Source organism: Bufo gargarizans, chromosome 2 (genome assembly GCF_014858855.1).
Source record: "Bufo gargarizans isolate SCDJY-AF-19 chromosome 2, ASM1485885v1, whole genome shotgun sequence".
Lineage (NCBI taxonomy): Eukaryota > Metazoa > Chordata > Amphibia > Anura > Bufonidae > Bufo > Bufo gargarizans.
The window spans coordinates 604,884,024-604,956,112 of NC_058081.1; the positions used below are offsets into that span (position 1 = coordinate 604,884,024).

Here is a 72,089-nt window from a genome sequence, read left to right on the forward strand (position 1 = left end):
AATTATGGTTTAAAATAAAATCAATTCCCTCAATTAAAAAATCTATCTGTTTATCGGTTTATCTGTCTTCCGTTGCAAGTTGTTTTTTTATTGCTTTTTTACCTTGTTCATGATCTATGATCGTATATAAAGATTGAACGTCTAAGGATCCCATAATCCAATGTCTTTCAAATTGCATATTCTCTATCTTATTTATAATTTGTGTTGTATCTTTGACGTATGAAGGTGTACTTTTGACCTTAGTTTGCAATAGGGTATCAATGTACATTGAAAGATTAGCTGTTAATTATTCGATCCCATCACGGGATTGTTCTCTGACTGTAAGCGGGACGCCGCCGGGTCAGAGACAGAGAAACCTTGACTTTAAACCCTGCAACCTCTTTTAAACACTCTTCTGCTGCTGTTAGTGGGTGCCAATACCAGAAGGATCTCGACCTAGTACATCCGGACTTTTGATATTTACATTTATATTTATATAGGTTTTACCCACCCGGCATTCTTAATTTATAAAGTATATAATTTTATTGACTGTTATTGGAATATTCACACTTACTGTCCACTGTGGTCGCAACGAGGCTCATAGTCACTGGTACTGCCGGGCAGGCATTACTCTGAGCCTCCTTTCGGTCACATACGCATCTAATCTTATTTTATTACGTGACAGTTTCATACATTAATAGCACTGCCAAATTCGCACTGCTGTTTTTATTCCTACCATTTTATTCTACTACTGTCTTTTATCAATTAACTATTTGAACAACCTTAATAAATTGGTCTCCAAGTATCTTAGGGGTGCCCAATCATTCCTATATATACTTAAACTAATAACACACAAAGAATAAATGTTACCATGTTTTTATTGAACACACCATGTAAGCATTCACAGTGCAGGTGGAAAAAGTATGTGAACCCTTGTATTTAATAACTGGTTGAACCTCCTTTGGCAGCAATAACTTCAACCAAACGTTTCCTATAGTTGCTGATCAGACGTGCACAATGGTCAGGAGTAATTCTTGACCATTCCTCTTTACAGAACTGTTTCAGTTCAGCAATATTCTTGGGATGCCTGGTGTGAATCGCTTTCTTGAGGTCATGCCACAGCATCTCAATCGGGTTGAGGTCAGGACTCTGACTGGGCCACTCCAGAAGGCGTATTTTCTTCTGTTTAAGCCATTCTGTTGTTGATTTACTTCTATGCTTTGGGACGTTGTCCTGTTGCAACACCCATCTTCTGTTGAGCTTCAGCTGGTGGACAGATGGCCTTAAGTTCTCCTGCAACTGATGATTTGTGGGCGCCTGCGCAATCAGGGGTAGGGAGAGCTGATGAAACATTTTGCACTGCAAAATCTCTACACCCCTAAGTGCGCACGCGCGGTGTACAAAGTACTTTTATCGCAGCACTGCAATAATTCTTTGCTAAGCCGGTGGATGTGCGCTTGCGCATTGCACACCTTCCTCCAGCTGATTCATGTGCAGCCACGTCACTTCCGGTATAGACTTTTCACAGGGTATAGAGATTTGGCAGAACACCGGCTCCCGGCACAGGCTTACCTGTGCATCGCCAGACAGGTGAGTCTACCTTACTAAAGATGGCAGCCTGCATGTGTTTGCTGGCGAACACTGCGAACTGACCATCACACCATAGGACTCAATACAGAGGTAGCAAACAGTATCACACATGATAGGTTAGCTACTGCAGTGCAGCTCTGTAGACAGTATCACGTGACAGGATTAGATACACAGCTCAGCAGACGGTATCACTCATTACTGGATTAGATACACAGTTCAGCAGACAGTATCACTCATTACATGATTAGATACACAGTTCAGCAGACGGTATAACTCATTACAGGATTAGATACACAGTTCAGCAGATGGTATCACATTACAGGATTAGATACACAGCTCAGCAGACAGTATCACATGACAGGATTAGATACACAGCTCAGCGGACAGTATAACATGACAGGATTAGATACACAGCTCAGTAGACAGTATCACATGACATTATTAGATACACAGTTCAGCACAGTATCACGTGACAGACTTAGATACACAGCTCAGCAGACGGTATCACTCATTACAGGATTAGATACATCAGCTCAGCAGACAGTACAACACATGATAGTTTTCTGAGCTGCTGTATCTAAATCCTATCTCACAATAGGATTAGATACAGCAATTCAGCAGACAGTATCACACATGACGGGATTAGATACAGCAGCTCAGCACATGGCCTCACACAGGAAGTTAGCTATATATAAACTCCACGGAGATATTTACTATAGTAGGGCACGCGCTAGCGCCACACTGTCATTTGTCATTAGAGGCGCTAAGGGGCTTGACTAACCAATCAGCACGAATGATACAAATCCCGCCTCACGTAAGTAATGAGCTGTCTCATGTCATTGGTCGGGCTAAGATCCAATCACTATCACGTAGCAAACCGGATGCCGGATTTTGTTGTCATGGAGATTCTAGACGCGGCCGTTTGAAAATCGTTTCTGTGGGAGAAGAAAGATGGCGCCGCCTGTCCAGAGTAGTGTGAGGAGAACTGAAGACCCCGAGCCCGTCAGGCTGAAACCCAGCAGACTGGTGGTGAATCAGGCGGTGCTTGCGGAGAGGAACCCCGGGAGAGTCGCGGCTGTAGGGGCCTGGATAGAGTCGGGTGACCTGGGAGCTGAAGGCCGTGCATGGGTGAGTGGTGGGTACTGCAGGCTGGTGCTGGGGTCTCCTGCTGGGTATTAGCCCTCACTGTGGGACCTTTATTATTTAGTCACAGTCAGTGGCTGTGGGGAAACTCTACTCAGAGATTCTATATGTGATACTGGGTGGGCTGCTAGACATGCCCCAGAATGGTCCTTGAGGGGCTACAAGGTAACGATCAGACATGTCAGCAGCCTGCCTCATGGGGCAGCATCCCAGCAGTGGTGAGGAGGGTACCTGAGAATCTGTATGGCGCACTATTTGTGGCTGACCTATCAACATTGGGGAGGTTGAGTACTTACAAAAACTCCTGCCCAGTCTTATAGCAAACACCCTGGGCTCAGCCAATCACTGTCCGCAGTGGTGGTAACCTGTCTGCAAATCAGCCTCTAGGAGCAACGGGGGCGTTGCCATTACACCTGGAGGCTCTGCTCTCTCTGCAACTGCTCCGCCTTCTTCACTTTGACAGGGCCAGAGGTTATGATGTTTTCACTGCCTGGCCCTGTCACTCAAAGTGCGGAGAGAGCTCAGTCTCTAGGTGTAACGGCAACGCCCACGTTGCTCCTAGAGGCTCATTTATATATATTAAAACATAATTTTTCTCAGCAATGTGGACACATATGAACATGGGTAAATCACAGTTCTGATCAATAGGGAGATCAGTAATCCAAGTCAGTCACTAGTGTAAACAAATTATATCTATTCACAGAGCAGGGACTCGGAAATATTTATATCACAGTTGGGTAAGTGTATGAAAAAGTATCACTGAACAAACTACTTACCATGAAAACATAACTTTTACTGGTAATAACTAAAAATACATTCCCACATCAATATAAATATATATATATATATAAGATGTAAAGGAGGCAATTATCACAATATGGGGATATGTGACAATAGGCATAAATTATTTCCACAAATGTGGTTACTCTCAATACTTTGGATCTCAGTACTGGAGGGATTGTAGACCTGTGATGGAAGGATTATATTCACCAGGTCACTTTATGGAAGTACTTGAGCATCGGATGCTGCAGCGTTGTCTGATTGATCTTTGACTCAGGGGAAGAACAGACAATAAGTTCAAATCCGCTTATAGGCAAGTGGGATACTATCCCTATAAATGTGTACTGTCCCTCCAAAAGATCATATGTATACTGCTGCCTATAGATTAGAAAAGATCTCCCCATGTAATGTGATGTCTCCAAATTACAAAGCGTCCCGATGTGTTTCCCCTATATAATAAATCGGTTCATCAGGGAACCATTTCTGTAAAGGTGCACAGTGGCACTGAGATAAAGATAGCCAGTGGATGTACTGACCTGCGGCCTATTCACAGAGCACCTTCACCTGTGTAAAACATAACCTTTAAAGGGGTTATCCAATGTCTCTAACAACCCCCCTCCCCCCCATGTGCCGGGCCCCTCGCAGGTAATATACTTACCCCACTCCCTGTGCCGCTCCTGGTCCCTGCACCACCGCTGCTGCTGCTTCTCCCTGCACATGGATGAAAACATTCGATCTCAAGGGGGTGCAGCCAATGGCAGGCAGGGACGGGGACGAGCCTCCCTAGCGTCACCCACGATGCTAGGGAGGCTCGTCCCTGTCCCCGCCTGCCATTGGCTGCTCCCCCCCTACACCGGATGTATTCATCATTTTTTTTTTTTTACTAACTATTAGTCCCCTTAGGGGCTAGAACCCTTGTCCTATTCACCCTAATAGAGCACTATTAGGGTGAATAGGACTTTACACTCTCCCTGCTGCCCTGGGCTCTGTGCACACAGCAGCAGGGAGATTACCATGGCAGCCAGGGCTTCAATAGCGTCCTGGCTGCCATGGTAACCGATCGGAGCCCCAGGATTACACTGCTGGGGCTCTGATCAGAAGCTGCCACTGCACCACCAATAAGGAGGAGGGGACCCTGTGGCCACTGCCACCAATGACTATTACTGGGGGGGCTTGGGTGGGGGGGGGGCACTGCACCACCAATGTTTTTAATACTGGGGTTGGGGGGGCACACTGCGCCACTAATGAAGATAACTCTCCCATTAATTCAAATATAGGAGGCGGGTGCTGGCTGCAGAATCATATAGCTGCACCCGACCTCTGAGCGGTAGCTGCGATCCGTGGCAGTTAACCCCTCAGGTGCGGCAGGGGTTAACTGCCGCAGATCGCAGCTACTTGTCATAGCGGTTGGGTTCGGCTATATGATTCTGCAGCCAGCTCCCGCCTCCTGTTTAATTTGAATGAATGAGTCAGTTAACATCATTGGTGGTGCAGTGGCCACAGCCTCTCCCCTCCTCTTCGACTCTCTCCTCTCATTGGAGGCACTGCTTCCTTCTCCCCTGTGCTGCTGAGGGAACACGGATCACTCTGACAGCAGCGCGATCCATGTTCGCGATTCATAATCGGCATATTGGCAAGGTTAGATGCCGATACTGATAACTTTGAAAATCCTGAATATCGGCCGATAATATCGGTAAAACCGATAATCAGTTGATCTCTAGTTTGTACGTAATTGCTGGAAAGTCAGGAATGATTTCTGAAATATCTGGATCTGTTTTAAGAAGTGACCAGTATTTACCGAGTATATTTCTCACTTCCTGTGCCGAGGAATCATAAGTTCCAATAATACGAATAGTTTTTTCTCCTGTTTTCTGCTTTTGACGGTTAACAGTGTAGTTCTGTCACACCTCCGTGCGAACTCCCATGCCTTATTTATAGGGAACTGCACAGTACGGAAGCGAGCACTCAATTCTATGGCAACACTCAGATTTTATTGACTAAAAATTGTTTAAAATGGCAATAGTATTAAAATAGCATACATTCAAATCAATAAAATGATTAAAACAATATGGTCGACCGTGTGTAATAATGTAGTAATATCTAGAAGGCTCATACAGCTTCAATTCAATAGCCCAATCGTGTCCTAATAAACAAGGTGAAGACAATAAATACGTGCCTAAAAGTGTTAAATAAGCAGTGTTAAATTAACTTAGAAGCATACAATGAAGGTCATAAATATGATAGTGACAATGCATAAAAAAGGTGAATAAAGTGTTAAGTGTGGGACACTGGTTGGAGTCCAGCGCAACAATGCGCAATGTGCTGTACTTGATTCCTGTGGGAGGAGTAAAGTGGAAAGAAGGCAGAGCAGCCTGGGCACCTACACACTGAACGCCGCCCCTGGGCACTTGCGAGTGCTCATTTGCATATTAATTAAACTTCGTTTTTCCTGCTGGTGCAAGTCTAAAGAAAAAAACTAAGGTACCGTTACAATCCTGTATAGGTGTGCTGCAGAGCCATGTATATGGCCATATGGAGGTGACAGACTCCCTTTAATAATTTCTTGGGATATCCTCTTTCCTGAAATCTATGATATAGAGTAATGTCGTCTCTTTCCAAGTCCTCATCCCTGGTAAAGTTCCTCTGTATTCTAAGGAACTGTCCCTTAGGGATCCCCTTCTTTAAAGGAGTAGGATGAAAACTCCCCTGTTGCAGAAAACTATTAGTAGAGGTCTCGTTACGATGTAGGGATGCAGAGGTCACACTACATTTTTTCCAGAAGAGTAAAAATACTCCTGACCAGTTTTGAGGAGTATTTTTACCCGAGGAGGAGTACAAAAGTTATTGTAATTTAAATACATAATACATAGGCCTGCACTCGCTCACATCTTTCTGTTGAAAGACCAGACAAAAAAGCCTTATAGGTGAAACTCGAAAAATTTGGATATCGTGCAAAGTTCATTTATTTCAGTAATGCAATTTAAAAGGTGAAACTAACATATGAGACTCATTACATGCAAAGCGAGATATTTCAAGCCTTTATTTGTTATAATTTGGATGATTATGGCTTACAGCTTATGAGCCCCCAAAGTCACCATCTCAGGTCCCCTTTGCTCAGGGGGTATGGATTAATTAGCTGACTAGAGTGTGACACTTTGAGCTTAGAATATTGAACCCTTTCACAAAATTCTAATTTTAAGCTGCATTAATGCAATTACTTTTAATTTGCATTACTGAAATAAATAGACTTTTGCACGATATCCTAATTTTTCGAGTTTCACCTGTATGTGCAGCTCTTTTTTGTCTGGTAAAAAGACAGGATCCCAAACGGAAACTGAATGGATCCCATCATAGTCGGTGGAGTCTGTTCAGCATCTTCCCTGTAGGGTGACAGGAGGGGGGGGGGGGGGGGGGGCAGGGTCACCAGTGGGGTGACAGGAGGAGGGGGGAGCAGGTTCACTAGTGGGGGGACAGGATATGGGGGGGGAGCAGGGTCACTACTGGGGAGGAGCAGGGTTACTAGTGGGGTGACAGGAGGAGAGGGGGGAGCAGGATCACTAGTGGGGGGACATGAGGAGGGTGGGAGCAGGGTCACTAGTGGGGTGACAGGAGGAGGGTGGGAGCAGGTTCACTAGTGGGGTGACAGGAGGAGAGGGGGGAGCAGGATTACTAGTGGGGGGACAGGAGGAGGGTGGGAGCAGGGTCACTAGTGGAGTGACGGAAGGAAGGGGGAACAGGGTCACTAGTGAGGTGACTGGAAGAGGGTGGGAGCAGGGTCACTAGTGAGGTGACAGGAGGAGGGTGGGAGCAGGGTCACTAGTGGGGTGACGGGAGGAAGGGGGAACAGGGTCACTAGTGGGGTGACGGGAGGAGGGGGGAGCAGGGTCACTAGTGGGGTGACGGGAGGAGGGTGGGAGCAGGGTCACTAGTGGGGTGACGGGAGGAGGGGGGGAGCAGGGTCACTAGTGGGGTGACGGGAGGAAGGGGGGAGCAGGGTCACTAGTGGGGTGACGGGAGGAAGGGGGAGCAGGGTCACTAGTGGGGTGACGGGAGGAAGGGGGAGCAGGGTCACTAGTGGGGTGACGGGAGGAGGGGGGAGCAGGGTCACTAGTGGGGTGACGGGAGGAGGGGGGAGCAGGGTCACTAGTGGGGTGACGGGAGGAGGGGGGAGCAGGGTCACTAGTGGGGTGACGGGAGGAGGGGGGAGCAGGGTCACTAGTGGGGTGACGGGAGGAGGGGGGAGCAGGGTCACTAGTGGGGTGACGGGAGGAGGGGGGAGCAGGATCACTAGTGGGGGGACGGGAGGAGGGGGGAGCAGGGTCACTAGTGGGGTGACGGGAGGAGGGGGGAGCAGGATCACTAGTGGGGGGACAGGAGGAGGGGAAAGCAGGATCACTAGTGAGGTGACAGGAGGAGGGTGGGAGCAGGGTCACTAGTGGGGTGACGGGAGGAAGGGGGAACAGGGTCACTAGTGAGGTGACGGGAGGAAAGGGGAACAGGGTCACTAGTGAGGTGACAGGAGGAGGGTGGGAGCAGGGTCACTAGTGGGGTGACAGGAGGGGGAAGCAGGGTCACTAGGGGGGTGACAGGAGGAGGGGGAGCAGGGTCACTAAGGGGGGTGACAGGAAGAGGGGGAGCAGGGTCACTAGTGGGGTGACGGGAGGAAGGGGGAACTGGGTCACTTGTGAGGTGACAGGAGGAGGGTGGGAGCAGGGTCACTAGTGGGGGGACAGGAGGAGGGGGGAGCAGGATCACTAGTGGGGGGACGGGAGGAAGGGGGAGCAGGGTCACTAGTGGGGTGACGGGAGGAGGGGGGAGCAGGGTCACTAGTGGGGTGACAGGAGGAGGGTGGGAGCAGGGTCACTAGTGGGGGGACAGGAGGAGGGGGGAGCAGGATCACTAGTGGGGTGACAGGAGGAGGGGGGGAGCAGGATCACTAGTGGGGTGACGGGAGGAGGGGGAGCAGGGTCTCTAGTGGGGTGACGGGAGGAGGGGGGAGCAGGATCACTAGTGGGGTGACGGGAGGAGGGGGGAGCAGGGTCACTAGTGGGGTGACGGGAGGAGGGGGGAGCAGGGTCACTAGTGGGGTGACGGGAGGAGGGGGGAGCAGGGTCACTAGTGGGGTGACGGGAGGAGGGGGGAGCAGGGTCACTAGTGGGGTGACGGGAGGAGGGGGGAGCAGGGTCACTAGTGAGGTGACGGGAGGAAGGGGGAGCAGGGTCACTAGTGGGGAGGAGCAGGGTTACTAGCGGGGGGCAGGTTTACTAGTAGGGTGAGGAGGAGGTGCAGAGAACTGTGAAACTGGACGGAACCATGATTGGGGGAGGGGGGAATCACTTACTTGAAGACTGACAGGGCGGGCTTTTCACTGCCACAACACGGCCGGGGGAAAGGGGTGTCACAGGCCCGGGGGCAGATCTTCTCTCCGACCAGTCACATGAGTCCGCGGCTCCTTAGCTTTTCAGCGGCCCTGTCATGTTTCCCAAGGTCCTTGGGCAGCGCGCCCCGCTCCCCTTACTACAGCCATCCCCGGGAGCCGGGCCCGCCTCCTTCCGGCTTCCCCAGCCTGACCCGACCTATATCGCCTATATATTGTTTGCACTTTAATATCACACTGTTCCCCCCCCCCCCCCCCTTATCTGATGATTTAATAGCCAGATCCTTTCTCTCACTCAGATTTGTTAAGGCCTGCTATCTCATTAGTAGATGGGAGTTATTCGCACCTTGATCTCGATGTTCCAAGTCCCTGATAACAGTGTTAAAAAATAGATCAATGTGCTGATCCTATATGTCAGGGACATATAGGGCTATTAGGAGGCTCCTGATACGGGATCGCTCCTATTGGGGCGGCCATTCCGTTTTTGTAGGCAGGGACATTTTGGGTTATTTTTAATATTATCATTAAAGGTTACGTTTTACACTGGTGAACGTATGAACATGGGACCAACACAGATGCCTCCAGCTGCCAAGCGCACATGTAACAGCTCAGTCATAGGCACAAATCTGCTGACAGATGCCCTTTAAGAGAATGATGGTACAGTACCATATTTGGGACGCCTCAATCCCCCAATATACGCGGGGTATACCATCAGTCACAGCTAAATACACCACCATCCAGTGGTCCATTAAAACTGCTACAGTTCTGAGGAGAAGAAAAACAGAACTAAGAAGAAGGCACTATAAAAAAAAAAAAAAAAGGGAAGGGGGCTAAGGAAAAAAAAGGAAAAAATAAAAAGAAAAGGAACAAAAAAAAAAAAAGAGAAAGAAGGAGAGCAAAGAAGAAAAAATATATACTTAAAGGAGAGAAGGAGGCGGAATAAGGGGGAAAAAAAAAAAAACCAAATAAATATACAAAAAAAAAAATAATAATAATAATAAAAAAAAATAAAGAGGAATAAAGAGGAATAAGATATGGGCCCAAAAGCCTTTAGGCGTTCGACTGATCTATCAGGTCAGAAACACGGGTCCAAAACTGCTGAACCAACAAAACTGGACCAGTTTCTGAAGTCTCCAAGGGTCAATACGAGGGGCGGACAAAAGGAATTTTTTGAAAAAAAAAATTATGAATCAGAGGTAACTGAGCTAGAAACACAAAAAGGCGCTAGATACCCTGAAGAGGAAGACGGCATAATGGGGGAAGCTATCCCTAATGACAACTCTTCCCCGCTGGAAGAAATACTCCTAGCGGTTAAACAGAACGGGGATTTAATACAGGCGGTTACAACCCAACTTGGATTTATTCAAGTTGATGTGGGACTAATAAAAGATGATTTGTCCAAAATGCGAGACAGAGTCAACACCCTTGAAAGTTCCGTCACCCTTATACAGAATGAATCCAAAAAAATAAATACGGAAGTTTCTACACTTAAAGCGGAATATAATATCTTGAAGAAAAAGGCAGTGGACCTGGAGGATAGGTCACGAAGATATAACGTGAGAATAATAGGGATTCCAGAGGGTGAGGAAGAGAAAAATCTAACCCAATTTGTACAGAAATTAATTCTTGAGAACTTTGGTAAAGAGTCATTTTCTCCTCTTTTTATGATTGAAAGAGCTCATCGGGTCCCAGGAGGAAAACCAATTCCAGGGAGACAACCGCGGACAATCCTCGCTAAGTTACTGACTACAGGGGACAGAGATACCCTCCTGAGAAGGGCGAGGGAATCCTCACCGGTTGTGTATAATGGGATTAGACTGGCCTTTTTTCCTGATTTTTCGAAAGAAATACAAGAAAAGAGACGCACATTTATGATTGTTAAAAAGAAGCTAAGAGAAAGGGATATTAAATATTCTCTTATATTCCCGGCCAAATTGCGGATTGTTTTTGAAGATAAAACCCTTTTTTTTGACACCTCAGAAGAAGCCGCGGATTGGCTTGATCGAAACAATCAATGACTCAATTGGGTTATGATCCGGCGGGAATAATTAGTATTATAAGGGGCTTATACCCCTAAATGTAGTTTTCTTTGCTTCTTAATGGCGGTGTGGGGGTGGCTGAGTGGGGGGAGGGTCGAGGGTTGGTCATAGGAAAGAAATCTACTACAATATGTGGTGGATTGCCTGTGGGAGGGGGGTGAGGGGGGGGGGTTGGGTTGTGGTGCGTCAAAGTGGGTGTGGTTCCCCTTTTTTCAGTTTACTATTTTTTTTTTTTTTTTTTTTCTTCTTGTTTTTTCCTTTTTCCCTCTCTCCTGATCCTCCATTTAATCATTATTGATGACGATGATTAGAATTTTTTCTTGGAATGTACGTGGTTTGGGGGAAAGAGGTAAGAGACAAGCGGTTTTTGACCTGACTCAGGCCCATTTACCAGCAATAGTATGCCTGTTAGAGACCCATCTTACTGAGGAGACCACTAGAGTGGTCGACAGGGGATGGGCTGTGCATACGTATCATTCTACCCTCTCCAACTACTCGAGAGGTGTTACGGTGTTGATACATAGACTTATTGACTTCGTTTGTGAGGCATCCTCTGTCGACCAACAGGGGAGATTTATTTTTTTATATTGCAGGTTAGGGGGAGAGTTATGTATTTTGGCCTTTGTCTATATCCCTCCGCCATTTTCTCTTCTGGTTCTTAATTCTCTTTTATTATTTATGAATAAATGGCCAGAATGTCCAACATTGATTATTGGCGATTTTAACTGTGTCATCGATCCTCTACGTGACAGGGTCTCTATGAGTGCTAGGGGTGACAGTCCGGTCCAGGGGTCTCCCCTCGCACGGTTTTGCCTGGAGGCTGGATTTGAGGACGCTTGGGAATATCTGGGACAGGGGAAAAGGTTTTTTTCATGCTTTAGTAAAGCAGGTAAATCGTTGTCCAGAATAGACCTTGTATTGATAAATAGCAAATATGTGAAACTGATAAAACGAATGAAATATGAAACAAGGTCAATATCTGATCATTCCCCGTTAGTACTTGAATTATGCTTGTCTCAGGAAAGATATACACCAAAACCTCCCTTTAGACTAAACCCTTACTGGCTATCAGTTATAAAGACACATGAAATAATTCGAAATGAAATAGGCCGATTCTGGGATATTAACTACGGCTCAGCAAAAATTCAAGTGGTATGGGATACCTTTTAAGGCGTACATGAGGGGATTGATGGTTAGTAATATCACGAATCTTAGAAGGGAATATGGAAAAAAACAGAAAAATCTAGAAAAACATGTAATGTTAGCGACAGAATCCTTCCATATAAATAAGACGGAGAATAATAGGGAAAATATGCAAAAAGCCACACAAATATATGCTAATTTTTTACTGGACAAAGCTCAACAGAATCTCTTCTTTAAAGGGCAAAAATATTTTACAGAGTCTGGGCGACCCGGTAAACTCCTCTCCAGAGTAATCTCCAATCAACAACCCCAAAAAATATATAGACAAGGTTCGAGTGAGGGATGGTAGGATAGTTACTGGACAGGGTCCGGTGGAGAAGGCCTTTTTTGATTATTTTCTTGATCTGTATAAGGCTGATTCTAATATTACAGATGATAAGATAGATTTCTATCTAGATAGGATCAACTTTCCAACTATCACTGAGATGCAAAAGAAAGCATTAGAATTGGAGGTCTCAATTCAGGAACTTGAGGGAGCTATTAAATTATGTTCAGCTAATTCTACTCCTGGTTCAGATGGGCTTTCATATGAATTTTATAGTAAATACGGGGACTGTATTCTTCCTAGATTATTGGAGGTCTTTGCTGAATCAATGGAGGATGGGATGTTGCCAGATTCAATGATGGAGGCTACAGTGATACTAATTCCAAAAAAAGGCAAGGACCCTCTAGATTTAGAATCTTATAGACCAATTTCACTACTTAATGCAGATGTAAAGCTTTTGGCGAGGGTCCTTGCTACAAGGCTTTCTGGGGTCATCTCCTCCATAGTCCATCCAGATGAGAGCGGTTTTATTAAAAATAAGGGTACACATCATAATTTACATCGGCTCTTTTCTAATATCCAGGCCCCTGGGGGGACCGCCCGCTCCATCCTGTCATTGGATGCCTCTAAGGCCTTTGACAGGGTGGAGTGGCGTTTCCTCTGGAAGGTTCTTGTTAGGATGGGCTTTGGAGAGAGGTTTATACGCACTCTTAGGTTATTGTATGGATCTCCAAGGGCTAAATTGAGTCTTAATGGAATTTTGAGTAGTAGTATCGAGTTAAACAGAGGCACCCGTCAGGGTTGCCCATTATCTCCCTTATTATTTGATATATATATCGAACCCCTTGCGATGGCCATCAGGCAGGACGATCAGGTCAAAGGATTTGGTACGCTAGGAACACAAGACCGCATCTCATTATATGCAGATGATGTTCTGTTTTTTATAGATCATACGGAAACTACTCTCCCTAGGATTATTCAAATGGTTAAAGTATTTGGTGAGGTGTCTGGTCTTCTTATAAACTGGGCCAAGACCAGTCTGCTCCCAATAGACCCCCTGCCACAGAAAGAAGTTCCTGTTACACAGTTGGATATTGTTGATACTTTTCAATATTTGGGTTTGACTATATCGCCTCGGGTCGAAAATTTTGTAGAACTTAACTTGATTCCCATAATGGTAAAGATTAGAGCTAAAATAGGAATCTGGCTGAAACTTCCCCTATCTAGAGCTGATCGAGTTTCACTAGTTAAAATGGTGATATTACCACAATTTCTTTATGTGCTCAGGAATACACCTATTTGGATACAAGACAAACATTTTAAACTTATGGAAAGACTAATTAATGATTTAATATGGGGAAGAAAGCGAGTTCGAATTAAGTTGGAGTATTTGTATAAATCAGTGGAGTGCGGGGGTTTAAATCTCCCCTACTTTAAGGGATACTTTATTGCAGCCCAGCTAATGAGATGCTATGAATCAGAGAATAGTGCACTACTGGGGAAGTTGGTAACTAGTCACGCTCACAATAATATTTTTACCTTGTTGGAATCTGGCCTATTGAAGAGTTATGAGCGAGGCTATAGAGAGACTATAAAACTACTCCTTAAGGTATGGGCTACAACTAGGACATGGTTGAAGGTTAAGGGTTCACTCACATTTACGCCTCTTTGGCATAATTTGTATTTACAAAGGCTGGATGAAATTGCAGCTGACACATTTTGGCAGAAGAATAAAATTTTATATATTTCACAGGTAGTTAAAGATAGAGAAATTAAACCCTATATAGAAATGACACATAATATAAAAAATCTTTCATGGTTTAGGTATTTCCAATTGCGTTCTGTATTATCTAGTTTGGATGATAAGCGGCTGTTGGATATAGATAATTTATCCTTTCTGAATGATTGGGTAGGGGGTACACTTTCTAGAATAAAAATTTCAAATATATATAAGTTATTACTTAAGGTACGGTTTAGTGATATACACTCACCAGGACAAAAATCGTGGGAGGTGGATTGTCCGAATTTACAAATAGAAGGGTGGGAGAATATTTTTGGGAATTTATCTTTATTATCCCAGAACTTTAACCATGTTCTAATACAATTTTATATCTGCCACAGATTATATATTACTCCATTGTGGATGAATAAATGCGGGTTAAGAGACACGTCCAACTGTCCTAAATGTGACACTGTAGGAGCAGACTTTCTCCATATGATATGGACCTGTCCAGAACTTATAAATTTCTGGAATGGTATCAATAACTGTATTATGTGTAAACTAAAAATTCGAATTCCTTTTGAACCACAAGTATTTGTTCTTTGGAATGATCTTTCCAAACTAAAAAATCATAAGCATCAAAAGATTTTTCTGAGCAGAATATTGATGTTGGCTAGAGTTTTGATCAGCCGGACCTGGTTTGCCCGATCCACTCCAGACATAAACACATGGATAAATTTAATTGATAAGGTAAAGAACTACGAGAAAATTTTATATAGACGGAGGGAAAATGAATACCAATGGAGTAGGATATGGGGTGGTTGGAGGTCTGGTTAGCTGAGATTAAGCTGTTTCATATATAGAGGTCCTACTTTGACGCACCACAAATTGGGGGGGAGGGAGGGGAGGGTTTTCTAAATGTTATGAAAAGACGAGTGGAATATATTTATATATAATTACTTGGGTCACTAAGAATTGAGAGATTGTAAAAACTTTTATATTGTAAACGTTTTGTAGTTTTCCCAATAAATTTTTTTTTTGGAAAAAAAAAAAAAAAAAAAAACTGCTACTGCGTAAAGCCCATCTCTCCGTAACTGATTGTTCGTTGGTCATCTACTATGTGAAAGGTTTCGCTATCTGTCGCTCCCATAAACCTGGTGCCTCCGGATTGTACCACATCCTTCAGCGCTTTATCCATTAAAGCATGGGTGGGTGATATGGGTCAGGATAGTTGTGTTGGTCTCATGTAGCCACTGTTTGGGAAGAATGTATATTATACTAATTACATTAATTGCACATTAGTTACATTGCTCCATAAATGTCTGATGCCTAGAACAAAGGTGACAGTTCTAAAATTTGCACAGTACCTTTTGGTGGGGGTCTCGTCACCCTCACAGACCAGCTGTTTGGGGTAGCCTATGGTGCCGGAAACTATGCATTGTACTGAGTGGAAGCAGAAGCCGTTTCCTGCATCTGCATACTGCAGCTCAGCAGTATGGAAGATCAGAGGTGATCCGGATGCCTGATCTGGCACGAATGCCGGCTGTCAGCCAGACATAAACCACTGCATGCAACAGCATGTTTCTGGCTGAAACCTGGCTTTTATGCTGGAAAGCAGCCGGATGACCGTCTGACCTCATTACAGTCAATGGGGATCTGGTGAAACGTCCACCAGGGATGTGAACTAACCCGACATGGCCCCTACACAGTGCTGGGGGCTTTCTGATACCAATTCCGTACACTATACAGTCTTTGGTGCCGCGGATGCCTAAAATGGGGGGTGCCGGATGTTGGACCCCCAGTGATCTTATATTAATGATCATCAATATCTCTAGCCCAGAGATCCACTTTAAAGGGGAGATCCAACCAAATATGGGGGGGTGGGGTGGGGGGGTTATATTATTATACAGCTTTATTAGAATAATAGGAATAATTATACAGCCGTAGATTTAACATAAATTGGATTACATGATTATCACATTTATTAATAAAACGAACAGTGATGTTGATCCCTTACACGATTGAATGGGATGAGAAATTAATAAGGGATAACTCCAAAAATATATGGGGTAATAAATAGTAGGGTACAATTTAATAGTGACGAAGAATAAGGTAATTTTCTTCCCACCCTCCTTTTTTTTATATGAAATAATAAGAGTAGTATATTAAGATTATTTGTGGTAATAAGTGCAGATAGAGAAAAAAAAACTAAGGGCCAGATTTATCATTTGCTCAGTCAAAATAATGGAGTGAAAAAGTCTCAAATTTTTGTGCAATCGCTTAAACTGCGCAAAAATGTGCGACTTTTATTGGCTCTGCACTATGCTCGCCAGTTTTCTGAAAGTGGGCGTGTTTTCTTATGTAAATGAATCTCTAGACAGATTTACTATTGCGACCATTTAAAAAGTCCCCAAAAAAAGTGCAATTTCACTCCAGTGAGGACCATGCTTATCTTATGTGACTTTTTAATAGAACATGCGACTTTTTCGTAAAGACGTGCGACTTTTGTAAAGCCACTTACTGAAGGATAAACTGCTACCGTTAAACCACGATTATCACAGTATTAAAGGAACATTAATAAATCTGACTTGACCAAAAGTGACTTTGGACATATGTAAAAGTGGAGTAAGATGTAAGTTTAAAATACTCCCTTCTGTACAACTAATGAGACGGAGACCGGGGAAAAACAAAGACCGAAGACATGCGCACTAGACTTGCAGATCTGAAAGCACGGAGTCTATTTCCCACTCGCAAGCGCTGAAGTAAGTATATAATTGGAAGAAGGACATAGAGGCGATTTGGCAATGGGATAGGTGAAGGAGAAGATAGACTTACTTCTTTCCCAATGGGGCAATCTGTTTTCTGTTATCTATAAAGAGGTATAGATTTAAGGCTACTTTCACACTCGCGTTTTGTGCGGATCCGTCATGGACAGATCTATTCAAATAATACAACCGTCTGCATCCGTTCAGAACGGATCCATTTGTATTATCTGTAACATAGCCAAGACGGATCCGTCTTGAACTAGGGTTGTTGCGGGTATCGACATTTCGATACCCAATCTATACTTTTGTCCCAGTATCGATACGATACCGGGATTTCCACTTTTTCGATACTGGGCTGCGCTGCTGCGCAGTCTAGTATCACAGAACATGTCCTCAGCAGCACGGGGAGGAGGAAACCGTCTCTCCCTTCCCCCTGTGCCGCGCTGCCAATAAAGAGAGAGGGGCGGTGGAGGGGCGTGTGCATGCGCCACCAATGATAGGAGGACTTTTCATGGGTCCGGACTTTAACTTAGCAGGCTACATAGAGCAGCGCCCAGGGATCTCGCTGCACTTACTATTATTCCTGAGTGCCACTCCGTTCGCCCGCTGTGCCCCTGTTACCGTCTCCTGCTCCGTATGCTAATTGCTACTATCAGAGCAATGGGGAGGAAACATCAGCTTCTCTCCTGGGCGTTCTTTCTCTCTGGCTGTGACGCTCTGCGCTACAGCCAGGGAGAAGGAACTCCCCATTCCTCCGATAGTAGTAATTGGCATACGGCGCAGGAGATGGTAACGGGGGCACAGCCGGCGAACGGAGCGGCACCTAGGAATAATAGTAAGTGCAGGGAGATCCCTGGGCGCTGCTGTATGTAGCCTGCTAACTTAACAAAGTCCGAACCCATGAAAGGTCGCCTGAGGGGTTAACTGCCGCTGATCTGCTGCCGGTACCTGCCTCCTGTATTAAAAGTTAATTATCATTGGTGGAGCAGTGCGCCGGCCCCCCTCAACCCCCCAATATTAAAATAATTGGCAGTGGCTACAGGGTCCCCTCCTCCTCATTGGTGGTGCAGTGGTAGCTTCTGATCGGAGCCCCAGCAGTGTAATCCTGGGGCTCCGATCGGTTACCATGGCAGCCAGAATGCTACTGAAGCCCTGGCTGCCATGGTAACCTGAATAGAGATGAGGGGCAGTAACGTATTATAAAAAACTAAGGTTTATTAGGATTAATTAAGATCCCAGACTTGGGAAAACAAGCCCCTACTAGACGAAACAACACAGACAACAGTGTGGGGCTCACGTGGGTGAGTCCCCACAAGGTAGGTCCCTCAGTCAGAGCTGACCACCAGTTAAACACAAAATTGGGGTCTTTGGCGGGTGCCGTAGACCTAAAATGATGCCATAAGGCAAAGTGAAGGGTAGATCTTACCGGGAGTGCCAGTCAGGACAGATGTACTCCAGTGCACAGGAGGTGGAGGAACTGCTTGTGTTGTGAGACACGTCCTCTTGTCCGTGATACCAGGGTTCCAAGGGGCTACAGGGAAGAGTCTATCCCTGTTAGTGCCCTACTTGGCCTATGAGTCCCTATGGTATCCTCCTAACACGGGGTCCTGTCCCCGCAAGGGGTGGCCACGTCCGGAACCTAGCCCTATTAAGTCGCCCTAGGTAGCCCTAAGGGGACAATAATTTGGTCCTGATGATAATAAGGGCTGCCAGAGTGAGATGGGGGAAATGGGTATGATATATGTATATAGGGTCCCGTCCTTACGCGTTTCGTTATTACGGGAATATATCAAAGTATAGAAGGTGCCTCCACTTTACTACAAATAGACCCCTTAACTCTTCAGGGGACAGGGGTCAAAGAGTGGAGGATGGTATCTCAACTCCTACCACCCTACGATGTTATACCTAGATCTATAGGGCCTATTGGTTAAAAAACCTGACTCGACCGGTGTGGTCCAAATCAGCCCAGACACCTGTGAACAGCAAAAAATGACAAAGAAAAATCCATTCAAATACCAAACCTGACATTAATCTATATAGCTATGTCACGTGGATCATAGATTTACTCACAATTCTGTTCATGAGGCATAAGGCATAAGAGACAGCGCTCTCAGCCCAGGGTAGTGAATATCTAGGTTGGAAGGAGGTGTAAACAGGGGTAGCCCTGTGGGTTGCGCAGACCTGATTGGACTGGTATAGTCCAAAACAGTCCAGATACCTAGGAAAAATATAAGTATATACAATCCATTAAGAACCTGTGTCTAACAACAACCATTGCAGATATGGCAAAAGAGTTTAAGAGTTAACTTACAGTTTTCAACATGGAGCGCGTATGGCGAATGCCATGTGAAGCGGTAGTGCAGGTGGACTGACCGCTTCTGTATCAGCGTCTGTCAGCGCTACATTGAGCGCTGGTCAGTTTAAATCCAGAGGCAGGCTGGCTGTGCGCCTGCGTGAGGAGTGCGGTCGGCGTCATGTGACAATCGCATGTCAGGTGACGCAACGATCCGCCTCCGTCCCGGCGCATGCGCAATAGTTCAATGGGCAGTCCGACTGCTGCGCAGATCCAGTGACGCTGTAATGGACGTCATTGTCCGAATGCGTCATCGCATATGGGGCGCGGCATCGGCTGCAAGGATGAAGATAGCGGCGGTGGGAGGAGTCACTCAATAGGTATAGATAACTCCTACTACTACTAACTGCCATGGTAACCTCCCTGCCGCGGTGTGCACAGAGCTCAGGGCAGCAGGGAGAGTGTGAAGTCCTATTCACCCTAATAGTGCTCTAGGGTGAATAGGAGAAGGGATGAAAAGATCCCAGGTTCTAGCCCCTAAGAGGGGAAATAGTTATTAAATAAAAAAAAATTAAGTAAAAATAACCCCCTTTCTCAATTTTATATATAAACAATAAATACATAAACATATTACATATCGCCACATCCGAAAAAAGTCCAAACTATTAAAATATAAAAAAAATCTATGCGGTGAACGCCGGAACAGAAAAAAAAAACAAAAAACTGTGCGTTTCGCCATTTTTTAAAATGCACGTGGCTTTTTTGGTGTTTTATTTTTTTTGCGTGGTATTGAGTGGTATCGAGTATCACAATACTTTTTTTTATGGTATCGAATTCGAATAGAAAATGTGGTTTTGCAACAACTCTATCTTGAACACCATTGTAAGTCAATGGAGGACGGATAAGTTTTTTATTGTGCCAGATTGTGTCAGTGAAAACGGATCCGTCCCCATTGACTTACATTGTGTGTTAGAACGGATCCGTTTTGCTCAATTTCCTCAGACTGAGACCAAAACTCTGCAAGCGGCATTTTGGTGTCCGCCTCCAAAGCGGAATGGAGACAGAACTGATGCAAACAGCATTCGGAGCGGATCCTTTTCCATTCAGAATGGATTAGAATGCAAACTTGACCGCTTGAACGGATCTCGCAAACGGAAAGCCAAAACGCCAGTGTGAAAGTAGACTAAGCGCTCTGTTTAGTTGCTCCAACCCCCCTGATGAGGCCACAGCTAGCGGTGAAACTTGTTGGGGGAGCACTAGTTTAGTTTTTAACACAAGGGCAACTGTTAACAGACAGTTTCCGATTTGTAACGAGAGCAAAGAGAAATTGATATAGTGTTATTAGTGAATAATAGCAAATGTTGCCATATGTCTTCAAGTGTGGGGGAAGAGATGCAACGTTTATAGAAGTAACCACACAGCACTCTATATCTATGGTTCACTCACCCCTCTATAGGTGTATCCACGACTAGCTCCCAGGAACATTTTGTATTTTTGATTATTGTTGTTTGTCTTATCACTTTTCACTGGTGAACCACTACGGTGGTATTATTTTATAAATTGAAGAGTAAAAGTTATGTTTTAAAGGGATTAATACTGCTGGACATTATATATCTATGGTTGGTAATTAAATCGCCGCTTGAAAAAGGTTCCATGGAGTGAACCGAAACATCACGCCTTATTGGTGAATAAAGCACATGTCCCTTTATGGAAGTGCCGCGATACTCGTATTTTTATGGTTGGTACTTAGACATATACCAACTAGGACTAAAAAAGGAGAGTGTCTGTCTACAGTGCTTCAATCTGTGGGAAGTAGATACAGCCACTGATATAACCGTTTATATCCCCAGATGATATAGACTGCATCTTGACTAATATATAGAAAGAACAAGAGTGTGAAAATAACACATCCCCTCTACCCACAATAGAAAATATACTAAAAGTAGAGACTAAATAACCCTTCTCCCCTGCTCTCACCAGATGAGAATAAAAGGAAACACTGCCGCTCTTTGATGTTTTGGACTCTTTTAAAGCTTAAATAAAGGCTATGTTTTAGAAAAGAGGAAGAGGCCATAAACAGAACTTTATAGTCAAGGCTATTGTTGTGAAACGTATGTTAGTCCTACATCAGATGGCTGTACAGACCCTACGATAAAGCTGATGCATCCCAGAATGGAAATCTCTAGCGCAAGCTCTGGGTAGATGCTGAACAAGCAAGAACTGCTGGGAGGTTTTAGCTTTGAAACCTGCAGAATAGTGAACGTGATGAAGATTGAACGGAAGACGGTCTCCATAGAAAGTCTACGAGGCGGTCTTAAGCAGCAAGGAAAGACAGCGCTCAGCCTCTAACTCCTCATTTTAGCGATTGCCAGGGGTCTCAGCGCTCGGACCCCCAGTGATATGTCCCTATGACATGTCGAAAGTTTTTATAAAGTGTAGTTGCTCTTTTAACATATTGGCGAATGGTCCCTGCCTGTGTAGTATTAGATGCAGCCACTAGATGGCAGCAGTTAGATATACTGTGTTATATATAAATCGCTGTGTGTCGAATACACAATATGTCCATACTGGCGACCTTCTTTATTAGTGATTTGCAGAACTATTATGATATCCTGTTATGGGAACAGATGGGGTATAATACATTTTAGAAGTTTACTTGACCCTGGGGGTTGTCTGAAAAGAACCAGTAAGGCTAAGCCTATTTCCACATCTGCTGTGCAGGTGTCTGGCAGAGGAACAGTCTGCCGGAGTTCACCGGATACAGCCGTTTACCCGTTGGTTTCCAGCATGAATGACGGGTTTCGGACGGACAAAAACCAGTGCGTACCGAATACAGTGAACTTCGACAAGCTGTTCCTCTGCTAGATACCTTTACTGTATATATGAAAGTAGTCCAATATGACTAACCCTTTTCAAAGCTGGATAAGAAGATTTTAACTTGGGTCTGGTTGATGAGAACTGAACCATTGTGCTTGTGGTCTAATCTCATGTTTCTCTGGTTTTAGGTCCCCGCTCAGCAAATTGAAGAACAGCTAATTCAGTATCAGAAGGAAAAGGAACAGAAGCTGGTTCGCTTTCAAGAGGAGGTGAAGCGTAGGGTTAATCAGCATGCCAAGCAGTGCAAGAGGCATCAGATCCAGAAATCCTATGATGCGGTAATAGTCTTGTCCTACTTATATGAATATCGATAGGAGAAGAGAGAGGAGTCGGATGAGGGCACATGACTAAGTACCGTGCAATAATCAAGAATACGTATGTTCCGTCCTACAGTTATCTTTTGTCTGTGACCAGTACAACAGGCTTTGATCTTGTAGGTTTACTGGGCCACAGGGGTACTGCATCCATTGTTATGTCACATGATCCTTGTCGTCCAATGGCTGCTGCAGAATTTTACACTATTATAGATGAAATACCAGAGCGGCCTAAAGGGATTGGATGACATGGTCTTGTGAGGTTATATCATTAGGAACTCTATGGGGTATATTTGCAGCCAAGTGGTGAAGCCGTATTCCTTTACCCTGCTGGATGATTATTGGAAGTCCATTTGTCATATTATATTAATTGATTATGTTCTGATCTTGTGTTGTTTAGGTCACAAGAGATGGGATCATCATCAAACAGTCTTCTGATGCCGCCATGCGCTTTACACCAAAGAGGTACACCTGCACTTACCGCAATAAACAAGTCGCCATCTGCAGCCCTCGCAAGCACTGGGTGTCAGCGCAAAAGATTAGTGATGACTCTGAGGAGGATCTAGAGGAAGGAGATGAAAACGGAAATAAGTTATTCTCACAGCATGCTAATGCGGTAAGTGCCTTCCGTGACAGTGCGCTGTATGTCACTGGTGAGCGAGCAGCCATAGGTATATGCTTAGTAGAGTAACATATATCTCTGCCACATCCTGCCTGATGCATACAGGGTCCAGTTCACTCTTTTTTTTCTTCAAAACAGCTGATTGGTGGGGGTTCTGGGTGTCAAACCTCCACCGATCTGATATTGGTGATCAATTCTGAAGATAGGCTATCCATATCGTAGCAGTTCACAAACCCTTTAATTCCTCCAAATCCTGAGCATGATAATTACACAACATAATACAGTAAGAGCTGACTGTAGATGCAGTGACCCCCACATCAGTAAAATCAGAGGGGGAACCTCCTGCGGTCAGAGCAGAATTTTTATTTTGTATTTTTTTTTTCGAAGCATGGGAAATCAAATAATTTTCTAATATATTGACATTAACCCTGTCTTGATGCATCCATGGGCTAACTCAATAGGACCAAACATGTGTCTAAACATATGTCAGTCATGTGGCGTCTGCTCCTCTGTGAACAGGGTTACACTGCATACTGGGTCATGTGCTGGGTCAACACGTATACCATAACTAAATAGGACTAATATTAATATATATATATATATATATATATATATATATATACACACACACACACAGTAAATTTTCTGGTGCCAGAGTCCCTTTAATTACATGTATCTGCATTACAATACATACTATTAATTACACCTTCATTCGGTACAAGTCTCCATCCTCACTATGTTTTTATATGAACTTTTGGACTAGGGATAATTATCTATTTAATAAAGTCTTTGCTATGTATCATGACCTGTTAGATTTCTTATCCAAAGGAATATATAGAATAATAAAGTTACTTGCATTTTTAAAATCTCTGCATGCTGTCAGTAAATGGAAATATTGTTATTACGAGTGTAAGTAATCATTGGCGAGACGTACAGGATATACAGTAGCACAAATCCCATTATCATGAAAATAATCACTTTTATCTGATGTGTTTAGCTGAGACGCTCGGCCGGGGAAGTAGTACTGGGGCAGAATGTGATAATCGCTTCTGGCTGAAAACTGTTATGAAATTTTGGTGCTGGGTAGATGGGCACAGATGTGTTTTGATCAAAATATATTGGCTAAGGGTCTCAGATTTGATCATACCGGAGTGGGAGCTTAGTTCATGCAACTATTGTGTTAGTGCATTATTTTCCATGATTTTTTTTTTTTTTGTACGTTGCCATGTACATCTGCATATTTGGTTGTCATATCGTGCAGGATGTTTAGTATCTTTTTCTGTGATGTCTGATAAATTTATATGCTTGAAGAAGTGGCACCTACAAGTGTGAATGCGCTCCTATTATCTTGGCAGTAGCATTCTTGTGCACTTTTGCCCTTCCTATCTAATAGAGCGCCTTGATTAGGTGGTACATATAGCTGTGTGTGCTCCTCCTCTCATTGGTTGCTGGATGCACATAGAGGTGACTATCTGTGCAGGGTCTGCTCTCCTGAATGTAGATGCCCAACGGCATAGGTAGGTTTAGAGTAGGACCTGCCTGACTGAGACCATTGTGGCGCTGGGTAGGTGGGCATATATGGGTTTTGATCAAAATATATTGGCTAAGAGTCTCAGATTTTATCATACCAGAATGAGGGATTAGTCCATATACAGTGGATATAAAAAGTCTACACACCCTGTTAAAATGTCAGGTTTCTGTGATGTAAAAAAATGAGACAAAGATAAATAATTTCACAACTTTTTCCACCTTTAATGTGACCTATAAACTGTACAACTCAATTAAAAACAAACTGAAATCTTTTAGGGAAGAAAAAATATAAAAATAAATAAACTAATACTTTGTTGAAGCACCTTCTGATTTTATTACAGCACTGAGTCTTTTTGGGCATGAGTCTATCAGCATGGCACATTTTGACTTGGCAAGATTTGCCCACTCTTCTTTGCAAAAACACTCCAAATCTGTCAGATTGCGAGGGCATCTCCTGTGCACAGCCCTCTTCAGATCACCCCACAGATTTTCAATCGGATTCAGGTCTGGGCTCTGGCTGGGCCATTCCAAAACTTTAATCTTCTTCTGGTGAAGTCATTACTTTGTTGATTTGGATGTTTGCTTTGGGTCGTTGTCATGCTGGAAGATGAAGTTCCTCTTCATGTTCAGCTTTCTAGCAGGCGCCTGAAGGTTTTGTGCCAATATTGACTGGTATTTGGAACTGTTCTTAATTCCCTCTAGCTTAAAGGTACTACGCGCCGTCTTACTTTCGCCGCACTGCGCATGCGCCCGACATCCTGTATCAAACGCGCCCGCGCCCGGCATCTGGGCGCGGGCGCGTTTGATACAGGATGTCGGGCGCATGCGCAGTGCGGCGAAAGTAAGACGGCGCGTAGTACGCGCGGCAGCCGGGACCGCGCTCCTGCCGCCCTTTACTGCGCATGCGGCCGTTGAGCGCGGTCCCGGAATCGGATTTCGGCTGTCAGTCACAGAGGCAGGGGGCGGGGAGAGGGCCATGTAAGACGCCGAGGCCGCTGCCCCCGTGACTTCAAGCCTGACTTGAAGCACGGGGCAGCAGCTGAATATAACATCGATTTCTGACTGAGCATACATGCTGCAAAACTAACAAAAAGTGCATCAGGAAACGACTATACAGCACTATAAGGTACTGTAAACAGCTTAATAGGCGATTTTTGGGTGACAGGTTCCCTTTAACTAAGGCCCCAGTTCCAGCTGAAGAAAAACAGCCCCTTGGCATGATTCTGCCACCACCATGCTTCACTGTGGGTATGGTTTTCATTTAGTTATGTGCAGTGTTGTTTTTGCGCCAAACATATCTTTTGGAATTATGGCCAAAAAGTTTAACCAGTTTATTTTCTTCAGTGAATACAGTGGAGATTTTTTTTTTAAATAGCTTTGCTTTCTCCTGGTCGCTCTCTGCAACTTCCTCTCATTACTCTGTAAAGGGCGACACCTTCAGATTTATACTTTTTACCATTTATATAATTGAAGAACATTTTAGGGTTAGTTTTGCTCTCTTTGGCTATTAATCTCTTGGTCTCTAGTTTGGCTGCTTTTATTATTATTTTTTTACATATTCTATTTTTTTCCTTTATAGTTTTTTAGTGTTTCCTCGCTACCCTCCTGTTTTAGTGATTTAAATGCTTTCTTTTTGTCACTTATTGCTTTCTTTACAGTTCTATTTATCCACATTGGTTTCTTCCTGTTCCTTAATCTTTTATTCCCATATGGTATGTACTTCTCACAATTAGAGTTTAGAATGCTATAAAAAATATCCCATTTGGTGGCTGTATTTTTATTTTTGAGAACTTTATCCCAGTTAGTTAGGCCTATGGCCTCTCTTAGTTGGCTAAAGTTAGCATTTTTGAAGTTTGGTATTTTTGTTCCTCCCTGAAGAAATGCTTGTTTGAAGGATAATTGGAAGGTTATTACTTTATGGTCCCTATTTCCCAGGTGTCCCCCAACCTGCATGTCTGTTGTTCTGTCAGGTCTATTGGTTAATACTAAGTCCATATGGCCGTCCCTCTAGTCGGGTCCTGAACCAGTTGGGAAAGGTAATTGTCTTTGGTGATTGCCAAAAACCTGTTTCCTTTATGAGATGTACAGGTTTCAGTTTCCCAGTCTATATCTGGGTAATTAAAGTCCCCCATAATAACCACCTCATTATGATTTGCCGCCTCGTCTATCTTGTTTAGTAGTAGATTTTCTGTGGACTCTGGTATATTAGCTGGTTTATAATAAACTCCTATTAGTAATTTTTTATTATTATTAATTTTTTTTCCTGCAATGTATATATTATATTTGTCCTTAGGCCTGACCCAGCTTTTCTTCCCAGTTTTCATAAGACTCAGGAGGTAGTTCTTCCATCTTTTTGCTCAATCCCAGGTGCCAGAAGGAGTTGGAGTTCAGTTATTTGGATGTCAGGAGGTGTGTTTTAGCTTACCTAGATGCTACTAGAGAATGGATGATGTCAGGGGCCCTATTCGTTCAATAATCCCTAATAGGGCTGCACGATAAATCGAAAAAAAAATCTAATCGCGATAATCGGCAAATGCGATATGGTGATTTGGCTGACCCGAAAATGCCGCGATTATATATAAAGGGGCCCCGCGCACATAACTGCCTTTGCGTGTAAAGTATTTTACAAGTGTGTGAAACAAGATCTCTCCTATTGATAACAGGTCCGGCCTCTGTACTCACTGTCACGATGAATGCACTGCAGCGAGCGGCAGCGAGCTGGCCGGCCGGCCGGCGCGTGACTGACGTCACTTAGTAACGCTCCTGCTTCCTGAAGTGGGAGGAGCGTTACTAAGTGACGTCAGTCACGCGCCGGCCGGCCGGCCAGCTCGCTGCCGCTCGCTGCAGTGCATTCATAGTGACAGTGAGTACAGAGGCCGGACCTGTTATCAATAGGAGAGAGATTGTTTCACACACTAGTAAAATACTTTACACGCAAAGCCAGTTATGTGCGCAGTTTAGGACACATGAGGGGACACATAGGGCCATGAGGGGGACCAGCATAAGATGCTATATGTCTCATGCTGGCCCCCCTCATGGCCCTATGTGTCATAGCACACATCCCCTATAACAGCGTCCTCCACAGATCCCCCATAACAGCGTCCTCCACAGATCCCCCATAACAGCGTCCTCCACAGATCCCCCATAACAGCGTCCTCCACAGATCCCCCATAACAGCGTCCTCCACAACACAGCGCCCTCCACAGATCCCCCCACAACACAGCGCCCTCCACAGATCCCCCCACAACACAGCGCCCTCCACAGAATCCCCCCCCCCCCACAACACAGCGCCCTCCACAGATCCCCCCCACAACACAGCGCCCTCCACAGATCCCCCCACAACACATCGCCCTCCACAGATCCCCCCACAACACAGCGCCCTCCACAGATCCCCCCACAACACAGCGCCCTGCACAGATCCCCCCACAACACAGCGCCCTGCACAGATCCCCCCACAACACAGCGCCCTCCACAGATCCCCCCCACAACACAGCGCCCTCCACAGATCCCCCCACAACACAGCGCCCTCCACAGATCCCCCCACAACACAGCGCCCTCCACAGATCCCCCCACAACACAGCGCCCTCCACAGATCCCCCCACAACACAGCGCCCTCCACAGATCCCCCCACAACACAGCGCCCTCCACAGATCCCCCCACAACACAGCGCCCTCCACAGATCCCCCCCACAACACAGCGCCCTCCACAGATCCCCCCCACAACACAGCGCCCTCCACAGATCCCCCCACAACACAGCGCCCTCCACAGATCCCCCCACAACACAGCGCCCTCCACAGATCCCCCCACAACACAGCGCCCTCCACAGATCCCCCCACAACACAGCGCCCTCCACAGATCCCCCCACAACACAGCGCCCTCCACAGATCCCCCCACAACACAGCGCCCTCCACAGATCCCCCCACAACACAGCGCCCTCCACAGATCCCCCCACAACACAGCGCCCTCCACAGATCCCCCCACAACACAGCGCCCTCCACAGATCCCCCCACAACACAGCGCCCTCCACAGATCCCCCCACAACACAGCGCCCTCCACAGATCCCCCCACAACACAGCGCCCTCCACAGATCCCCCCACAACACAGCGCCCTCCACAGATCCCCCCACAACACAGCGCCCTCCACAGATCCCCCCACAACACAGCGCCCTCCACAGATCCCCCCACAACACAGCGCCCTCCACAGATCCCCCCACAACACAGCGCCCTCCACAGATCCCCCCACAACACAGCGCCCTCCACAGATCCCCCCACAACACAGCGCCCTCCACAGATCCCCCCACAACACAGCGCCCTCCACAGATCCCCCCACAACACAGCGCCCTCCACAGATCCCCCCACAACACAGCGCCCTCCACAGATCCCCCCACAACACAGCGCCCTCCACAGATCCCCCCACAACACAGCGCCCTCCACAGATCCCCCCACAACACAGCGCCCTCCACAGATCCCCCCACAACACAGCGCCCTCCACAGATCCCCCCACAACACAGCGCCCTCCACAGATCCCCCCACAACACAGCGCCCTCCACAGATCCCCCCACAACACAGCGCCCTCCACAGATCCCCCCACAACACAGCGCCCTCCACAGATCCCCCCACAACACAGCGCCCTCCACAGATCCCCCCCACAACACAGCGCCCTCCACAGATCCCCCCACAACACAGCGCCCTCCACAGATCCCCCCACAACACAGCGCCCTCCACAGATCCCCCCACAACACAGCGCCCTCCACAGATCCCCCCACAACACAGCGCCCTCCACAGATCCCCCCACAACACAGCGCCCTCCACAGATCCCCCCACAACACAGCGCCCTCCACAGATCCCCCCACAACACAGCGCCCTCCACAGATCCCCCCACAACACAGCGCCCTCCACAGATCCCCCCACAACACAGCGCCCTCCACAGATCCCCCCACAACACAGCGCCCTCCACAGATCCCCCCCACAACACAGCGCCCTCCACAGATCCCCCCACAACACAGCGCCCTCCACAGATCCCCCCACAACACAGCGCCCTCCACAGATCCCCCCACAACACAGCGCCCTCCACAGATCCCCCCCACAACACAGCGCCCTCCACAGATCCCCCCCACAACACAGCGCCCTCCACAGATCCCCTATAACTATGTCATACCCAGCCGCATCAGCGGCTCATATGGGAAAATCCAAGCAAATAGACCTCTAGCACAATTCCCTTAAAATATCGCATCGCATATCGTTATCGCAATTTTTAGGGCCCTAATCGCAATCTCACAAAATTCCCATATCGTGCAGCCCTAATCCCTAATAAAGGGATGTCCGCTAGTAAAAGTTCCCTAGCTAGCTGGATTAAGCAGGCTATTAAGCTGGCTATCTGTGTCCTACGGGTTGGACAGCGCATTCTACAAGAGCAGTATCCACCTCCTGGGTGGAAAGAGCGAACGCATTGATCCACGATATTTGCAAGGCAGCTACCTGGTATTCTGCCCTTACCTTTTATACCTCTGTTTCTGACCTTTCTTTCGGTCGTAAGGTTCTACAAGCTATTATCCCACCCTAAATTCTGTCTCTGGAATTTCATTGGCTATTTTCACACTAGCGTTTTGTCTTCCCGTTTGAGATCCATCATGGGCTCTCACAAGCGGTCCAAAATGGACCAGTTTTGCCCTAATTCATTCTGAATGGAAAAGGATCCGCTCAGAATGCATCAGTTTGCCTCCGATCAGTCTCCAATCCGCTCTGGAGGCGGACACCGAAACGCTGCCTGCCGGTAATTTGATTAGGACAGCACCCTTATTTTTCCCTCTCTTTATTATGGTGTTGGTGGATGGGTCTTGGTTATGGTGCACCGGGTGAGCAGAAAAAAAAAAGGAAAAGGGTTTGATGAATTAAACGCGTGTGGATTCAGATGGCTCAGAAGCATGGATTTCGGGGTGCTCTCATTTGTCTCTGAAAACCACTGAGGGATGTAGAGGCCCCTCCTTCTTAAATATCTGTGGGTTTCCTGTCCTAGGCAGAGGACTTCTCTTCTGGTGCTCTCATGTACTCAGGAAAATCAAATTCCCGGTAAGAGTAATAATCATTTTCTTTGTACTAGAAAACAGAGTGTAAGGAGTCTTCTGAGCCAATCTCTGGAGAAGGAGAGTCTGTCTTCAGAAGACGCCTGTGTGTAACATGCACCTCTTGTAACAACCGCCCCTTGTCACTAACCCAGTCCCTGACTATGTGCCTATGCCCTTATCACCGACTATATACATTTGCCCTAACCATCACTGCCTATCTGACTTATTACACACCCAGGCATCTTCAGAGTTCAGTAGAACTCCGAAGACTGACTCACTGAAGACAGGTTTTCCTTAGTAAAGCTCAGTTTAGCTTTGCTAAGAAGACTCTTTACTCCATGTTTTCTAGTACAAAGAAGCATCTTTCCCTAATAAAGTACATTACAAAAACACTCAACATCCCTGTCCCTAGAGAATAAAACTGTACTGAAACCTCATGCCTTGCCTCCTTGATTGGCTTAAGTGACCGTTTCACCTTCAGCTTGACAACCTGAATAATCTGAGAATGGTTGCTGGGGATTTGCTGTCTGACAACCTCATTGAAAGCTAGTGCCAAGCTGCGATATCTCAGGGTGCAGTATAAGGCTACATGCACACGACCGTATGTGTTTTGCGGTCCGCAAATTGCGGATGATGTTACGTATGGCGTCCGTTTTTTTTTTTTTTTTTTTTGCGGATCCGTTTTTTTTGCGGATCCATTGTAATAATGCCTATCCTTGTCCGCAAACTAGAAAAAAATAGGACATGCACTATTTTTTTTGCGGAGCAACGGAACGGACATACTGATGCGGACAGCACACTGTGTGCTGTCCTTGTTTTTTGCGGACCCATTGAAATGAATGGGTCCGCATCCTATCCGCAAAAAAAACGGATCGGACACTGAAACGAAATACGGTCGTGTGCATGTAGCCTAAATCCGATTTTCGTAAAAATACGTTTGAAAGCCAGTGTCCTCAGTACCCCTAATTACTTCTGTGGTTTATCTCTACTTATGACAGCTGAAGAATACAATGCGGCAGGTGCGTGGCAGACTGGCAGCTCTGAAGACGGTGGAGGCTGAGGAGTTAACCCTGCCGGGTGGCATTTGGAAGGTTTCCCCCACTAGAGATGTGAGTTTGCAGTTTTCTTAATTTATGGCCGTTCATACCATTCCAAAGGGCAGCGTAATCAACTGCTACTTGTCAATATCCGTTCTACAGTGAGGGTGGAATACTCAGCCCAAATTTATGATTGATGCCATCCGGACAATAACCCTTTATTCTTGTAATTGTAAACTAATGTTCGCCATTCAGCCTGCAATAAAATTAAAATGTAGGGATTTGGATCATAGGAGAATATTGAAGATAAATGAATAGATGAGCTTCATTGCACAAGGCGTGCCAGGTGTCATTATTCTAGTTTTCTGTGGATCCTTGCAGTGCCTCATATCCACAAGTTGTATTCACTCAGCAAAAATACTTTTTCTAGACACAATCGATATGGATCTGTATTATCTGGTATGTCAGACACATCACTGTTTTTTTTAGATGCTCCATTGACTTCAATGTTTCCTTTTTTCCTGTATGCGCAATGCAGACCCACTGAACTCCATAGCTATTCAAAGAAAGCACAGATCAGATATAGAGAAAGCACTTAGCAGTGCTTTAAGGGTTATTCTACTTTCACACTCGCGTTTTGGCTTTCCGTTTGTGAGATCCGTTCAGGGCTCCCACAAGCGCTCCAAAACGGATCAGTTTGCATTCTAATGCATTCTCAATGGAAAAGGATCCGCTCAGTATGCACCAGTTCAGTCTCCATTCCGCTGCTTGCAGCGGTTTGGTGTCCGTCTGATGAAACTGAGCCAAATGGATCCGTTCTGACACACTATAAGTCAATGGGGATGGATCTGTTTTCACTGACACAATCTGGCACAATAGTAAACTGATCCGTCCTCCATTAACTTTCAATGGTGTTCAAGACGGATCCGTCTTGGCTATGTTAAAAATAATACAAACGGATCTGTTCTGAACTGCAGACGGTTGTATTATCTGAACGGATCCGTCCATGACAGATCCGCACAAAACGCGAGTGTGAAAGTAGCCTTATACGTATGAAGATCTCAGCCCCCACTAATGTTACTTTATGATATGTCTGTCATTCCAGGCAGTGAAAATGGAATCTCCTTTTACACCACTGGTTCCTGGAGCACATAGTGTTATTTGCCTCTTTCCACGTGCCTAGTTATTGCAGAGTAGTGCCATTGTCCAGGAGTAATGTTAGTGGCTGTATACTCAGAGCTGCGCGGAGATCTTGGGGTTAAACTGTTGCTTGTGTTTCCTCAGAATCCAGTGTCCCGGAGATCACCAGTGTTGCAAAGCATGGATGCTGAGGAGGACAAGATACCTTTGCAGGGACATCATGACCTCCCTATGGAGCTGGTTGCTCATGAATGGCAGGGGCAGCTTACAGATAAAGAAAACGCTTTGCCATCTGGAAAACATGTGAGTCCAGGGTCTGGGTGCATCCTCCTGAAAAATAACTTTTACTGCATTGGAGATATGTATGTGTACAGTTGTGTTCAAAATAATAGCAGTCAGACATTGCTAACCTGATCAATCACTGTTTTTGGTAGAAATTTCTACATGGCAAATAATTTACTAGCAGGTGTAGTAATAGAAACCCAACAGACATGACATGCATGCTGCTGATTCTGTGTAATTGAATCACTAATTGAAAGGGGCATGTTCAAAATAATAGCAGTGTGGAGTTCAATGAGTGAGGTCATTTATTCTTTGAAAAACAGGTGGCAATTATTGCCGTTATTTAAGGAAAGGAAGGCAGCAAATGTTGTACATGTTGGTTACAGTGCATTTCTCTCTGAAATTCTGAGGCAAATTGGTAATTCCAGACATTGTTCAGAAGAACAGCGTACCTTCATTAAAATTGATTGGAGAGGGAAAACATATAAAGAAGTGCAGAAAATGATAGGCTGCTCAGCTAAAATGATCGCAAATGCTTTAAAATGGCAACCAAAACCTGAAAGATGTGGAAGAAAGCGAAAAACTACCATTCGAATGGATAGAAGAATAGCCAAAATGGCAAGGACTCCGCCAACAATCAGCTCCAGGAAGATCAAAGAAGGTCTAAAGTTACCTGTGAGTACTGTTACAATTAGAAGACGCCGATGTGAAGCCAAGCTATCTGCAAGAAGCCCCCGCAAAGTCCCACTGTTGGAAAAAAGACTTGTGCTAAAGAGGTTACAATTTGCATTGACTGGCCTAAAGAGAAATGGCGCAACATTTTGTGGACTAATGAAAGTAAGATTGTTCTTTTTGGGTCCAGTGGCTGGAGACAGTTTGTCAGACGACCCCCAAACACTGAATTCAAGCTGCAGTACCCTGTGAAGACAGTGAAGCATGGTGGCACAAGCATCATGATATGGGGATGTTTCTCATACTACGGTGTTGGGCCTCTTTATCGCATACCAGGGATCATGGATCAGTTTGAATACATCAGAATACTTGAAGAGGTCATGCTGCCTTATGCTGAAGAGGAAATGCCTTGAAATGGGTGTTCCTTCAAGACAACGACCCCAAACACACCAGTAAACGTGCAACATCTTGGTTCCAGACCAACAAGATTGACGTTATGGAGTGGCCAGCCCAATCCCCGGATCTTAATCCAATAGAAAACTTTGAGTTTCTGAGACAAAACCAAGAAATGGAGAAGAACTGGTGAATGTAGTCCAATCATCCTGGGCTGGAATACATTTTTCAAACATTTTTCAGTTTATATAGTGAATGTTTCAGTTTGTAAAGAAGAATACAAACTGCTATTTTTTTTAACAGTCTAATATTCACTTTTTTTTTTTTTTTTAGATGAACAACACAAATTTGATATATTTTTCTTCATGTTTTGATTTGGAATAGAATGTGTAGTGTTCCCAATGCATTTGTGTTTATAGAAATAAATGCTAATGGAAGGATTTAGAGCTTTATTCCTTTTTTTTAAACACACTGCTATTATTTTGAACACAACTGTATGTATGTGTATAAAAAGAAGAAAATAGCAGCTCTCTCACAAAAATTAGTGAAAAGAAAAACACTTTATTCACTCATGTGGTCGCATCCTTTCAGGTCATTCATAGAGCCTTTTTCAAGCTTGAGCTGAAACGTTGCGACCAGATGGGTGAATAAAGTATATTTGGCCTTTTATATAATGACTGTATGTATGTGTACTTATAGTCACAATCATATATATCACTTGAAAACATACAGCTCAATCTACAGACCTAAAAAACTCCACCTAGGGCAAAATTAGTTTTCTGCGAGCCAAAAACGATTGAAGGGAGCAATTGAAGTGCAGCAATCCCTGAAAACTGGGGACATGGCTGTACCCGAATACACGCGCAGTTTTATATAATCTAGGTTTACACATAGTCTGGAAAATCTCACATGTTCAGTGCTGTGACTTGCATTTACAGATTTTTTGGTTTCAGGTGTGTAATCGATTAATGAAGGAGTCTTATCCCGCTGGGCTGGCACCAGCCTATAATACAGATTACCGCGCCGCTCTTGTACTTCGCCCAGGTGTAGATGAGGAAGAGGAACGAAAACAAGTGGGTGAAACTATTATTAATTATGTCATTATTTTATACCAGGAATTCAATCCTGGCAGAATGTCAGATCCAACGGTCATCAAGTTCTGCATCTTTGCTCCTTGTGATTAATGCTATGTTTAACCCCAGGTAGAGTCAATAAGGAATGCACATGCGCATTTTTTGCAGATCGGACAGGAACATATTCATTTCTATGGGGCCACAAAAAATTTGGACAGCACACAGATGTTATCCTTGTGCTGTCCACATCCATGCGGCCACTCCGCAAATCGTAGAACATGTCTTATTCTTGTCTGTTTTGCAGACAAAAATAGCCATTTTTACAAAAAAGTTGCAGCATGCACATGGCCGGTATCCGTATTTTGCGCATCCGCGGTTTGTGGACCGCAAAATGCATACAGTTGTGTGCATGTAGCCTAAGGCAGTGTGCATTTTGGGGTCATTTATCAAACTGATGTAAAGTAGAACTGGCTTAGTTGCCCATAGCAACCAATCAGATTCCATCTTTCATTTTCCAAAGGAGCTGTCAAAAATGAAAGGTGGAATCTGATTGGTTTCCTATGGCCAATTGAGCCAGTTCTACTTTTACACCAATTTGATAAATGACCATATTAGGCTACTTTCACACTAGTGTTCGGGGCTCCGCTTGTGAGTTGCGTTTGAAGGCTCTCACAAGCTGCCCCGAACGCATCCGTCCAGCCCTAATGCATTCTGAGTGGATGCGTATCCGCTCAGAATGCACCAGTCTGGCACCGTTTGTCCTCCGCTCCGCTCAGCAGGCGGACACCTGAACGCTGCTTGCAGCGTTTGGATGTCCGCCTGGCCGTGCGGAGGCAAACGGATCTGTCCAGACTTACAATGTAAGTCAATAGGGACGGATCCGTTTGAAGTTGACACATTATGGCTCAATTTTCAAACTGATCCATCCCCTATTGACTTTCAATGTAAAGTCTGGACGGATCCGTCTGAGCACATTTCACACTTAGAATTTTTTCTAAACTATAATGCAGACGGATCCGTTCTGAACGAAGATTTCACCATCTATTTGTTGGCTTAGTTTACCTAAAAAAAAAATGTCCTAAAATTATAGCATTTTTTTTGGCGCATGATGAGGCATCTAAGCCATGTCCTATTCCCACAAAGCCACGTCCCTTTTTGCTGAGCAGCACCTTCATGTTGGGCAAGTCTCAAAGTGTAGAAAAGAATGCACCAGGCACATTTTGAATAGAATTTTACTTTATCTGAAATTTCTGTAGTAATTCTAAAAAGCGTACAAAAAGAAGCAAGATGTTTTCAACGTGAGCATGCCTTGTGTGATGGACTGTAAGTGTAGTAGACCGCAAAGGCTTATGCAAGGGTAAGGATGAATTCACATGCAGGAGATTTGTTTCAGAAATTTTTGCGACTGTCCATTCATCTAAGTGGGGCTTGCGAAAACAGTTGCATTCACATACACAGAACAGATTTTTTATTTAAATTTTGTATACGGATTAATTGCTGTAACAAATCTACTGCATGTGGATATGCCCTAAAACATCTCATTCACATTCCATAAGGCCTAGTTCACACGAACGTATGGCTTTTATAGTTTTTTGCGGTCCGTTTTTCATAGATCCGTTGTTCCGTTTTTCCATTCCGTTGTTCCGTATGCCATGTACAGTATACAGTAATTACATAGAAAAAATTGGGCTGGGCAAAACATTTTCAATAGATGGTTCAGAAAAAACAGAACGGATACGGAAGACATACGGATGCATTTCCGTATGTGTTCAGTTTTTTTTGCAGACCCATTGACTTGAATGGAGCCACAACCCGTGATTTACGGCCAAATATAGGACAAGCTCTATCTTTCAACGGAACGGAAATAAGGAAACGGAATGCATACGGAACACATTCCGTTTTTTTTTGCGGAACCATTGAAATGAATCGTTCCGTATACGGAACACAAAAAAACGGAACGCACCTTCAGTGTTTTCACATCTCTTTGTTCTGCTCAGGAAGTATATAGAAGCCAATTATTGTTGTGAGGGTACTGTCTGGGATAGTATGTTATTGGGGACTTGGGGGCCTAAATCCTCCTGACAGGTTCCCGTTAATCTGAAATTATTTAGGGGAAAAGATTAGAAACAAAGTCAAAAAATATTATTTTACTGAGATAGTAGTTGATGCTTGGACCGAACTGCTGGGAAATCAACAGTAAATGAATGTAAACTCTCCTGAGATACAGATGCAGTAGAGTTAACACACCTGCTTCCCGTGGCGTGTTATCTAAACTAAATGTGTTACGCAATTGCGTTAAGAGCTTGAGTGTTAACTCTGCTACATCTGTAAGTATTTGTTAATCCTAAGATAAAAATAAAAGGGGAAGAATGTGAAGACAGACTACACAGACTATGTGGTCGTTTTCTGCCGCCATTCTATGTTTCTTTGTTAATGAAAACGGTTTTCTGGTTTCAAGAGGAAACCAGACAACTCGGGGTCTCGACCTGTAATAAAGAATGGATGATTACATACCTAACCAATCCTGTGACACAGCACCAGTTCTCCCAGTCGGGTTCTGTTTTCTCGGCTGCAGTGGTGATCACCATGTGACTGCCGCAGCCAATAAGTGGTCTCAGCAGTGCACTAAAGTGTGGCTGCAGCGGTGATGTCACAGCCAGGAGAATCGGAGCATCAAGTTTTTTTCATATTGTAGTGAATTGGATCTTAAAATGTCACTCCACACATTTTGTGATTTCTAGCGCATGCCGTGCCGGACAATTACTTGACCTATCTATTTGCTGTGCTCCCTCCTCCCCTAATTGAGTTTAAACAGTTTCTCCAAGATCATTAAAAATCCCAGACAAACCCTACAATGTCTTCAAATAAATAAATAAAAACACACTTGTTTCTGTGTCGCTGGTCTAGCTCCTGAACCCAATGATGACGTGCTGGATATGGCACATCACCGCTGCAGCCAATCACTGTCTTCAGTGGCCATATCCAGGCACCTCAGTACTGCTGTTTGAATATAAACTGCAGCAGAAGTACCAGAGAACCTCACTGGGGTAAGGAGAGAGTATATGATGTTTTTTAAGACATTGTGTTGGTTGTCTGAGATTTTTTATTATCTCGGAGAACCCCTTTAATGTGTAAAACTGCTGCAGTAAAATCTGTGAATTGGCCAACTGTGGTAACACTGGTTTCCTAGGATTACATTCTTCTTGCAGTTGGAGGCTGTGTTTCACATACAGTGCTCCCACATACAGTTCCTATATGTTTCTGTTTGTCCCCCTTGGTGGAAACGTGACTGCGTTAAGTCAGGATACCTAATTCTGGAAGATGCTATAAGATATAACAATGATATTTGGCGTGGAGAAACCTGAAAAAGCAAGCAGAGCTATACCATTCTTGAACTATAGGGTCAAGTGGGCCCCCAGTAATGTATTTGGAAGATCACATCATTAGGTGATGAAAATATTCCCCTATGTCAAGTCATTGTCACCATAGCGGCCCTAATATTGGGTCCTGCTGCCTGATAGTGGTCAGAGTTTTGCAGAGATATGGGCAGGTTATCTCTTGTTATGCTGGAAGGCAGATTTGCAAACACAATAAAATGTTCTACAGAGCCAAATACATGGCAGTCTCCGGACAGGCGGGAGATTATTCTGTTTTCGGTACCGTCACCTCTTTTTTATTTGCTTTAAGGATTTCACAAGCCTTGGCCAATGGGAGCCACACATCTCATTGCCAGATGACGTTTTTGCTCATGTCTTCAGAAGAGCGAGAATATTTCGGCCCGTTTGACTCTTTTCTTTTTCATTAATCTCCATAGCTGGCAGTTTAATGTGTGCCCTGCATGTTAGTCACCTAGAGTTCTCGCAGCGATAAGGGCCATAAAAGTGAGGAAGGTGTGTAATTATCCTGGCAATGTAATATCTGCATCACAAATCGTATCCTGATGTTATCCGGTGATTGCAGCCAGCACATTATCCTTTAGTAGAGAAGCGACAAGGTGGCTGGAGGAGAAGCTGACCTGACCAATGGTTCTTGTATCTTTGGCTCCATCCAAGATTTATTGAATATCCATTAAAAACCTTATGTGAGCATAACGCATGCACGGTAGATGCATGTTAGGATAAAAAATCCTCAATAATTTAGTTGTTGCAAATTTAATGTAGTAAAATTGTAACTTTGGTCTTTTTCTCACCATCATGTAAGTGATCAGGCTACTTAGATGGAACTGTATTTATTGGAATACAATTTCTGAAATTCCTGACATTTTTGAAAGTCTTGTAAGAAAATATGCAATATGCTGTGCATTTAATCATGTGCACGTCTAAATGGGAATACAAGAAACATGTAAAAAGTTCAGTGCTTGCCATGAAAGGGTTGTCTGGGAATAAATGATTATCACACCCTGCTTATGTTTATCTACGGTAATATATAAAGCTGAATGTATGTATGTCCGCTAAAGGAATCCGCACTGTCGCATTTACCATCACGAAATATGGTACCATCACTTGACCTACATAGCCAATAGAAGACTGCAGGTCTTTCTCCTCATATCCCAACTGCCATACGCACAGTTACATGACCCTTATCAGCCAATAGAAGCTCACAGGCCCTTAGTCTCCACATACACACAGTTTTAAACCAGGTTTCCATAACAACCCAGCCCTTTTTCTTCAATGCTGTAGGTCACCTTTAAAGGGGCAGGGTGCTGTGGATGACACTGTTAAGGAAGCGGAGTGCTGTGGACGTCACAGTTAAGGGGGCAAGCTGGTGTCGAGGTCACAGTTAAGGGGACAGTCTGCTATGGAGGTCAGTGTTAAGGGGCAGATTGCTGTAAAGGTCACTATTAAGGGGGCGTGGTGTTGTGGAAATCACGGTTAAGGAGATGGGGGTACTGTGGAGGTCACTAATAAAGGGGCGACAGCTGTGGAGGGCACTGTTAAAGGGGCCAGATGCTCTGGAGGTCTCTGTTAAGGGGGCAGGGAATGGTGGAGGTCACAGTTAAGGGGACGGTCCGCTATGGAGGTCGGTGTTAGATGGTGTGGTGCTGTAGAGGTCATTATTAAGGGGCGGGTGTTGTGCAGGTCACATTTTAAGGGAACAGAGTTCTGAGGTCACCGTTAAGGGGGGGTTGTGGAAATCACTGTTAAGGAGACTTGGTACTGTGGCGGTCACTAATAAAGGGGCAGCCGCTGTGGAGGTCACTGTTAAAGGGGAGGGGGAGCTGTGGATGGTACTGTTAAGGCGGCAGGCCTCTGTGGAGGTCACTGTGAAAAGGGCAGGCACTGTGGAGGTCACTTAAGGGAGGGGGAGGGACTGTGAAGGCCACTATTAAAGGGGCAGCAGGGTACTGTAAGGTCACTGTTAAGGCAGCAGGGAACTGTGAGGTTACTGTTAAGGGAGCGGGGTACAGTGGTGGTCACTGTTAAGGGAGCGGGGTACTGGAGCAGTCGCTGTGGAGGTCTCTGTTAAGGGGATCGGGAATGGTGGAAGTCACAGTTAAGGGGACTGTAACCTATGGTCAGTGTTAAGGAGCGGGTGCTGTAGAGGTCACCGTTAAGGGGGCGGGTCCCTGTGGAGGTCACTGTCAAGGGAGTGGGGTGCTGTGGAACTCACTGTTAAAGGGGCAAGCTGCTGTGAAGGTCAAAGTTAAGGGGGTGGGCTGCTGTGGAGGTCCCATTTTAAGGAGGCGGGGCACTGTGGGGGGTCAGTGTTAAAGGGTCGGGAGCTGTGGAGGTCACTGTTAAGGGGGCTAGGCACTGTAGATGTCACTGTTATAGTGAATACTGTTGATATCTTTTAACGACACACACACACATTAAATGAAATGGATGAAATATACCCATGCGAAGCCGGGTCCTTCTTCTAGTTTATAGTATAAAGACAGGGGAGAACACAGAAGAAATTGTAACTGATTATCTATCACCATTAGAACACCTTGCATCATTCATAATATAAGGACAAGGGAGAACACAGCAGAGGTGAGAACTGATTTTCTATCACCACTAAAACACCCTGCATATCATTGTTTATAGTATAAGGACAGGAGAGGTGAGAACTGTGCATTACAACTAGAGCACCCTGCTTATCGCTATTTATAGTATAAGGTCAGGAGAGGGGAGAACTGATTTTCTATCACCACTAGAACACCCTGCATATCATTGTTTATAGTATAAGGACAGGAGATGGGAGAACTGATTTTCTATCACCACTAGAACACCCTGCTTATCATTATTTATAGTATAAGGACAGGGGAGAACACAGGGGATGAGATAACTGATTTTCTATCATCACTAGAACACCCTGCATCACTTTATAGAATATAAATATATTTATAATTAAGATTTCTGACTCCAACCAAAACTAGCTTCAACTCAGACTCCATAGCCCTGCTTTGCAGTGCAATTGGTGAAATCTAGGGTATGTAACATGCAGATTTTACAATGGAGTCATTCTACAAATGCTGCAGAATCCATGTGCAAATCTACATAAAATATACTTCCATTTCATGTGGCCTAGAAGTACATTCACACACTGCAGATTTGTTGCAGAAATTTCTGCAACTGGAAATGTGTTTCTTTCAATGCAATGCACTTGTGCAGGAGTAAAGGACTGGACAACCCCTTTTAACCGCCTCCGGACCGCCTAACGCAGATGTGCGGTCCGGAGGCGGCAGCCCTGCGCACGACGACGCATATACGCGTCATCTCGCGAGGGCCGGGATTTCCTGTGAACGCGCGCACACAGGCGCGCGCGCTCACAGGAAAAGAAGGTAAGCGAGTGGATCTCCAGCCTGCCAGCGGCGATCGCTCGCTGGCAGGCTGGAGATCAGAATTTTTTAACCCCTAACATGTATATTAGACGCTGTTTTGATAACAGCGTCTAATATACCTGCTACCTGGTCCTCTGGTGGTCCCTTTTGTTAGGATCGACCACCAGAGGACACAGGCAGCTCAGTACAGTCGCACCAAACACCACACTACACTACACACACACACACACACACACACACACACACACACACACACACACACACACACACACCCACCCCCCGGTCACTTATTAACCCCTTATAAACCCATGATCACCCCATATAAACTCCCTGATCACCCCCCTGTCATTGATCACCCCCCTGTCAGGCTCCGTTCAGATGTCCGTATGATTTTTACAGATCCATGGATACATGGATCGGATCCGCAAAACACATGCGGACGTCTGAATGGAGCCTTACAGGGGGGTGATCAATGACAGGCGGGTGATCACCCATATACACTCCCTGATCACCCCCTGTCATTGATCACCCCCCTGTAAGGCTCCATTCAGACGTCCGCATGTGTTTTGCGGATCCGATCCATGTATCAGTGGATCCGTAAAAATCATACGGACGTCTGAATGGAGCCTTACCAGGGGGGTGATCAATGACAGGGGGGTGATCACCTTGATCACCCCCCTGTAAGGCTCCATTCAGACGTCCGCATGTGTTTTGCGGATCCGATCCATGTATCAGTGGATCAGTAAAAATCATACGGACGTCTGAATGGAGCCTTACCAGGGGGGTGATCAATGACAGGGGGGTGATCACCTTGATCACCCCCCTGTAAGGCTCCATTCAGACGTCCGCATGTGTTTTGCGGATCCGATCCATGTATCAGTGGATCCGTAAAAATCATACGGACGTCTGAATGGAGCCTTACCAGGGGGGTGATCAATGACAGGGGGGTGATCACCCTGATCACCCCCTGTCATTGATCACCCCCCTGTCAGGCTCCATTCAGACGTCCGCATGTGTTTTGCGGATCCGATCCATGTATCCATGGATCCGTAAAAATCATACGGACGTCTGAATGGAGCCTTACGGGGGGGTGATCAATGACAGGGGGGTGATCACCCTGATCACCCCCTGTCATTGATCACCCCCCTGTAAGGCTCCATTCAGACGTCCGCATGTGTTTTTTCTTACCAGGGGGGTGATCAATGACAGGGGGGTGATCAGGGAGTCTATATGGGTGATCATCCCCCCTGTCATTGATCACTCCCCCTGTCATTGATCACCCCCCCCTGTCATTGATCACCCCCCCCTGTCATTGATCACCCCCCCCTGTCATTGATCACCCCCCCCTGTCATTGATCACCCCCCCCTGTCATTGATCACCCCCCTGTCATTGATCACCCCCCCCCCCCCCCCTCCCTGTAAGGCTCCATTCAGACATTTTTTTGGCCCAAGTTAGCGGAAATATATATATTTTTTTCGTTTGTTTTTTCTTACAAAGTCTCATATTCCACTAACTTGTGTCAAAAAATAAAATCTCACATGAACTCACCATACCCCTCACGGAATCCAAATGCGTAAACATTTTTAGACATTTATATTCCAGACTTCTTCTCACGCTTTAGGGCCCCTAAAAAGCCAGGGCAGTATAAATACCCCACATGTGACCCCATTTCGGAAAGAAGACACCCCAAGGTATTCCGTGAGGGGCATATTGAGTCCATGAAAGATTGAAATTTTTGTCCTAAGTTAGCGGAAAGTGAGACTTTGTGAGAAAAAAACAAAAAAAAATCAATTTCCGCTAACTTATGCAAAAAAAAAAAAAAATTTCTATGAACTCCCCATGCCCCTCATTAAATACCTTGGGGTGTCTTCTTTCAAAAAGTGGGGTCACATGTGGGGTATTTATACTGCCCTGGCTTTTTAGGGGCCCGAAAGTGTGAGAAGAAGTCTGGGATCCAAATGTCTAAAAAATCCCTCCTAAAAGGAATTTGGGCACCTTTGCGCATCTAGGCTGCAAAAAAGTGTCACACATCTGGTATCGCCATACTCAGGAGAAGTTGGGCAATGTGTTTTGGGGTGTCATTTTACATATACCCATGCTGGGTGAGAAAAATATCTTGGTCAAATGCCAACTTTGTATAAAAAAAATGGGAAAAGTTATCTTTTGCCAAGATATTTCTCTCACCCAGCATGGTTATATGTAAAATGACACCCCAAAACACATTCCCCAACTTCTCCTGAGTACGGCGATACCAGATGTGTGACACTTTTTTGCAGCCAAGGTGGGCAAAGGGGCACACATTCCAAAGAGCACCTTTCGGATTTCACAGGCCATTTTTTACAGATTTTGATTGCAAGGTAACTCTCACACATTTGGGCCCCTAAATTGCCAGGGCAGTATAACTACGCCACAAGTGACCCCATTTTGGAAAGAAGACACCCCAAGGTATTCCGTGAGGGGCACGGCGAGTTCCTAGAATTTTTTATTTTTTGTCACAAGTTAGCGGAAAATGATGATTTTTCTTTTTTCCTTACAAAGTCTCATATTCCACTAACTTGCGACAAAAAATATAAAATTCTAGGAACTCGCCATGCCCCTCACGGAATACCTTGGGGTGTCTTCTTTCCAAAATGGGGTCACTTGTGGGGTAGTTATACTGCCCTGGCAATTTAGGGGCCCAAATGTGTGAGAAGTACTTTGCAATCAAAATGTGTAAAAAATGGCCTGCGAAATCCGAAAGGTGCACTTTGGAATATGTGCCCCTTTGCCCACCTTGGCTGCAAAAGTGTCACACATCTGGTATCGCCGTACTCAGGAGAAGTTGGGGAATGTATTTTGGGGTGTCATTTTACATATACCCATGCTGGTGAGAGAAATATCTTGGCAAAAGACAACTTTTCAATTTTTTTTATACAAAGTTGGCATTTGACCAAGATATTTTTCTCACCCAGCATGGGTATATGTAAAATGACACCCCAAAACCCATCCCCCAACTTCTCCTGAGTACGGCGATACCACATGTGTGACACTTTTTTGCAGCCAAGGTGGGCAAAGGGGCACATATTCCAAAGTGCACCTTTCGGATTTCGCAGGCCATTTTTTACACATTTTGATTGCAAAGTACTTCTCACACATTTGGGCCCCTAAATTGCCAGGGCAGTATAACTACCCCACAAGTGACCCCATTTTGGAAAGAAGACACCCCAAGGTATTCCGTGAGGGGCCTGGCGAGTTCCTAGAATTTTTTATTTTTTGTCGCAAGTTAGTGGAATATGAGACTTTGTAAGAAAAAAAAAAATTAAAATAAAAATCATCATTTTCCGCTAACTTGTGACAAAAAATAAAAAGTTCTATGAACTCACTATGCCCATCAGCGAATACCTTAGGGTGTCTACTTTCCGAAATGGGGTCATTTTTGGTGTTTTTCTACTGTTTGGGCATTGTAGAACCTCAGGAAACATGACAGGTGCTGAGAAAGTCAGAGCTGCTTCAAAAAGCGGAAATTCACATTTTTGTACCATAGTTTGTAAACGCTATAACTTTTACCCAAACCAATTTTTTTTTTTATCAAAGACATGTAGAACAATAAATTTAGCGAAAAATTTATATATGGATGTCGTTTTTTTTGCAAAATTTTACAGCTGAAAGTGAAAAATGTCATTTTTTTGCAAAAAAATCGTTACATTTCGATTAATAACAATAAAAGTAAAAATGTCAGCAGCAATGAAATACCACCAATTGAAAGCTCTATTAGTGAGAAGAAAAGGAGGTAAAATTAATTTGGGTGGTAAGTTGCATGACCGAGCGATAAACGGTGAAAGTAGTGTAGTGCCGAAGTGTAAAAAGTGCTCTGGTCATGAAGGGGGTTTTAGCTAGCGGGGCTGAAGTGGTTAAGAATTGTGTAATTTATTTTATTTATTTTTTTATATATTTTATATACACCGTTGTATCTTGTACCTCACTTTAGGACAAGGTGTAAAATTGTGACATGAATCAAAAAATAAGGTGACTTCTTTATTGAATATTTCTAAAGTGCATGAAGAGTTTAAAATTGGAGGAATCCACACTCCAGTAGGGAAAATAAATCTAGTGAGGGACAACCCCAATGCAGACAAATAGGAGCATAATATAACCTACAATTGCTGAGTAGGTATAGATCAGGCATGTCCAAACTGCGGCCCTCCAGCTGTTGCAAAACTACAACTCCCAGCATGCCCTAATAGCTGTAAGCTATCCAGGCATGCTGGGAGTTGTAGTTTTGCAACAGCTGGAGGGCCACGGTTTGGACATGCCTGGTATAGATGAAATTGAGGGGATCAAAGTACAATAACATCCAAGTGGATAATAGAAAAAGTAAAGTGCGTTAGTACTGTCCCATCAATGAATATAACGTAAAGGCGAACACAGTACATTAGCAAGTGCCGTGTATTAACTTTCTCTACATGATAAATGCCATTAACTGAAGTGAGACAACCCTTCAAAAGGGTTTTCTGAGATTTTTATACTGATGACCTATCCTCTGGGATAGGTCATCAGTATCTGATCAGTGGGGGTCTGACATCTAGGACCCCCACCGATCAGCTGTTTGAGAAGGCACTGCGCTCCTGTGAGCACTGATGCTTTCTCGCAGCTTACTAAGCACAGCGCCGTACATTGTATAGCATCGGTACTTGGTATCGCACACAGTCCCATTCACTTCGGGCTGAGCCTAGGCCATGTGACCAATGAACCCGTCGTCACTGCTCTAGTAAAAGCCGCAAAAATGCCACGGCACTCACAGGAGCCCCGGTGTCTTCTCAAACAGCTGGTTGGCAGACCCCCACCCCCACCGATGAGATACTGATGACCTATCCATCAGGATAAAAATCTCGGAGAACCCCTTTAACCTCAAGACTTCAAAAAATCCTAGTGTGCATTGGAGAGGCTTTTCTCGTCTTGATGACCTTCAGTATGGTGGCACGCCTGCAGTGCCTTATGGTATATTTTCATCCATGACTATTCTCTGTAGTTTGTTTCCCTCCCAGCCTAGGTGATGCCACCCTGTAATTCCCTGCCTGTGCTCCACACTTGTGTTCATAACCTTTACACAGTAAATAGAAGGCCGCCTCCTATAATTAGAGGAAATGATTAGTGTGAAAGTACACCCGGTTATATAATAGCCTCTGGCAGTGTCACTTTGAATACTGAGTGCTATATAATTATGAGTGTACTGCTTGGAGTGATAACATTTGTGGCACTCAGGAATTGGGAGAAGTGACTACATGTGCCGGCGAGTAACAAGTATCGTTCCATCTACTGAAGACCCTCATCCATGCGCAGGTATCATGTGAAATGTTACAAAGGAGGGATGTTGTCGCACAAAGAATACGTGATCCCTCATACGTGATCCCTTCCACTTCTGCAGTAGCTTTCTCCTCTGTCAATGTGGTTATAACTGTTTTGGGAAAGCTGGATGATAACCAACACCAAGTTCTGACACTTTCAATTGGGTTTGCCTAGGCCAGGGATGCACAACTTGCGGCCCTCCAGCTGTTGCAAAACCACGACTCCCAGCATGCGCAGACAGCCTACAGCAGGGCATGGTGGAAGTTGTAGTTTTACAACAGCTAGAGGGCCGCAGGTTGAGCATCGCTGGCCTAGGTTTTCTCCCACACATACATCTCTGCTTTTCTCCATGCAGATATGTCCCATAACTGGGGGTCACATTCAGTGTAGGCAATCAGTCCAAATCTCCCTTCTGTCCTGATATATTACAGGACATCAGTCTGGAGGCTCAGAGACCGGACACATATGAAAGGCTGTGTTCCCATATACCTGGCCATCCGTTGTCTGTGGTACAGAAATGCTGAAATGGCAACTAATGCCATGGATTGTTTTTCTGCATGGGGCACTTCATTTGTAACAAACCCTCAGCTGTGATGAATTTGGGTCTGCTGATTTCTGCATTATATCTTGGATCAATAAACAATTTTTATTTTATTTTTTTCTAGAGGCAAAACCAGTACCTCATGTACAGAAGACTTTTTATGGACATAGAACGGGAGCAGGTGAAAGAAACCCGTAGGCAGAAGGAACACGAGAGGAAAATATCCAAGTAAGGAGTGATGGGACGATGCCAAAACCAGCAGCCGCCATTCATATTTACCCGTGCTGCAGTAAACCGCTTTAGGTTTTGCGTACTCATTTTTTTTTTAAATGTATGATTCTGAATCCTTCATTTAAGGGGACTAATGACGAAGCTCAGTCTTCATGTGGACTTTACCCTGGCAGAAGCTTACTCCTGGGCTCTGCCAGTCCTTGCTGAGTTTGAGTGTTCTGCGTTTCAGCTACGGAGTGGGAGAATGAAAGTGACAACCGCGCTAAGCATGTTTCTGAGGCTTAGAAGTTGTCACTATAAAGTCAATTCAGCTGTTGTCCTGACTAACCTGCAGAATAGGCCACATTTATTAATGTTGGTGTTCCTAGATTTTGGCTTGCACTGCTAATTCTGGATTTTGATTTAACTGTTCCCTGCCCAAAAAGGGGAGCATGGCTTCACTGGGAATGGACTTGGCCTAATATGCATAATTTTGCACCAAAATTGAACCACAATGCTGGTGTAGAATCCTGTGTCGAACTAAGTCAACCAATAGTTTGTATAAAGATGGGCTACTTTAACATCTGCCAAACAGTCTGTCGCAGTTCTCCAGATCCAGCACTGCCGGATGCAACTGACCGGAATGCCCGCTGGCCCCATTAAAGGGGTTGTCCGGGTTCAGAGCTGAACCCGGACATACCTCCATTTTCACCCAGGCAGCCCCCCGACTTGAGCATCGGAGCAGTTCATGCTCCGATGCTCTCCTTTGCCCTGCGCTAAATCGCAAAGGCACTTTTAGGAGTTCCGGTGTCATACCGGGCTCTCCATGGGGCTGCCAGGAAGCGGCACTGATGGGCAGGTGTTAGCACTGCCCTAGCCAGTAAAAAACTGCTAGGGCAGCGCTAAAGCCCGCCGTCTCCGAACACACTGCCGGGCGGAAGCTTCCGCCCGGCAGTGTGTTATGATAAACAGAGCCTGTGCCCTGCGCAATCTAGCACAGGGCAAGGGAGCGCATCGGAGCATGAGATGCTCCAATGCTAGCCTCAGGGGGGCTGCCTGGGTGAAAATAAGGGTATGTTGGGGATCGGCTCTGAACCCGGACAACCCCTTTAACTATACATAAAGGGAATCAACAAGGTAAAAGAGGAGAGAATTTTTAAAAGAAGAAAAACTGCTACAAGAGGACATAGTTTTAAATTAGAGGGGCAAAGGTTTAAAAGTAATATCAGGAAGTATTACTTTACTGAGAGAGTAGTGGATGCATGGAATAGCCTTCCTGCAGAAGTGGTAGCTGCAAATACAGTGGAGGAGTTTAAGCATGCATGGGATAGGCATAAGGCCATCCGTCATATAAGATAGGGCCAGGGGCTATCCATAGTATTCAGTATATTGGGCAGACTAGATGGGCCAAATGGTTCTTATCTGCCGACACATTCTATGTTTCTATAATTGGGTCAGAAGGAGAACCGGCCGCAATATGGCAAAAATGCCAAGAATTGGGTGGACAGAAACTGCTGCATGCTGCGGTTTGTGTCCGGCCAATTCCTGGCATTATCTGGATCTCCATGTCTCAGATGTGAAACTAGCCTTAGAGAACAGCCTGAGCTCCTGGGGCACGCCTAGACAGCCTGTATATAAGCTTTTACCATCCATAGTATGCCCCAACATCCTTTATTAAAGCAGTCCTTAATATTTATCATTGACAATGTGCACATTGTCACTCTAATATTTTCTGCAATCAGAATTAAGAGAGAAAGGGAAACTGAGCGCCTAATGGAGGAACGCCGACTGCGCTTATCTGGTCATCCCAGTATCCAGAGACTATCATGTGAGCTCGAGGAGACTCTGAAAGGAGCGATCACTGAAGAGCAAAGGGAGAAGGCTCAGAAAACCAAACAATCCAAGCGGTAAGTCCCAGGATGGGCTTCGTGATATAAATCTATAAACCATTGCTCTGCAGGGCATCTGTCAGTAGTTATTGGGTACGCGTTTATGGTTAACTCCCAGTACCCTTTCAGTCGGCCTCTCCTTTGTTTACTGTTCGGGTCCTGTTATTTGGTGTTTTGGAAGTAGATTTCATTGTGGTTTATAGATACTATATGAATTTAATTATAGTAAATATCTGGATTTGCTATAGTAATTGGCAATTTACTCCCTGATGAAAGCATCACACTCCCTTAGGGAGTCTTCACACGTGGCAAATTGCGACTCAAAATCAGTTCCATTCATCTCAATCCGGTTGTTTTGGCGGGAAGCACATGGATTTCTCCATGTCTCGGGAATGGAGTTGATTTTCTGCAACAAAATCTGCTTTGTGTGAAGGCCGCCTTCCCCTGCAGAATAGTCTCTTTAATTTAGAATACAAACTGGCTGTGCACGCTGCTGCTGTTCTCTCAGTTATCTGTGTCTGTTGGCTTTCTGGTCTCATTGCACTCCCATTTTTTTCCAGCTATGTAGAAGCTTTACGAGCCCAGATGAAAGACAAGATGTTGTTACACAACATTGCTTTGCCTCCTCTGTGCTGCTGTGGTACAGACTTCTGGGACTCTCACCCAGACACCTGTGCAAACAACTGCATTTTCTATAATAACCCTAAAGGTACGTCATGGGAAGGGATGGATATACAATGCGTGATGGCAGCATTAGCAAGTAATTGTATATAAATGTGAACATGTAGTATGCACTATTTCCTTTAAAGGCTATAGACTCTTTTGGGGCAAATTTTTATGATTGCATTTTACTCATTTTGGGCTAAAAGTTTTTTTTTATTGATCTTTGTTAAAAAGTCCAGCTGTTTTTGAGATCCAAGGGTTAAAAAAAAAAAAAAAAAAAAAAGTTTATTTGCAGAGTGTCGCTCCTGAATTCTGTCAGCTGACTGCTTCTGTGAAGTTTTATCTCTGATTTTCTGACGTCATACTAATATATAATTAAACTCTTATCAAACCGATAAGAATATGCCTTAGGCTACTTTCACACTAGCGTTTTGGCTTTCCGTTTCTGAGATCCGTCATGGGCTCTCAGAAGCGGTCCAAAACGGATCAGTTTTGCCCTAATGCATTATGAATGGAAAAGGATCCGCTCAGAATGCATCAGTTTGCCTCAGTTCAGTCTCCATTCCGCTCTGGAGGCGGACACCAAAACGCTGCCTGCAGCGTTTTGCTGTCCACCTGGCGAAGCGGAGCCAAACTGATCCGTCCTGGCACACAATATAAGTCAATAGGGACGGATCCGTTTTCTCTGACACAATCTGGCACAATAGAAAACGGATCCGTCCCCCACTGACTTTCAATGGTGTTCAAGACGGATCCATCATGGCTATAGAAGACATTTTACAACCGGATCCGTTCATGACTGATGCATGCGGTTGTATTATTGTAACATAAGTTTTTTGCAGATCCATGACGGATCCGCAAAAAACGCTAGTGTGAAAGTAGCCTTAAAGGGGTTTTCCAAGATTATTATTTTTTTCTACTGATGACCTCTCCTCAAGAAATGTCATCAGTATCTGATCGATGGTGTTCCAACACCCAGGACCCCTGACGATCAGCTGTTTGAGAATGCCTGCTTTTCCTAGGCAAAGTGACGACACGTTTATCGATCATGTGGGCTAGGAGCAGCTCAGCCCCATTCAAGTGAATTGTGCTGAGCTCCAATACCAAGCACAACCGCTATACAATGTATGGGGCTGTGATGGTAAGTTGCGAGAAGGCAGCGGCACTCACAGGAGAGCCACTGCCTTCTCAAAACATCTGATCGGGAGATCAGAGAAGTCTTCACATGAGCCGTCAGTTGATAGGACTGAGAAGTGATACTCTGCAAATAGACTAATTTTTTTTTACAATATAGAAAGAAAGCTCCAGCACCAGAATGGACGTAGTGAAAAATCCCGGTCTTTATTCGTCACCAAGATACAGGTGGATACAGCAAACAGTGACACTGGCTCCCACTTTATCCCCAAGATCTACACGTTTCGAACAATAGTGTTCTTAGTCATGATCATGACTAAGAACACTATCGTTCGAAACGCGTAGATCTTGGGGATAAAGTGGGAGCCAGTGTCACTGTTTGCTGTATCCACCTGTATCTTGGTGACGAAAAAAAACCCGGGATTTTTCACTACGTCCATTCTGGTGCTGGAGCTTTCTTTCTATCTTGTGCATTACTTCTGAGGACTGGCTTGAGTCCGCCCCGTGCACCGTCATACAGGATAAGAAGGTGAGCTGGCTGTAACTTTTCTACTACGTAATTTTTTTTTTACCCTTGTATCTCAAAAATCGCAGAATGTTTATAATAAAGACCAATATAAAAATTATTTTTAGCCCAAAATGAGTGAAATGCAATCAGAAAACCAAATTGCCCCAAAGGTTTCCATAGCCTTTAAGGTTCAAGCAAAAAACAAACAAAGCAACAGTGCTCTGCAAACACAAATAATTAAACAAACACAATAGTGCATAACTCCTTATAATGTAAAATGCTAATGCTACATTATAAATGTGAGATTCTTGGCAAATACATTTTGTACATAACTATTTGTACCTGTCCGCCAACGATAGGTTCCTATCCCAAAGATATCACCTTAACACCAAATACTACCTCCACTGGTGCCATACCGGCCTCCATTAAATTTAGGGAATGCAGGTTCCACATGCATGCTGATCCCACACTATATTATACTACTTTTGGTGCCACAAGGGCTTCCATTGTGTTCAGGGAATGCAGGCTCTACATGTATGCTGAGCCCACTCTGTATTCCCCCTCTCCTGATGCCAAATGGCCTCCAATAAATGCGGGGAGAGCAGGCTTACAGCTTCATACTAATTAAAATCGACCTATGGGACGGACAGGTTAATCAAGTGCGCAACCAATGGAGTCAGTCACACCTCCAATGCAGACTGCAAAGCAAAAAAAAATTGGGGATTAGCTAGTACATCCCAGGCTGGAAGCACAAAAGCAAAAAACAAAATGCAACAGCACTCTGCAAACACACATAATGAAGAAAATACTATTGTGCCATACTCGCTAGAAAATGTACTAATGCTAATACTAGGTTATAAATGTGAGATTCTTGGAAAATACTTTTTTGTATAAAATTATTTGTACCTGTCTGCCAGCGTCAAGGCGATCTCTTTAGGACAGGAACCTAACACCAAATACTACCTTCAATGGTGCCATACCAGCCTCCATTAAATTCAGGGAATGCGGGTTCCACATGCATGCTGTGCCCACACTATATTATACCATTTTTGGTGCCACACTGGCTTTCATTGTGTTCAGGGAATGCAGGTTCCACATGTATGCTGAGGCCAGTCTTGGTGTCAAATAGCCTCCAATAAATACAGGGAGAGCAGGCTACAACTTTGTTTGCACTAATTAAAATCTGCCTTTGGGACGGACAGGTTAATCAGGAGTGCATGACCAATGGTTCATGCCTACTTCCAGCGTGCTCAGGACAGCACTTCCGACTGGTGCCCAGACCTTGTTCATAGGGCATAATTTGGATCCAAATTTCCTTCCCCACTGAGATGGCCGCACATGCTCAGTTTCATCCCTCAACTGCCTCCTGAGATGTGATTGGGAGAACATGGACACGTCCGCTTAGTTCCAGCAGAAAAGACACTCCCCTTGAGCGGTCATCTTGATATAAATCTAGTAGAGCAATGAATGGGGGATCTCTGGACCAATGTGAGGTACAGGGCTGGTTCTAGCTTTGTTAGAAAGAGATTGACATGTACTATATGATGCCTGATTATAATTTTTTACAATAATCATGGGATAACCCCTTTAAGTATCTGATTGTCTGTATAGCTGGTCAGCAGTAGTTGGCCTGTGAAGCTTAGTGGTTGTGCCCATGATACAAACCAGAAGGAGCATAGTGGTTCCTCCTCACTACATACATTTGGAGAAGGGTCTGGTGAACACATCTGGTTTATGTTCTAGGAAACTGTAGCACTCTGCTGTCTTGGTCACTAATAACCCACGTTTCTGGCATAGGCCGACCTGACATGGAGCAAGGGATGATGTGGTTAGATAGCCTCTTCTCTTTTGCTAGGTATGAAGCTGTCTAGTTAATTGTGGGAATCCTACAGATCAGGAAGCTCCTTTCTCGAAGCTACACAGTATCTAACTGAAATTTACAGGGCATTGATTTCAGTATATATGTGTAGTTTACCTAGTTTGCCTAATGTCAAGCCCTCTTTACCTCAAAATGCCCCAATAAGGTATATTGCAAAAGAAAATGTATGCACACAAACCCTTTAAAGAGCATGGATGGGTGGATATGTTATTCCGTTGTCTGTCATAACCTTATTCCTCGTTTATTTAAACTGTATTCTTGTATTTTTCACCGGCAGCGTACTCTCGTGCCCTGCAGTCTGTACTCCTGTCTCGTGATATGTGGGATGGATCCGTTGGCACCAGATTCTCCGCCTGCAATATCAGTTTTGCAGAACCACGAGCTGTAAGATAATGGAGACCTCATTCCTAAATGCAAGGGTTTGAAGTTTACAAGTATCTCACTTAACGTAGGAGGACAATGAGTTATTTATATTATGTGTTGAACCCATTCCCTCCAGCTCTAGGGACTTGCACATGTGGGTGAATGTTCACGCCAAGTGACGTATGTACCACTTTCATTAGCTTCAGATAAATGATTGTCTGCCTCAGCAATTACTGCAGGGAGTAGCCTGGGGAGTTACAGTGTGCTGTGACGTGTAATCACTAGGGCTGTGTAGGCCCAGTTGATCATTTTAAATTATTTTATGTTTTATGTAATATAATGGACTTTGTAGCAAAGAATAGAAATCCAGATCTTCAGATTTATTAGTTCTAATGTTAAAATCCAAAGTACAGCACAGAGACCCCAGCAGCAGGTCTACGCGTTTCAGACTATAACATGTCCCTACTTATGGTCATGAGTAAGGACGTGTTATAGTCTGAAACACGTAGACCTACTGCTGGGGTCTCTGTGCTGTACATTGGATTTTAATGGTGACAGTAATAATTGTTATTGAAAAGCTGGATCTGGTGCTGGATTTGTAGTCTTTGTTATTTTATTAGATTGTCTTACCCGTTCACAGAAGCATGATCTACCAACTACAGGAGCAGTGAGCTGATCATTAACATTTGTACACGGACTTTGTTGTTCAGTTTTGCTTATGCTCAATTTTAAGATCTCTGCTTACTGGTGGAAATCTTAAAAGGGGGTTTTCCAGGTTCCTGATGCTGATAACCCATCCTCAGGATAGGTCATTAATATCCAATCGGTGAGAGTCTAACACCCTGCACTCCCACGATTAGCCATTCCCTGCAGCCTCCGGCTCTGGAGCTAACACTTTGAGTGGAACAAGAAGCACAGCTCCATTCAAGGTGTATAGGCTATGCCGGGTTACTGCAGATCAGCTCTTATTCAGTTCAGTGGGAGCTGATCTGCAGTAAACCGGTATGTCACTACACTTTGAATGGAGCTGGGTAGGAGGCTGCAGGGAACAGCTGATCGCCGGGAATGCGGGATGTCAGACCCTCACCGATCAGATAGTAGTGACCTATCCTGAGGATAAGCCATCAATATCAGGAGCCTGGAAAACCCCTTTAAGTCTATAAACTAGAAACCTGTCCTGATCTGATTATGTCCAACGCCATTGCACCTAAATCTATGCCACCTTAGCCACTCTCCTAAAAGGGGGCAGGGCCAGCAGCCCCAGCACATTTATCTTTTTTTTGCCAATTTTCTGGTATAAAAGAAGACTGAAATCTACAGCATTTCGGAGCTGCTGTTGATTTCAGTTTAGGTGCACAGAATGCTGGAGGATGCACCTAATGTATAACTATGTCTGTAACTCGCTATGAATTAGCTGCATCCTATTGCATTGCAGGGGCTATCATAAAACGGTGTAAAATACTGGTCTATGATTAATTCCCCTCAAAGTATTTTAGGAAGTTGCAGAACTTCATTGCACAAATACTGAACTTTATTTACATGAATCTGTGAACCCCCTTTTAATCCAGAAGTAAAAAGAGTGAGCATTTGCTTTAAACTTTATTACTAAAGTACACACGGCTTAAGCCTCACGCAGTCGTCCGTGGAACATTGTCCGTGAGATACCACATAGCAACCAATGGCGCCGTTTGCTCCACCAATGCCAGTCGGTATCTCACGGACCGTGTTCCACGGACGTCTGCATGAGGCTTTAGGCTGGTTTCACATCACCGTTTCATTTTCCGCTCTTCTAATCCATCAGTTAGGAGTATGGCCCTTTAAAGGATAGCATCCTGAAGATAAAAGTCGGAGCCCTGGTTGGATCAGGAACAGATAGATACTGAACAGTGAAGGTTATTTTCTTGTTTGCTGAGAATAATCTTTATGTAATAAATGCTTCTGAATGTATGGTCCAATTATTTCCTTACAATCGAACCAGCGCTAATGAGAGAGAAATGATTGGCAGCTCTACATGCGTGGCTTCTTAATGTTTATACATGGCTGATTTATTGCAAGGTTTTGTTCGCCAAAAATGCATGCATATATCTGAATGGTTTGTGTCTGCTGCATGTTCATGGATTTATGCAAGCCCTACTCAGATGTATGGGTAATGTTATCGCTGACTAAAGAAATACCCCTATTAAAATATAACTTTTAATTCATACCTTTAAAAAAAAACTAAAAAATATTTTCATTCAAAATTTCATATATAACTCTGCAACAATATGGGTTATATTCAGTTAGATGGGATCAAGATGGAGCTTGGATGGTTTAATATCAGTCTTTACTTACGGTTACACCCGATTTAGTTTTCTACCACCAAATCGGGTAACAATGTAGATATTTTCTTCCATAGGATTTATCTTTTTCTTCTATTAAGAAATCTGGGATCCAACCTGTTGAAGCATGGCACAATAATAGGGTTGTATTTAGGGATTTTGAGGGCTTAGCCCCTGAGAAGTGGGGTCGCCCCTTTTGGGGCGGGTGCTCTGCTTTTAGGCAGGGGTAGTGAAGGGAGAAATCGGGGACAGCTGACCTGGCTTCACAAATAGACCCCACTTCTCTTCAGGAATTTAAAAGGAACAGAGTAACTTTAATAGAAGAAAAAGATAAATCCTATGGAATAAAATATCTACATTGTTACCTAATTTGGTGGTAAAAAGCTGAATCTGGTGTAACTGTAAGTAAAGACCGCTATAAAACCATCCAAGCTCCATCTTGATCCCATCTAACGGAATATAACCCATATGAAGAGTTTTGTTGCTGAGTTATATATGAAATTTAGAGTGGAAATTATGGTTTTTTTTTTGTTTGTTTTTTGAACGTATGAATTAAAAGTTATATTTTAATAGGGGTATTTCTTTAGTCAGTGATAATATTGTAAACCTCTAAGCAATGATAAACAGTGAGAGTGAGAATACATCTCCCATGAGGGAGTATACAGTATTTTATCCATCACTCTATGCTGGAATCACGCACCAAGTATTTAGGCTGGGTTCACATATTTAATTTTTTGGGCACTTTTTTTTTTTTTACTCTGGACTTTAGCTGAAAGTCTGTGGGAATTACAAAACACAGTGCAGACATTTTTTATAGTGGCGTTTTTTAAATTGCCATTTGTTTTTTGCATGTAGGGCAGTCTTAAAATTGCAGCATGGTCTGACCTTTTTTCAGGTACTTTTATATATCGTTCTCAATAGGGGAAAATGCTGAATAAACATGTATAAAGGAAAAATATTTTTCTATTTTTTTTTTTTTTGTATGGCCAGGATCAGGTGTGAGTCATGTGTTCTAGATGAAAGTCTATAGTAAATATGAAATGCAGGACACACAAGCATTTTTTGCCTACTGGTGTTTTTTTTCTTTCTTTATAATTGGGGATGTTTTTCATATCTATGGCATTAAAAAAAATGCAGCCCCTTGAAACTATATGGCTTTTTTTTCTTCATATTTTCACATCTAATTCTTTTTACTGATAAAAAATTCCATCCACACATTCAAGTGAACAGAGCTTAGCCGCGCCCAGGCCAGTTAATACTAGTCGTGACGTCACTGGGCCTGCGGTAAACAGCGAGAAGGCTCTGGTGCTCCTGGAGTGCCGCTGCCTTCACAAACAGCTGATTGGCGGGGGTCCGATCAGATGCTGATGATCTATCCAGAGGATAGATCATTAGTTTAAACAAACAAACTGTAGAACCCCCTTTAAAGCAAATGTTGATGGATGTGTTGTTGTTTTTTTTGTACTAAATACAATTGTGAATCTAAAAAGAGGATACAGTACAGGTGTATCTCAATAAATTAGAATATCATCAAAAAGTGAATTTATTTCATTAATTCAATTCAAAAAGTGAAATTATGCCATATGCACACCCTTGCGACCCACCAGAAGTTATGTCTGATGGGGACAGTTAAGGTGATGGCCCACTGCCTACACTAACGTACCTATCTCAAGGAGCTTTATTAAACAAGTACTTGCTAAAGCACTATACCCGGTCATACAAGATCTCTCTGTGATCAAGCAGGAAATCGGACATGTGGGGCAAATAATGGAGGCACTTGAATCTACACAGGCTGCTCTCAGCAGTTACACAAAGCCTCGTCTTCTGTCAATTTCACTTTTTTTTTTTTAACTCGCTTTATTGAAGAATAACCAGCAAGAAATATAATAGTTCAGTCAAAGATCAGTACAGTGTACAATGCTGAGGAAAATCCGCATCATCATGAAAAATAATAGTCAAGACTTATCAATAGTACATCATGCCGATAAACAGCTATTTTAACAATATTGCTATGTGATCTGACTCCGTTAAGTCACATCCTGAAATCCTGGAAAGTAAGTAGTGAACTAAGTAGGGTGGTTAGGCCATAGAGCGCAAATGGGCTGCCATGGCAGTCAGAGGAGAAGCGCACCACGGTCCCCATATCTTTTTGTATTTCTGAGGGCATTCCCTGCGGGAATAGATAATCCTCTCAAAGGGGATAATGTTGTTGACAAGGGCTTTCCATTGGTTAACCGTAGGGGGGCCTGTCCGCCATCCATCTGAGAGCAATAGCTTTCCTGGCTAGAAATAGGGCCTCCCTGATGAAGGTGAGTGTATAGCGTGAACGTGAATCATCTTCGATAATTCCCAAAAGGCAAGGTTTGGGACAAACCATTAGGGTGTCCGGGATCAGGGAAGAAACTACATCCACCACCTCCCTCCAGTAAGACTGAATGTATCTGCAGTCCCACACCAGGTGCCAAAAATCTGCATTCGCCTGTGAACATCTATGACATCCCGTGTGGGGCCGCCTACCCATTTTGAAAAGCCTGGTCGGGGTGAGGTAACACCTATGCAGTATAAAGAGTTGTATCAATCTATTAGTGAGAGATGGAGATACAGTTACTGGGGCTTCCATGGCCTCGCCCCATTCCTCATCCGTTAAAGTAGGTATATTCCCTCTCCATTTACGTTCCGCACCCAATGGAGAAGCTGAGAGTTTGAGGTTAAGCAGATGTGTGTAAATAGCGGATATCAGTATCCTCAGTCCTTGAGTCCTAAAAACCCCTATAAGTGGATACGCGGACACTGGCCCTTTGAGAGCCCATACCTTGGCCTGGAGGGCATGTCTCAATTGCAGGTACCTAAAGAAGTGTGGCCTCAAAACTCCCACTTTAGTCTGCAGCTGGGAGAAGGAGAATAGGATGCCATTTTCATACAAATCACTCAAATAACATATACCATACCCTTTCCATACCAACTCCCCTTCACAGTGCAATAAATGTGGAAACAATGGGTTATTCCACAGCGGAATATCATCCGGCAAGTCCCTTTGCTGCTGCAGCTTTGCAGCTCTCCACACCTGATGTGCCAGTTTATGAATCGGTAGGAGCGAACCTGAGATAGATGTCAGACCCTCAAGGACGGGCCATAGGGTGGAGAGTTGCAAGTATTCCTGCAGGTAATATTTAGAGTTAGGAAGCACATCCCGGGTCACCCATGGCACCAAATATCGCAACTGACCAGCAAGAAAATACAAATGTAGGTCCGGTAAAGCCGCCCCACCTTGATCCCAACTCCTCTGAAGGGACTTGATAGCTAATTTCCGCCTATTCCTACCCCATATGAATGTCGCCATGAGTGAGTGCAGTCTAACAAAGAATGTGCGTGGGATAGGTACACAGGCATGTTCCAGTAGATATAAAGCTTTGGGTTGAAGAATCATTTTAATTATGTTTATGCGGCCCATGGTGGACAGCAGTAAAGTATTCCAAGATTTAAACTTGTCTATAAAGTATGACACCAGGGGACTAGTATTCAGGTCATGTGAAACAGCTGGATCTTTTGTGATGATTACCCCTAGATATTTAAATCTATCCACTACCATCAGATTCTGATACACCGATGGCCAATCCGGGGCCCACAGAGGCATAATGGCCGACTTGGCCCAATTTATACATAGCTCAGAGAAGGCACCAAACTGCTCAATAAGGGTTATTGCTCTTGGTAAGGTATATTCCACTGAATCCATGTACAAAATGAGATAGTCAGCATACAGACCCAACCGGTCTTCCCTATTTCCCAGAGCAATTCTTTTAAAAATATCATCCTGGCGGATCCTCAATGCCAAATGTTCAATGGCCACCGCAAATAGCAGGGGAGATAAAGGACATCCCTGTCTGGTACCCCTGTATAGTTTAAATCTAGATGACAGGGATCCATTAATCATAATGTTCGCAGACGGGGAGCTATACAGGACATTGACCCATTTGATAAATGTGGGACCGAAGCCAAAAAGCCAGAGGACATGCACCAGATATGGCCATTCTACTGGCCGAACGTTTTGGCGGTATCTAACGCAGCCAAAGCCCACAATTTCCGGTCCGCACATCCCAACTGAGCAATAACCTGTGCCCTACGTATGTTGCTAGAGGTAGATCTGCCAGGGATAAAGCCAGACTGATTTTCGTGTATGATAGATGATATAACCCTATTCAGTCTATTCGCTAATAATTTGGTAAGAATTTTGTAGTCTAGGTTCAACAGCGAAATAGGACGGTACGACCTGCACTCTAAGGGATCTTTATCAGGCTTCAACAGGACTACAATAGAGGCCTCATACAGCGAATCCGGAAGTGCACCACTATTCAGGGACGCTTTGTACATACGCAGAAGCTGCAGTGCTAGGATATCTACATATCTAGAATACACCTCTAATGGTATCCCATCCAGACCGGGGGCTTTACCTAGATTTAACCCTGAGATCGCCTCACTCACTTCCTCCAAAGTAATCTCCCCATCCAACATTTCCCGATCCGATGCAGACAACTGCGGGTAGGAAACCTTGAGGTAGTCCTCTAATGCTTGAGTAGAGTACTGAGCAGGAGAACAGTATAGGTCCTGATAAAATTCCCTGAACCGGTCCAATATACCCTCAGGTTCTGATACTACTATCCCGCCCTTGTCTGCAATACGTAGTATCGGTGGGGACATGTTATTCCTCCTTACTACCTGTGCCAGTACTTTGCCTACTCAGCTACCTTGTTCAAAGGTTTGCTGCTGCAAGAAAAGCATCTTGCGATCACTCTTTTCCTGCAAGTGGTTGATGTAGTGCCTGTATTTCAGCATCCAGTCCCTCCTATTCTCTTCAGTGGGATCAGAGACGTACAGGGAGTGCAGAATTATTAGGTAAGTTGTATTTTTGAGGATTAATTTTATTATTGAACAACAACCATGTTCTCAATGAACCCAAAAAACTCATTAATATCAAAGCTGAATATTTTTGGAAGTAGTTTTGTTTGTTTTTAGTTTTAGCTATTTTAGGGGGATATCTGTGTGTGCAGGTGACTATTACTGTGCATAATTATTAGGCAACTTAGCAAAAAACAAATATATACCCATTTCAATTATTTATTTTTACCAGTGAAACCAATATAACATCTTAACATTCACAAATATACATTTCTGACATTCAAAAACAAAACAAAAACAAATCCGTGACCAATATAGCCACCTTTCTTTGCAAGGACACTCAAAAGCCTGCCATCCATGGATTCTGTCAGTGTTTTGATCTGTTCACCATCAACATTGCGTGCAGCAGCAACCACAGCCTCCCAGACACTGTTCAGAGAGGTGTACTGTTTTCCCTCCTTGTAAATCTCACATTTGATGATGGACCACAGGTTCTCAATGGGGTTCAGATCAGGTGAACAAGGAGGCCATGTCATTAGTTTTTCTTCTTTTATACCCTTTCTTGCCAGCCACGCTGTGGAGTACTTGGACGCGTGTGATGGAGCATTGTCCTGCATGAAAATCATGTTTTTCTTGAAGGATGCAGACTTCTTCCTGTACCACTGCTTGAAGAAGGTGTCTTCCAGAAACTGGCAGTAGGACTGGGAGTTGAGCTTGACTCCATCCTCAACCCGAAAAGGCCCCACAAGCTCATCTTTGATGATACCAGCCCAAACCAGTACGCCACCTCCACCTTGCTGGCGTCTGAGACGGACTGGAGCTCTCTGCCCTTTACCAGTCCAGCCACGGGCCCATCCATCTGGCCCATCAAGACTCACTCTCATTTCATCAGTCCATAAAACCTTAGAAAAATCAGTCTTGAGATATTTCTTGGCCCAGTCTTGACGTTTCAGCTTGTGTGTCTTGTTCAGTGGTGGTCGTCTTTCAGCCTTTCTTACCTTGGCCATGTCTCTGAGTATTGCACACCTTGTGCTTTTGGGCACTCCAGTGATGTTGCAGCTCTGAAATATGGCCAAACTGGTGGCAAGTGGCATCTTGGCAGCTGCACGCTTGACTTTTCTCAGTTCATGGGCAGTTATTTTGCGCCTTGGTTTTTCCACACGCTTCTTGCGACCCTGTTGACTATTTTGAATGAAACGCTTGATTGTTCGATGATCACGCTTCAAAAGCTTTGCAATTTTAAGAGTGCTGCATCCCTCTGCAAGATATCTCACTATTTTTGACTTTTCTGAGCCTGTCAAGTCCTTCCTTTGACCCATTTTGCCAAAGGAAAGGAAGTTGCCTAATAATTATGCACACCTGATATAGGGTGTTGATGTCATTAGACCACACCCCTTCTCATTACAGAGATGCACATCACCTAATATGCTTAATTGGTAGTAGGCTTTCGAGCCTATACAGCTTGGAGTAAGACAACATGCATAAAGAGGATGATGTGGTCAAAATACTCATTTGCCTAATAATTCTGCACTCCCTGTATGCAAGTTCTGCATTTTTGCACTGCATGCCCAACTCCTCCTCCTTACGACGAGTAGATTTCTTAATGTAAGAGATGGAGGACCTGCGGCACCCACGCAGGAAGGCCTTTAAGGTTTCCCACAATAGGGCTGGGTCTGTGTCAGCCAGGTTAATTGCAAGAAATGTGTGAAGCTGGTCAGGTACCCTATCATTCAGGGACATTAAAGACAGCCAGAACGGGTGTATGCGCTGCTTGGGCGTGCGGGCTGTATGTGTCTGTCAGTGATCGAGGCCATCAAGGGTGCATGGTCAGACGGGCCCTGGGGCCCATAATGTATCTCCCGCATTGCCATAAAGGTGCCAGGGGTGCCCAAGAGGTAGTCAATCCTAGATAGAGCTCCCCTAGAGGGAGTAAAATCTGGATACCTCTCCCTCCATATGTCAATCCATCCCAGTTCAGACAGTAGGCGTGCTAGGGCTGTTTTATTTGATGGCCGCCCATAATGACTATTGGACGGGTTGCGAAATCTATCTTTTGAGTCATCCAGGAGTAGATTAAGATCTCCCATGCCGAGAATCCCGGCTGATGGAAATTGTGCCGCAAATCCCGCCGCTGCCTGAAGCAGTGAGAGACTGGCCGGAGGAGAATTGTACATATTCAGTATCACATAAGGCATGCCATTAATATGGGCATATACAAAAACATATTTCCCCTCCGGGTCAATACTCGTGTGTTGTGGTTCCCACCGAACCGCCCGGTGGATCAGTAATGACACCCCTTTGGAGTAAGAGTTACCGTATGCACTTTCTACCCATTGAGCCCAGGGTTTCTTAACTCTTCCTTCAACCCTAGAATATTGGGAGCATAGCTGCGGATATGTGAGAACACAGCCATAAGTTTCCTAGGCCCACCTAAACCTCTGACATTCCAGGACATTACTCTAATATCCGCCATAGTGAGCACCAGTCATAGAAATAAGGATAAAAACCCAGTTCCTGACTTACGGTTCCGGCGCTGAGATGGAGGACGAGGAGTAAGTAAGCTCTGTCCATCCCTCACTTATATAGAGCTCCGGACGCAACATACCGGCGTAGCAGGGGACGGGACAGTGACCCCGACCTGCCCAGAACGTCCTGACAAGAGGCCCATGGATAGATACCTGCTCCGGAGCGGCAGAAAAGAGGTACGGAGCGGCGCTGCACAAATAGACATCAGCACGCCAGACAAGATGGAGGGCTTGGAGCCTGCGTCCCCCTCGAGCGCAGTAGAGAGCGTCATCGATGCTAGACCAAACACGCAGCCTGAGGATACATCGGACTTGACCAAAATTTATTACAAATCACTGGCCATAGAAGTAGCCAGACACCTGGCGCCAGATATAAAGGAGACACTCTCTAAAACGCTGGCATTGTCCCTACAGCAGCTGCATGAAACGGTGGCGCAACATGACGCATGTCTAGTGGACCTGGAACAGAATTCCAAATCTAACCTGGCCATCCAAGAGCTGCAGAAACATTACATCATCCTGAGGGATCGCCTCGAGGACTTAGAGAACCGTTCCAGGCGGAACAACTTGAGACTTCTAGGCCTACCTGAGGGGGTTAAAGCGCAGGCCCTTAGGGAGATATGTGAAATTGACCTACCAAGGGCTCTGGGGCTAGATGGAAAGCATAAAGTGGAGCGGGCACACCGGGTCGGACCGCCACCAGACCCACGCAGTTCCCCTAACCGAGACAGCAATAGCCTTCCACAGAGACCCCGTCCAGTCATCATGAGGTACTTGGACTATTGCGACAAGGAGGCGATTCTCAGGGCCTATAGAACCAGGAGAGGTCCTCTTGAAGATCAGGGGACAGGCCATATTGCTATTTGCGGACTATTCGGCACAAGTTGCAAAACAAAGGAGGGAGTTCAGTGGCTTATGCTCTGCCTTGTTCCGCCGACAAGTCAAATTTCAGTTACAATACCCAGCCACACTGAGAGTGGCCATGGTAGATGGCACTGCCGCAGTTTTCAACGACCCCTCTGACACAACAGAGTCGCTACAGGACCTACTGACCGCCGAGGACGTGAGGGACTTGGCGGGCCGAGACGGTACTAAATCCAAGCTGTGGGAGAGTCCAAACGGCCCGGATGGGAAATACCTTCCTCAAAGAGAACGAGACCGCAGAGGCAGAGAGCAGCCTCCAGGAAGAGGTCGGATGTCCCGTGTCAGTTAAGGACTCAATTTCGCCTGTCATGGCGGATTGCAGAGTAATGCTCTCCCAGGGACAAGGAAGGATAAGGGCATAGATACCATTACGGGCGCTAACATGTTTTACTATGTTTTAGTTAAGTTGCATTTACTAATGTTAAGCAGGCCGCCAGCTTCACCTGGTAGGTGACGTACTATGATGTAATAGCACGGCAGGACAAAGGAGGTGAGGGATGGGGAGATCCTGGCAGCTCAGAAAAAAGGGAGTCCCAATAATAGAAAGAATAGGGCTGAGGAGTAGGGGTTACCTGATAGTTGCTGTTGATGATTAACGTCCCATAGTTAAGAGGGGGGGGAGGGAATTTACTAAAATTGCAGGGGATTTGTTGTCCGATTTTCCAGGGAGATATAGTCTAATAGAAGGTGTGGAGAGGTATAAAGCTCTTTGACATTACATTTTACATCACCAAAGGAAACAGAAACATGAAGGTAATTTCCTGGAATGTGAAGGGCCTTAGGTCACCCCAAAAGAGGTGGATGGTGTTGCGTCACTTGAAGAGGGCTAATCCGGATATAGCGCTACTTCAGGAGACACACCTTGCAGAGGGTGATTTTACAAGAATGAATAAATTGTGGGTAGGCAAAGTATACGGGTCAGCCTCGGTAGCCAAGAAGGCTGGGGTATTGATCCTTATTAATAAAGATTTGAATTGCCAGGTCCAGGGAACATCATTTGATGAAGGAGGACGGTTGATCCAAATTCACATTGTAGTCCAAAATGTCCATTACAGTGTTTACAATGTCTATGGTCCCAACAAAAATAACGGGAGTTTTTTTAAAGACCTAGAAACTAAATTGTTATCTGACCCTTGTGAGAACAAAATAGTGGGGGGAGATTTCAATTCAGTGGTGAAGGGTGAAGAAGATAGGCAGCGAGGCAACTCCCCAAGGGTGACGGCGAGCAAGCATGACTGAGCACTAGGCAGGTTGATGGAAGGGGTGACTTTGGTGGATCCATGGCGCCGATTACACCCTGATGAAAGTTCCTACTCCTTCTATTCCCACCCACAGGACTCCTGGTCGCGTATCGATTATATATTGACCAGCTCCAATTTGATGAGAAGGGTGGAAAAGGCGGATATTGTCGACCTGGTGATATCAGATCACTCCCCAGTCTGGATTCAGATTAGGGATACATACCCCAAGGGCCACGATTATCTGTGGAGATTCCCTTCACATTTGACAACAAGTGAAGACTTTGTCAACAAATTAATTGCATGGTGGGAGGAGTACATGGGAGACAATCTGGAGCATGCGGATTTGCCGGAGCTGTTATGGAATGATTCTAAAGTGGTCATACGGGGGAGAATTATCAGCTATGTTTTTGGCCTACGAAAACAGGCTCAAGCACGATTTGAGCAAACTAGTCTGTTAGTACGGAGCTCATGCCAGGAATACAGGAAGATTCCTACCGCAGCGAATAGGCAGAAATGGATAGATGCTAGGGGTGCTTTTGAGGCCAATGAAAAGGATAGGGAGCTGCTAAATAACGCAAACCTTTCAGCAACGTTACACAAATTCGGAAATAAATCCGGACGCCTGCTGGCAAACCTTGCAAAAGGCAGACGAGCCCCTCAGTTCAAAGATGGGCTCAAGGAAGGAAAAGGACGAGTCATTACTGACCCTTATCAGATAAACTCAATGCTAGGCGATTATTATGAGGCATTGTACCAGGATGATACTAGGCCTGACCTTACAGATTCCCTATTGAATTGTTCCCCCACGGAACAATTACAATATCTTAATGGGGAGGTTAGTCTGGAAGAACTACAGTCTGTTATTAAAAAGTTAGGGAATGCAAAGGCGCCTGGCCCGGATGGGTATTCCGGGGAATACTATAAGGCATTGCTAGGTCAGGTATCTCCGGTCCTAGTGAAATGGTATAATGATGTACTAATTGGCAAAGCGTCCCCAGATAAGGACAATGTCTCTTATAACAAATTACTTCCCAAGTCCGGAAAGGACCCCTTATTACCAGGGTCTTATAGACTAATCTCACTTATCAATGTGGACACTAAAATACTTTCAAAGATCATTGCAGATCGCTTGGCGACCATATTACCATCACTCATCGGTAAAGAGCAGGTGGGATTTGTGCAGGGCCGGTCAGCAGTTACCAACATACGTACGGTATTAACGGTGCTGGATAGGGTCTGTCACCAGCCAAGGCCCGGGGAGACTCCAGCCATGCTCACCCTGGATGCGGAAAAAGCATTTGACAATGTAAGGTGGGCATGGCTGGAGGCAGTTTTGGATAGGATGGGTTTCACAGGGACTTTTAGGGTTTTCCTTTTAAAACTATACAGACTCCCCAGAGCACGGGTATATACCCCGGGATTTTTATCCAAACCATTTCACCTCCAAAAGGGGACACGCCAGGGTTGCCCTCTATCACCCCTCTTGTTTAATTTTTCAATAGAGCCATTAGCTAGGTTCTTATGTCATTCAGATCTATATAAAGGGATAGGGATAGGCACTAGGCAAATAAAGGCGGCGTTCGCAAACGATATAATACTATTCGTAGCTAACCCTAAAAAGCATGTGGAACAGATTTTCCTAGCACTGAACCACTTCGGATCATATTCAGGGTACAGATTGAATGCTTCAAAGTGTGAGTTGTTAGCCTTATCCCAGAAAGATATAGGGGGATATCAGTTGCCTAAACATTTAAGCATAGCAAAGGCGAAAGGGAGCATCAAGTATTTGGTCATAAACATTGGCAGAGACCCGCACTCATTATATACACTAAACTTTCCCCCTCTTATTGCCAAGATTGTGCAAGAGCTAGATAGATGGCAGGGACTACCTTTAAACCTGGTGGGGAGGTGCCATCTCATTAGAATGATGAGTATGTCCAAGCTTCTTTATCCACTCCAGACTATTCCACTTCTCCTTCGCCATGCGGATATCCAACTACTGGAAAGCAGGTTCATTCGCTTCATCTGGCAAGGAAAAAGGCCCAGAATATCACTGGATAAACTAAAACTTAGAAAGGAGGAGGGAGGCCTGAATTTTCCGGATCTTAGAGGTTACAACCTGACGTGCATAAGTAGGCACATCTTAGACTGGGTTAATGGGACGACTCATTACTCAAACCTGGCCCTAGAGAGGGAGCTAGTACGGCCTTGGGACCTGGTGGCTCTGCTACATGCTAAAAGACCCACTTTACCGGTACATATCAAATCTTCTCTCGTAGTGAGGGACACGACAGTAGTATGGAAAAAACTTAGAATCCACTTTCATCTTCCATACCAGATTTCCAAACACTTCCCCTTAAGGGGAAACCCTTCCTTTATATCAGGCAAGGATAATGTATTCTTCAAAGATTGGGCCCTTAAGGGGATAAATAAAATAGACTTGTTCCACGAAACTGAAGGGACGTGGGCGACTTTGCAGGAATTAGAGGGCAAATTTGCATTGGGAAGTTTCTCATTCATGCAATACACTCAAATGAGAAATTACTGTAGGAGCTTATCTAGTGACTTGTCGAAAGAGTGGAAGCAAAATGACTTTGATTCATTCCTTAGCACCTCGGCAAAGAGATCACTTTCAATGTTGCATCAGGCGCTGAGAGACAGGTGGAGAGCTTTAGACCCTAAGGGAATATTTAAGAAATGGGCCCGAAAACTGGGGGTGGCAGAGATTCACAAAACGGTATGGTCGGGAATCGCAGCATTGTGCAAGGCCATAATAAATGAAACTTGGATGGAAACCCACGTAAAAATTTAGCATCATGCCGTATACGGATTTGACATACCTAATTCCCCAACCAATCCAGAGAGAATAACAGCTTGCCCCAAATGTGACACCCCCAGGTCTGACTTATATCACGGTTTATGGGCCTGTTTGAAATTGAGCAAGTACTGGGATGGGATTAGTCAGATCTTAAGCAAGATTAGCAGGGTGCGCGCTGCAATTACACCATCGCTGGTAATACTACACTGCGATGCGGCAAATCAAGTTGCTATCCAGGGTTCAGTGGAGAAGGGAGATGACCTATCTAAGGTACCATTGGTGGGCCACAAACTGATTATGGTCGCTAAAAGGTGTCTACTTAAGCTGTGGTTATCAAATGAGGTCCCTACTAGGGAAATGGTAGTAGCACAAATGCGTAACTTATTTCATTTGGAATGGTTAGAAGCGTTAAAATGTAAAGAGGTACTAGGACAGCGCTTCTTTCAAACTTGGAAACTGTTTGCTTTGACGTACGTTCCATGTTCAGAATACACAAAAATAATGAACCCATTCAGGTTGACAGCATGGTATCTAAAAGAGGACCTGAAGGGAGATTTGGGGCCTTTCAAAGTATCCGGATGAGGCCCAGCAGATATCCTTAGAATTACTCGGGGGCAGGTGCACTGACAGGGAGCAAGTACCTCTGTAGGGGGGTAGTTTATATGGAGTCCCTAGGGATAAATGGTTCAATTTATTCTCTTCCTCTGCCTAGGGGATGGCACCTCTATTGGAATTACGATTCTCTGGAAATTACGTAGAGCAACAAATCAGGTCCGTTTTGGGGGGGGGGGGGAGATATACCAGTTTGCGGGAGAGGGCAACTAAAGCGGGGGGGGGGGGGGTAAAAATTGAAAATGAGATTCCAAATGTGATACGTGATTTGCTCTATCTTTGCTTTATTTGATGGACTGCAATGCTGAATGGAAGAGAATGTAACACTTCCTAATTGCTTAATGTTATGCTGTTTCATTGACATTGTATGGAATCTCACGAAACTTAATAAAAAGATATTTTAAAAAAAAACAGTTCCTGTGGTTCACTATGGCGAGGATGGAGCACTTTGCGTATAACACTCATAGCTTGACCATTAGACATTTCAGTAATGGCGAATAACATTAGGAATGCTTTTAACCACCCAAACAGTGGGTGAACTTGTAGAACATAAACATGTCCAGAATAACAAGTGGCCATGTGCATGGGGGACCTGCACGGTGTATAGAGATGGAAACCCAGTGCAGGTGGAGTAGCTGGCTCCAACCATTCACAGTGATGCTTGCCGGTTGCATGGGTGTCATCAAAGCAAAAACATACAAGCTTAACCCTCAATGTCCCTGAGTCCACATACAATTTATAATATATAAATTAGGTGTATTTCTGTTTAATAAAGGAAACCCTATCACTGAGATGCTCTTCCCTACAAGTTCTGCTTTCTGTTCTGAATGTTATCTTTCATACTGTATCTCTCCTCCTTTCTTCTTCTTGCTTTTTTTTTTTTTTTTTTTTTTTTTTTTTTTTCCCCCTCTGTACTTTTCTCTTCTTTCTACTTTTTTTTTCCTGGCCAATCTGGCTTATTTCTCGTCATGTTTCTTTGGGAGTCAGGATTTGCTGACATATTCTGTAGATACTAATAAAATATAAATAACACCAGCACTGAACCTTCCTGCCTCATATAAATCAGATGATGAAGTTCTGAGTGCAGTTTGACTGCTCCAGAGTAAATGCGATCTGTGACCTGAACCCTGTGTTTACATCCAGGTGCTAGGCTCACAGGGAGTGCCTGTTGCATCAGGTCTCTACCTTTCTTTCCACTTCCAGCTAGAACATCACAGATGCAAGCAGGGCCTAAACATAAATAAAAGTTGCAGGGAGGGGGGTCACAGTTTGCTTGTATGGAACCCTGAATATCCTGATGGCAGCCCTGAATCCAAGCCTGCTTGAAGCCCTGCTGGAAAACCAACCCTCATTGCTGACATCACATCTATAGGGCAGGGTTCAGAACAATGCGCAGAACACCGCCCTCAGATGCAAGGTCACTGATGTTCTGGCTAAAGAGCAGAGCCTTACAAGCCTTGCCATGCCTCAGGTGTAGACGTGATGTCATCTGGATAGGTAACCAACACAGTGGAAAAGATCATGTGACCACGATGGAGTACAGGAAAATTGGGCATTATAGATAAACCATCATTATTAGTAAGTGATAATGTGTTGTTTCCTGTCAATTGATGCTGAAAATTGCAAAACCAGAATACTCCTTTAATATGGGGTTGGACCCAATACAGGATACAGCTAGGTATTCCTCAATCACATATAACAGCACTGAAATCTGTCAAAACAAAGTTGATTCATAAGGTTTGATTGATACTTGGAGATGTTTCAATCTCCCTCTAGTCTTGTCTGGCTACTCTCTTATTCTGCAGCATTCTTATAGCAGAATTGATTACCTCCTTACTGTATATCTATAGAACATCTTCAGCTCTGTAATGGAAATCTAATTGGCAACATGACTCTCTCTCAGACCATTTCCTCTCTAATTAGGCTACTTTCACACCAGCGTTTTTACTGGATCCGTCATGGACCAGCAAAAATGCTTCCGTCATGATAATACAACCGTCTGCATCCGTTATGAACAGATCCGATTGTATTATCTTTAACATAGCAATGACGGATCCGTCTCTAAAACCATTGTAAGTCAGAGGGGGAAGAATCTGTTTTCTTTTGTGTCAGAGAAAACAGATCCATCACCATTGACTTACATTGAAAGTCACGACGGATCAGTCTTGCTCCACATCCCAGGACGCACTCAAAAATGCTGCTTGCTGCGCTTTTGTGTGCGTTATGGGAACGCAATGAAACGGAACGGAATGCATTCTGGTGCACTCCGTTCCCTTCAGTTCACTTTTATCCCCATTGACAATGAATGGGGACAAAACCTA

General features: G+C 44.6%; 1 protein-coding gene across 1 annotated transcript; it reads left to right on the forward strand.

Annotated features, from left to right (window-relative positions):
• Positions 1–2,515: 2,515 nt before the first annotated feature.
• CCDC15 (coiled-coil domain containing 15) lies at positions 2,516–54,836 on the forward strand. The gene is made up of 10 exons (XM_044278301.1): positions 2,516–2,697; positions 22,160–22,309; positions 22,746–22,961; positions 31,560–31,670; positions 32,883–33,041; positions 35,039–35,158; positions 47,916–48,019; positions 49,744–49,908; positions 50,451–50,599; positions 54,352–54,836. The coding sequence occupies exons 1-10, from the start codon at positions 2,521–2,523 to the stop codon at positions 54,465–54,467; spliced, it is 1,467 nt and encodes a 488-aa protein (XP_044134236.1). The 5' UTR covers positions 2,516–2,520; the 3' UTR covers positions 54,468–54,836.
• Positions 54,837–72,089: the final 17,253 nt, after the last annotated feature.

Coding starts and splice junctions, on each gene's coding strand:
- CCDC15 (XM_044278301.1), top strand. CDS start 2,521: ATGGCGCCGCCTGTCCAGAGTAGTGTGAGGAGAACTGAAGACCCCGAG. Junction 33,042..35,038: donor CTTTGCCATCTGGAAAACAT/GTGAGTCCAGGG, acceptor TTTTGGTTTCAG/GTGTGTAATCGATTAATGAA. Junction 48,020..49,743: donor CACGAGAGGAAAATATCCAA/GTAAGGAGTGAT, acceptor TTCTGCAATCAG/AATTAAGAGAGAAAGGGAAA.